Below are 69,006 nucleotides of genomic sequence, written 5' to 3'. Positions count from 1 at the left end.
TTACTGCTGCTGAGGCTTACCGGACTCAGCAGACTTAGGACTTTCCATGTGCCGAGAAACTGTGACATACTCTGCCGTTTGCTGGTCCTCAATATCAAATTTTAATTACTTGCTGACAGGGTTTTCCTCCTGTGCGGTATGTCACCCTTTCCCTCCTCCAGGGGACACCTGTGATTGGGTCGCGCCTGGCGCTGCGTCTACTTCTTCATGCATATAAAGCCCCGCCTTAAAGGTCGTGTACGATGAACCCACAGTTTGAGGAGGACGGACGCTTGATGGCTCGCTCCGTGCGAGGTTCTTTGGCGGCCGCCGTTGGCCGCGTTTACAGCTTTTCTTCTGCACCCTCGGATTATAGGATTTTGCTGTCAACATTGCCTTCAGGCGAGAGCATGCAGCAGCGCGTTTTTTTGCACGGTGACCTGGCAAGAAGACCATATCGGCTGGAAGATTTTCGCGAGCCATTGGAGGATGCTGGCATCATCAAGAACATCACGGGTATAGGAGCCTTCCAGATAAACCACATCTGGCCAGTCAAGTTGCACAGCAAGGCGGACAAGGATTCTCTGGTGAAAACGGGTAGACTTCAAGTGAAGGGCGGCTTCTGCGCTGTCATTGACCCCGTCCAACAAGACCCCACCCTGAAAGCCATCTGGGTTGACTTTGCTGTCGAAAGTGAGAGCTTCGTAACAACCAGGTATTCCCACTGCAGGGTAGAGCCACGGTAAGCGTTGTACTGGTGGTTCGCGCTTACAATCACCATGATTAGTATACCTGCACCATTGCGCGTCGGTACGCTCAATGTACGGGGTCTGGGGGCTAGTTGCAAGCGATATCAGGTCAAACGCATAATGCAAGAAAGAGACCTAGATCTGCTTGCGGTCCAGGAGACTAAGGTTAGCAGAGAGGATTCGACCGAGGGCTTGGTAGCAAAACTTTCTTTAAGGTACATTGTATGCGTGAGCCATGTGGTGGGAACATCAGCCGGTTGTATGTTGTTTGTTAAAGGTTCAATTGGTATTGTCTTGAAACGGTTACAAGTTGCTTGCAAGGATGTTTTGTTTTTTTCATATCTTTTTTACGGGGAAATGAAATTTAGGTTTATTTGTGTCTACGCACCTACAAAACCGTATGAAACATGTTTGTTCTGTCGCGAATTGAGTATGTGTTTTGATTGTGAGAGGTGTTTGATTCTGTTGGATAACTACAATTAGTTGTGTCCTTAATCAGGAAGACCGTTCAACCACTGCTAGTATAAATGATGAAAGCGTTGCGTATCTTAATAAATGCGTGAGCAAATTTTCTTTAATTGTTGTGGCACAGTTCGCAAGAGGTGGAAGTCACCAGCATTTCACACACTTTCAAGGCACCAGTCATGCACGAGTAGATCGAGTGTATGTGTATTCAGAGATTGCGCCTTTGTGTCAGAACCACGATGTTGATGCTGTTTGCTTCAGTGATCATTGTTTAGTGACGTTTCAGATCGGCCAACAGCAAATAAGGAAACTTGAATGGGAAAGATGGAAATTGAACGCCAAGCTAATCAAGGATGACGTGTTCATAGATAAAAAAAAAAGAAATGGAGCAGTTCTTTAATGACACACTACGCAGTGTCACAGAGAAATGGGAATTATTTAAACAAAGGGTAAAATTGAACGCAATAGAAAGAGGTGGGCATATGAAGTATCAAGCTCAAAAACAGGAACAAGGTCTGGGGCAAGAGCTGGAAGACTTGGTGCGAATCGAAGCAGCTAATCCGGGTTTGGTGACGCAAGAACTGCAAGTCATTAAAAGAAAACTAGAAAGCTTAGAGGAGGATAAATACAGAGGTGCAATTATACGTGCACGAGCTGAAAAATATCTCGCAGGGGAAGTACCAACAAAGCGAGCTTTGTCAGATGAAAAGGCGTACGCTCGAGGAAATGAAACATTGGAAATATGCCATAATGGTAAGATATTCAGAACAGAAAGTTATGATGACGGCATTTGAAAGTTACTATAGAGAGTTGTTTACTTGTCGTGAGCCAAAGGTGCCGGGCTACGAGGATGAATTTTTGGCAGAAATGCCGACGCTAGGCAAAGAGGAAACGAATTTATTAGAAATGAATATTAGTATGGGTGAAATTGAGAGGGCTATTGAGGAACTAAGCTTGGGCAAATCTCCTGGTCCGGATGGGATTACCGCGGCATTTTACAAGGTGTTCAATACGGATATGGCAACAGCATTGCATGAAGTATTTTCAGAGGCACTCGAGCGGGGGACTTTACCTCCATCGTTCAATCATGCGCATACAGTATTAATCCCAAAAGGCAAAGATAGAAATATATTACGTAAAGTAACGGGATACAGGCCAATTACGTTGACAAATGTTTACTACAAGGTTTTCATGAAAGTTCTTGCAGCAAGGCTGCAGGGAGTTATACGGAAGTTAGTTGGGGCGCATCAGACATGCGACATGAGGGGCAGGAAAATATTTACAAATATTCATACAGCTTGAAGCATTTTAGAATATTGTGATAGCGCTCTCCTCAAGGTAGCGATGCTGCAAATCGATCTAGCTAAGGCTTTTGGCATGGTACCACGTAGTGTTCTCTTTTTATTAATTAATTATGTAGGGCTTGGTTCCGTCATGTGTAAAGGCATCAAAATGGCATATCAAAGCTCATGTACCAATTTAATTGTTCTGGTGAACTTTCACAACGCATACAAGTACTCTCTTCCGTTCGACAGGGTTGTCCGTTAAGTCCTTTATTTTTTCCTTTATTTTTGGAGCTGCTCTGTACAAAAATAGTCAATAGTACAGAAGTCAGGGGGTTTAAGATACAATCCTGTGAAGTGCGTGTTCTAGCTTATGCCGATGACGCTGCCCTATTTGCTGCATATAGGGGGTTAGCTCATTATTAAGAATCTGAAAGGTTTTGCGAGAAAAGCAGCGGTGAAATCAATAAGCAAAAGAGTATTGGTCTCTGGCATGGTCATTGGAATGTCATGCCCGGTGTTTGTGAAAATATCCGGTAGCTCACGACACCTAGCACTTACCTGGGGGTACCTTTGGATGGGTATCGCGAGAACGAGTCACTCTGGCTCGAAAAACCGGATGAAATTCGTGCGATGGCCGAAGCATGGAGTGGCCGTGAATTGTCGACTTTTGCACGTGCCACTATCTGTAACGTTTTTCTCGCTGCGAAAATTATGCGTCTTCTGCAGGCAGTGTATTGCACACGTAAACACATTCAAAAATTTCACCGAATCTTTGCCACGTTTATCTAGCGTCCTACGTGGGAGCGAATATCAAGGATAATTTTTTTTTCGTCGAGTAAAGAAAGGTGGTCTGTCGGTGTGCCACTTGTTTCTTCAGCAAGTTGTATCACGTTTCGTAGTAATAAGGGACGAAAAAGACCCGTTTCTGTTATTTTTTTTTCAAACCATGTTAACAGTTTCTATGCTTGATTTTTTTGTTTCTTCAGCCATTGGCCCTCATTACACAATTTCAAGGTTCTTGCGTGAAGTTGTAACGTCCTATAGTTTCCTTAGGGCAAGATTTTTCCTTGAGTACCTCTTCAATGTAAAAAGAAAGCGTCTTATGAAGGATCTCATTGAGAGTGAGTTCCCTGTTCCATTGTATCGGTTAATGTTTCAAGAAGGGCCTGGGCAAGACGTACTTAAAAGGGGTAAAATATGTGGATACCGGCAAACGTTAAAACATTTTTCTTCAAGCTTCGCACGGCAACTTTGCCTATTAAAATGTCGTTAGAGGAAAGAGGGATTTATATGCCATGGAGAAGCAGATGCTTTCTGTGCAACAAAGCTGAAACGATCGAACATGTTTTCATTGATTGTAATAATGCCATATTCTTTTGGGATATATTACAGAGAACTTTAAAGGTAGACCTACCCCTCAATACACATGGCATTCATATTTTACCACCTGAACGCGATTTTGAACAGATGGATGTTATCTTTTTACTTGGACTGCACGCAGTCTGGCGTAGTCCGTTGGCATATAGACATTGTGATGTTAAAGGCCGATCTGTGTATGTATATTTTGTGGAAATGGTTGTGAAGGTGCGTGACGTGTAGAAAACGAATGACTATGATGAAACTGTGGTGTTATAGCTTGATACTTTGACACATATAAAACGAGTGTGATCTGTGATCACAATCTCTTTTGAGGCTTGCAGCCAAGCTGGAAATAACGAAAACAAGAAACCGACAGTGTCTGAATCGGCTAGCGGGGTGGTCTCGTAAACCGGAGATCGCTGGTTCGAATAGGCAGCCCGACAAGCAAACTTTTCTTTTCATTCCGCCTACTTAGATAATTAGTCTTAATTAATTAATCAACTTCTCAAATATTATAATTGGATGAGAAGTGTCAATGAGAAAATTGTAGCGCGACATGAAAAACTTCCACTACGGCTTTCTGTTGCTCAATACGTGCTACATAAAAGTGTTTTTCTGAGCGTGAAACCAGCCTGCAAATGCACGCAATACTGCAGCAGGACTGGTCGCTCGGGTCACATTGCGTGCATTCGCGGGCTTATTTCAGGCTCGGAAAACACTTTCATGCAGCACGTATTGAGCGAAAGAAAGCTGCATTGGGAATTTTTCATGACGCTCTACAATATTTTCTTAGACACTTCCCATCACATTATAACATTTGAGAAGTTGATTAATTAAAAAGAACACCGATTATCTAATTAGGTGGAATCAAAGACATAGTTTGAGTATCTCCAAGCGACGGCAAACAACATTACACTGGTTCTGTCGAGCTACGAGACATTTGCATATTTTTAAACTCTGGCTAAAGTTAGCTGGGACGCCCTATATATAGAGCACCCTCCGTGCAAGAAATTACGTTGAAAATACGAGTGGCTGCGTCAAGGGCAGCTCGAAGAAACTGGCGTTTTCGATGGCGGAATTGGCCAAAAACGGCGCCCTTCCCGCTCGCCGAAATTGAAGCACGAGCCAGAACATTTCAGGTACGTCTTCAGAGACGTTCTTATACATTGACTCTATGGGGTACGTGGTGGTGCCGCGATGCCGTCCGAATGATCGCGCATCCTGAAAGTCTCTCGTTGACTTTACACATGGCAACTCCTTCAGCCGACGACACGGCGTCAAAGACGATTCGTTGCGATTCCTCCCCCTCTTACTCGAGCCAGCACTACCGCAGCCTTCGTTCCATTTCAATAAACCTAGATTTAATTTTCCCTCATAGAAGCACAAATTCCCTGAGTTTTCCCTGAGTATTTCCAGACTACTCAAAATACCTGAGAATTGCCGGTGTTCCCGTTTGGTAGACACCCTGCTCTCTCTCTCTCTCTCTCTCTCTCTCTCTCTCTCTCTCTCTCTCTCTATATATATATATATATATATATATATATATATATATATATATATATATATATATATATATATATATACTGGTGTTTTTTGGCGACATTCAGCAATTTTTAACAATAATCTTTGGCAGATACCACAATTATAGTCCTTAAGCTGGATTGCCCAAACATGTGGACTTGGCCGATACATCGAAATGCATAATTCAAAAATTGATAGAAATCCAACAATGAAGTTTTCGACTAATTACAGCATAAAAGGTAATTTACAAATTTTAACCGGGTTGTTCGCAAGGGGGATCCGCGTATAAGAAATTCTCAGGATGGCACCAGTTTCGAGATATTAGTTCCCGAACTTATCTAAGAACTACATTGGTGGTCCAGTTACTTTTGTGCTTCAATGCGCAAAACAGAGTTTTATTATAAAAGTAAGTGGAACGACAGTGTATTTTTACAGCAAGGTTTAAAAAGAAGTTTTTTTATTGACATGATATATAGTAGGAGAGGCTGAAGCCTTTAGGACCTTTAGACCGGCTTCTCCCCGTAGCTTGGCAAAACAAAATATATTGTCTCAAAAGTTGTAACGAAATACAACACAACCAAATCACAAAAACAGTGAGTCACAAATACCAAAAAGTTCCGTACATGAGTCCAGGGATCTACAGAAGGGGAACAGGTGTAAAATTGCGTACGTGAACACATGTGCTTCGTATTGTCCGAGAAGGGAAAGAAGTTCAATTTGGCAGATGAAGTTCAGTTTCACAGATGAGTGCACAGACCGTAAGTATACGCATACATAACATACTACACCAATTTTTGACAAACTTATAACCACAGACTTACATCATACATGTATCTTTCAGCGGAAACTAAAATTTAATCTAGATGCAAAATAATGCTGTTTTCTAAGAAAGCTTTTAAAGTGGCAAGGGCTTTTCTTTGAAGCCTCATTGTTGACCATGGGCCAAGTATTTTTTGTTTGTTAAGGTGAATGGCGGTCGATCTAAATGCATTAGATGTGACCTCAAATTTCGTCTTGCAGTTTCCTGCCTTGGGTACTCGAGAAGAAGGCGGTCTTCGTCCGGGTGGCCACACGAGCACAGCGAACTATAGGGCACGGCTAATCCTGCACAAAAAGTGCCGCGTATATGCTGTACCATGTCGCTGGCGGTGCAGTAACTTCTCAAATTTTCTCTTATCTCTCAGCTTTGGCGCAACTGACAATTTTATACAGGGGTCTATAAAAAAATAACTCGGAACCTTTAGACTGTAGAACACACCAGGTACTTGTTGTGAGACGACCGAACGACTGTCTCAGGAGCAAGCGGGCTTCACTACGTTAAAGAGGACGGTTTAATGTTTCTTCGTTATTGTGCCGCCGATTCGTAGCTGCATCCGCGCAAGTGTTTCCGGGAATATTGCAGTGGTCTTGTATTCACCAAAACGCTATAACGTGATTCTCCGCACTTGCTTTTGTGAGCTCTTTCAGTGTTGCGTACAATAAATATGTACTCCACAAATTTTCATCTATGCTTTTTAAATGTGAGACGAGTGTGGCTTGACAATCACTAAAATTTACCCATTTTCCCGCATCATTGGCTGACGCTAGAAGCGGAACGCGATAGTATTGGAAACAGTTCAGTGACGCTGGAAGATGTCACCCGGGAAAACTCAGATGTTTGCTGTAATGCCAAATGCAGTATGGCGAATGCTAATAAACAATAATTATTACGGCACCTTCTGTCTGTATACACGTGGAGTTATTGAGGATATAAGGTGCAAATCTGGTGTAGTGCCGGTTGTTGCGCGGCTATCACGAACATGCCTCTCTTGCTATTATTCCCTCAACCGATAGTTCAATTTTGGGTGTTGTTAGCATCCAAGGAGGACAAGGCATTTGTGTAATCGGTGGTGCATATCTCGTAAATGATGCGCATCGGAGAATGAAGAAACAGGAACCTACCCAACTATAGCTAAGTGCTGGAGTGAGGCAATGAGTGTTTCGTATTAATAGCGACATATAGCTATTACACAATGCAATGAACGAAAAGAAAGCGGTGTAACCGAGGGGCCCGAATTTTATTAATCATATCACGAGAAGCCAACAAAGAAAGACGCCAAGGACACCATAGGGGAAATTACTTGTGCTTACGAATTGACTTAAAGAAATGATAAGTTAATGGCAATGAAAGTGGATGAAGAAGACAACTTTGCCGCAGGTGGGGACCGATCCCGCGTCTTTGAGTTACGCGTGCGATGCTCAAAGCAATTGAGCTACCGCGGCGCCGTTTCCCCATCCACTTTCTTGGGTATTTATTTCTTTACTGCTACAACTAACCTTCGGAGTGTTAGCCAGCGCCACCACTCACAAACCTTGGCGGCGATGTGGATATGGATGTTCCATATACGCCGCCAAGGTTTGTGAGTTGTAGTAGTAAAAACATAAGTACCCGAGAAAGTAGATGGGGAAACGGCGCCGCGGTATAGCTCAATTGGTTAGAGCTTCGCACGCATAATGCGAAGACGTGGGATCCTTCCCCACCTGCGGCAAAGTTGTGTTTTTCATCCTCTATCATTGCCATTTATTTATCATTTCTTTAATTCAATTATCAAGTACAAGTATTTTGCCCCATGCTGTCCTTGGCGCCATGTTTGTTGGTTTCTCATATTAAACAATGTAGTGAGACAGCCTATTGCCACCCCTCACTGCCTAATTTTCTTTTCTTTAGGGATATTTTTTTGAAAAGGGAAGTGGATTCGTACGCCAATCCAATGATGCAATGACAACCTTTATTATACATCTAAAATAATTACCTTATCAACCGTTTCTGCTATAACCAATGGTTTCAAACTGTTCTGAAGCATGTTTTGTCTCGGTATAACGGCGAATATTGCTTGCGGCGAAGAGAATGAAGATCGCGTGCAATCTTACCGCGAGGCGTTCGGCCACGCTGGAAGCAAGCGTATGACGTGGCTCGTTGGAATGCGTCTCGGCAGTCAATCAGAGAACGCAACACCTGCGCTGTGCACGACGGCGAAGCGGGCTACTGGACGAAAGCACGTCATCTCCATACATTCCCCGAACAGATTGTTCGCAGCGGGAATCCTTCTGGACAAAGTGGACTACAGCATGGCGAGGCGGATGGCAGAGCAGCAAGCCGACACAACGGGATGCCAAATTTGCCTAGTGGAGCAGGGATTTACGAGCCGCGGCGACGCGAGTTTCTGCAAGGCGGCCACCATGCTGCGGAACATCCAGGGCAACATTGGGCAGTTCGGCACCTTGCACGACTGCTCGGACGGGGAGCACGGACACCACAACTTTGCTGATGACATCTTCCTGCAGCCGCAGCTGTCATCCCTGTCCTCATCGCTGTTCGAGGACCCAGTGCAATGTGGACGCCTCGCACAGGAAACCTCTGCAGAGAAGGTGAGCAACGTAATGAAAATTTCATTGCGACTGCATTTCTATGGACGCTCCAGACGTATGTTTGTTGTCGGCGTCGCCGTCACCGTGATGTTCCGTTTAAATTTCAATGGCGATAACCGTCGCCGCGCGCCGTATGCTGTATGTGCGAGTGAAAACGCGCGAGGGGAGACGGCGATCGCCGCTCAATCTCGCGCGCGCAAGGGCGGAAAGCTGAGATGAAACGCGCGGTTTTCCGTTGCGCGAAATGCCGTGAGGGAATGGGAGAGAGGGAAGAGGGACGGCGTTCTTCGGCGGCAACTGCGTATTTCGCGACCGCGCGCAAGGGAAACCAACGACCGCATCTCAATCTCGGGCGCCAGGTAGGAAAGCGGGGAGGCAACGCGGGAGGAAGGAGCGGCGGCGTTTTACTTCAGCAGCAACTGCGTACTTTATGAGGCCGCTCGCGGTCGCGCGTGCCCTATCTTGAAATCGATCTGCAGACGGCACATAGCTTTGTGCTTGCTGTGTTCTCGCCGCTACTTGCGTTGAAGCGATAGACAGCACGAAGGTCACTTCGCTTGCTGCTGCTGCCGCGCTTCCTCATGCAAGCGTTTTTACAGCGACTGTCCGTGGTCATCGAGTGTGATGTGTTCATGTTTGCCTGTGCGCGCTGACACCATGCTTGTTACTTTAGTTAATAAGCTATTTTTTCAAATTTATACAGCCGATAAAACTACTATCCATACTTCGTATAGCTGTCCACTAATTTGCTATCGCAATCGATGCTTCGCCTTTCGGACGAAACAGCGACATTTTTTGAAGATCATCTACGCCAAATGGGCGCCACACGGTCAACTAATGAGAACACTTGAGTGACTGAGCCTATACAGAAAGCAAATGTTAGCTACTCTCCAACGTGAGGGGCACATGTAGGAATAACATTTAGTTAATTTTGCTTGTATATGTTGCCGCTTTCGCGCACCCGGGCGCAGCTTCGCATCCTTCTCGTGAACAGTATACTAAGTATACTGTTTACCACCTTACTTAAACAGAGTTGCTGTGGCGCTTGTAATAAATTATATAATATGCAGAAACTCCTGGAACGAGTCCGACATCCCTGCTCCAACAAGCGTCCTTCTTGCTGCTGTGTCCAGCCATCGAAACCGTGCCTACGAGATCAGCGCCTTCCGTGAAGCAGACCGTCGAAACAACGAAGTGTCTGCAATTAATTTTAATTTCACTGGCACTGCTGGCACATGCTACAAGACATGGAACACAGTGCCCCAGCCAGTCAGAGCAATGGTGCAAGTAACGATAATTTATGAATTTGCTAATTTTTCTGCCATTCGCTTGTGCTAGCACTGAACCGATGGTTTGCAATATGTTTGCTCTTTTAATTACAATTTTATGCACCAAATGAATAATTCTGTAATGAAACCGATGACGTACCATTAATAGGTACATTTAATAAAAAATGATTTAGGCGTCCTGTCTGTCTTATTATTTAAAATAGTTTTTGCATCTTACCTTGTACATTAGTGACAAACTCACGTTGTACAGTGTCGAACTGTACCTGTCGAAAGAACGCCGAAGCTTTATTTTTTGATTCATGAAACACCGTCATGAGTCCACAGCAGGATGTTTTTTTTTGTGTGTGGATCCCTACTTGCCTCTTTGCTACGTCAGCATAAGCCACTCTATGCCTGAAAATTTTCTAAAACACATCACTCTATCTAATGCTCCACTCACCTTGTCACCACTAATCTTCTGCCGTAAACGCGACGGCCATGAGATAATTGGAAAGAAGGTATTTTTGTGCAATGGCCTTTTTGGAGCGATCAGCCTTGCAACAGAACAACACTTGTACGCCTTAGTGTTGCCCAAAAGGTAACGATTGCTTCTGACTTGTTGAACGTATACATCGTACCTGCCGTGATTGCTAAAGTGGCTACGGTGTTGGGCTGCTGATCACGAGGTCGCGGGATCGAATCCTGGCCACGGCGGCCGCGTTTCGGTGGGGGCTAAATGCGATAACACCCTTGTACTTAGGTTTAGATGCACGTTAAAGAACCCCAGGTGGTCCAAATTATTGTGGAGTCCCCCTCGACGGCACGCCTCACAATCAGGTCGTGGTTTTGGCACATAAAACTCAATAATTTGAATGTTATAATTATTATACATCAGGCAAACAGGTCACTGTAATAATGTCAGTGTAGTGAGTAGTAATAGAAAGAAAATGAAAAGTACCGTTTCTGTCACGTGGTCGCAAGATGCACCAAGCAATTTCAACAGAGAAAAGCGTGAAATACGCAGGTTAACTCTGAAACTATACACTTTATTCTCTAAGGAATAAGTTTTTTGTAGTGATTTTTATCAGAAAGCTTACATTTAGCAACTTGCCAACAATCATAGGTGTGACCAAAGGTTGCTTCTTTTGCAGCAAACGCCTTAATTTGGGAATGTCGGTCAGTCACACCATCACTTGAATCACTATTTCATTCGCCTCAAAAATGGTGAGAGACCCCTCGCTGCCATTTGCCTCGTTAGACTGAAAAATTAGGAAAAAGCAGTGAATGACTACACCCATTCACCTCAGTGGACTGTCGAATGAACAAAATACTTATTTCTGTACAAAACGGTTTAAACTGCAATAAACAGTTCATCCAGAAAAAATGTAATTTCCCACACCACATGATTCAGTTTGTGGCAAAATGTACCTACCTGCACAGTTTCCACATACAGGACCTTGTTGTGGTCAATGTCGATCAGTGAATATGTACCATACTTGGCACAGTGACCAGGCGAATCAGCTCTTCCATCCCCAGCAACACGCAGTGACTTCTCAGCGAGTTCTTCAAAAAGCAGGTTTTGATGCTCAGTCCAGACCAGTTGAAGAAGAATACAATTATAGTGCAAATACTCTTATGTGAATTAATTTTAACGGCCTTCACTACGAACATAGTGATCGTGTCACATACCTTAATGATTTCTGGAATCAGAAGATATGTCTGTACAGCGTGGTGGTAACAATAGGTAGGGCACACAATATTCCTATACATTCCGGGGCTCTGAGAAATCAGGAAACATTGCACCCCTATGTATAGGGCTGCTGCCGGAAGTAACACATTTGCTGCTGGTTTCCTCTGAATCATCAGCTGGTTTGTTTATGTATAAAAATGCAGGTTTTTGCACATACTTTCAACTCGCAGTATGGTGCCTCTTATTCTTTTGTCAACAGCTCAGCACACTTGGCAAGAATAGGAATTGGCAAGAATAAGATGTATGCGTTAAGAGACAAAGCCGGCAATATCATTACTAATATGGATGAGATAGTTCAAGTGGCTGAGGAGTTCTATAGAGATTTATACAGTTTCAGTGGCACCCACGACGATAATGCAAGAGGGAATAGTCTAGAGGAATTCGAAATCCCACAGGTAACGCCGGAAGAAGTAAAGAAAGCCTTGGGAGCTATGCAAAGGGGGAAGGCAACTGGGGAGGATCAGGTAACAGCAGATTTGTTGAAGGATGGTAGGAACATTGTTCTAGAGAAACTGGCCACCCTGTATACGCAGTGCCTCATGACTTCGAGTGTACCGGAATCTTGGAAAAACGCTAACATAATCCTAATCCATAAGAAAGGGGACGCCAAAGACTTGAAAAATTATAGACCGATCAGCTAACTGTCCATTGCCTACAAAGTATTTACTAAGGTAATTGCAAATAGAATCAGGAACACCTTAGACTTCTCTCAACCAAAGGACCAGGCAGGATTCCGTTAAGGCTACTCAATAGACCATATTCACACTATCAATAAGGTGATAGAAAAATGTGCGGAATATAACCAGCCCGTATATACAGCTTGCATTGATTACGAGAAAGCGTTTGATTCCGTCGAAACCTCAGCAGTCATGGAGGCATTGCGGAATCAGGGTGTAGACGAGCCGTATGTAAAGATACTGAAAGATATCTATAGCGGCTCCACAGTCACTGTAGTCCTCCATAAAGAAAGCAACAAAATCCCAATCAATGCTATTGACTGCGTGTTTACAGGAGGAATTCAGAGACCTGGATTGGGAAGAATTGGGGATAAATGTTAATGGAGAATACCTTAGTAACTTGCAATTCGCTGATGATATTTGCCTTGCTTAGTAACTCAGGGGACTAACTGCAATGCATGCTCACTGACCTGGAGAGGCAAAGCCGAAAGGTGGGTCTAAAAATTAGTCTACAGAAGACTAAAGTAATGTTTAACAGTCTCGGAAGAGAACAGCAGTTTACGATAGGTAGTGAGGCATTGGAAGTGGTAAGGGAATACATCTACTTAGGAGAGGTAGTGACTGCGGATCCGGATCATGAGACTGAAATAATCAGAAGGATAAGAATGGGCTGGGGGTGCGTTTGGCAGGCATTCTCAGATCATGAACAGCAGGTTGCCATTATCCCTCAAGAGAAAAGTTCATAACCAGCTGTGTCTTACCAGTACTCACGTACGGGGCGGAAAGCCGGAGGCTTACGAAAAGGGTTCTACTTAAATTGAGGACGACACAACGAGCTATGGAAAGAAGAATGATAGGTGTAACGCTAAGGGATAAGAAAAGAGCAGATTGGGTAAGGGAAGAAAGGCGAGTTAATGATATCTTAGTGGAAATCAAGAAAAAGAAATGGGCATGGGCAGGACACGTATTGAGGAGGGAAGATAACCGATGGTCATTGAGAGTTACGGAATGGATTCCAAGGGAAGGGAAGCATAGCAGAGGGCGGCAGAAAGTTAGGTGGGCGGATGAGATTAAGAAGTTTGCAGGGACAACATGGCCACAATTAGTACATGACCGGGGTATTTGGAGAAGTATGGGAGAGGCCTTTGCCCTGCAGTGGGCTTAACCAGGCTGATGATGATGATGAAGAAGAAGAAGAAGATGATGATGATGATGATGAGCACACATGTGCACAGACTGAGCATGTTAATAGCAGCTGGTCCAGTGAGGATTCAAATACAATAAGTTTTCCCTCCTCATGTAGGGACGGAGGTGCCTGGTCAACATCATCTCTGAAATTTACATATGCCATGTCAGTACTGTTGTGCAGTACTTCAAACACTTTTTCACATAACTGAGACCACTAGTGTCCGATAATGCATAGGAAGAATCAATGTTCCTTCCCTGTATGTCATTTCTAGATTCTATGGCACAAGAGTCAGATGTGGGTTCAAGGCACACTGGTGACGACGCTCGTGGCATGTCAAAGCAGTTGGTCTGGACAGCATGAGACTGCATACTGACTTGCGTCTGCATTCCTACGAAGAGCGATATATGAATATATGATGCGCAGAAAATTTTCTGGAGTAATGAAGTGTTTACTAGTGGCGACATAACCAGTAAATAGTGAAATATATAAGTAGTAAAATGCACCTCGGCAAGTCAAAGAAGCTACAAGCTGATCCTGGACAAACAAAAATCCTTACCGCGACTTCGGCAGATGACCGTTGTCTGAACTACTGCGTCTTATTGACGTTTCTGGTGTGTCGCCTCAGTGTATCTAACCTTTTTGGCATAACCTAAACCGGCATGTTCAATTATTTATGATTCCGGCTGCTTCTCTTGATGCGCTGTTAGTATTCCATCATGGGGAGTAGTCTGGTCTCCACACACTTCACTGTGAGCTAAAAGTCATCACGAAGAAGAACAGTGCACAACAGTGTAGAATGCACAGAAAATTGTGCTAATTACTGCTGCTTAGCCCTGACTCAGCAGACTGGGGACTTTCCATGTGCCGAGAAACTGTGAGATACTCTGCCTCTAGCTCGTCCTCAATATGGAACTCTAAGGACTTGCTGAACGGGTTTTCTTCCCGTGCGGTATCTCACCCTTTCTCTCCTCTAGGGGACGCCTATGATTGGGTCGCGCCTTGTGCTGCGTATACTTCCTCATGCGTATAAAACCCCGCTTTAAATGTCGCGTGCAGTCAACCGACAGATTAAGCTGTCATCGGCTGACAATAGCCTTAGCCAGAAGCCTGCTAGCGAGGATGAGACTAAGGTGCCGAACGACGGACCAACTGTGTCATGTGCAGAATCACCACCAGTTCAAGATCGCCCACCGTCAGTGGAATATGGACCGATGTGCGAGGTCACTTAGAAGCGTCCAGGGCCATCTGACAACCCATCGCCCTCGGGAAAGGAGGTTCGCGTTGCCAAAGTGTCAAAGTTGACAAAACCGCTCCGGGGCACGCCTACTCCTGCAGATGTCCCTTGTGTTAACTTGTACCAAAAGGTTCACAGGTCATCACCTCATCAAGAAGGGAGTGGTGCACTTCTGGAGCAGCGTTTAAACGCTGCACCTACATAGGTAATCATGACGGGCACTCTTCCCTTCCATCTTGGTACTTTAAATGTCCGTGGCTTACGATGTAAGCGACGGCAAGTACAGCTTTTTCATTTGTTACGCAATAGAAAATTAGATATTGCTGCTATCCAAGAAACAAAGAACGAATCCGACGAGAACACAGAAGTAGCTCTATCACCATTTCTATCTGACGATAATGTTTGTGTCAGCCATGCAGTAGGCGTTTCCGCAGGTTATATGCTATTTGTTAGAAAACATTTACCATGTGATTTGCTACATTTGTTTACAGATAGGGAAGGGCGCCTAATCTGTTGCGATATTGATATCAGTGGTACGAGCTTCAGATTTGTGTGTGTTTAGGCCCCGAACAAGTTACGTGTACGCCAGTGTTTCTTCTTATCTCTATAACCCCGTTTTTGTATTGATCGTGCATTGGTCCTCTTTGGAGAGTTTAATTGTATATGCAACGCGCAAGATCGTACGTCAATGAAGCTGAGACATGATCCAAGTAGTGACGCGTTGCAATGCCTGATATGTGAATATCAGCTAGTGGACATTGGGGGGGGGGCAAAATGAAAAGGCGGGATGCCGCTATAAACACTTCCAAAGTACCTCGCATGCAAGGCTTGATCGAATTTACGTTTCACTGAGCGCGCTATCTCTTATTTATGGTTACACGGCGCACCCTATATTCTTTAGTGACCATTGCCTAGTCTCAGCATCGTTTAGCAGCCGTCGGAAGCAAAGTCTGCGTATGTGCTGGGAGCTGTGGAAGTTTAATAACCAATTACTTTTGCGTGAGTGTTTCTTAAATCGTGTTACTGAGCTTAAAGCTCATGTGTCGTGCCGCAAGGACTTGCCACTCTTTGCTGCGTGGGAATTATTCAAACAGGAAGCTGAAATGATAGCTATCGAGGAATCGTCAATATCGGCCTTTGAAAAAAAGAATAATTACAAAGCATTGTATAGACTTCTGAGTGAATTGCATGAGCTTGAATGTCTACATCCGGGTCAATATATTGATGATATTCATAAGGTCAAAGCACAGTTACAAACTTCGAACGCAGAAAAATACAGAGGTGCACTAGTGCGTGCACGAGAGCAGTGTTTCTTGGAAGAACAGCCTTGCAGTAGGGCCCTTGGTGATGAGCGCCGACACGCGCTGTTTAAACAAATACTAGATATAGAGCATGGCGGAATCATTGTTAATGAGCCTGCTCTAATTACTAAAGCCTTTTTCGAACATTATCAAAAACTATTTCGAGACCATAAGCCATTGGACACAGATGCCGCCAAAAAAAATTGTATCGTTGCTGCCCCAGTTAAATCAGGATGATTAAGATTATACAAATGAAAACATTGATATTAATGAGGTAACTGCATGTATTGATTCGTTGGCGAAGGGCAAGACTCCCGGCCCAGATGGCCCTTCTGCCGAATTTTATCAGTGTTTTTGTTCCCTCTTATCGCCATTATTACTTCAGGTGTACGGTGAAGCCTTGGAAGTAGGGCACCTAACCGCCACAATCTACGAAGGACACACCGTCCTTATAGACAAAAGCAGTGATGAGAAGAAATTGCAAAAAGTGGACGGATGTCGGCCTATCTCCTTATGCAATGTGGATTATAAAATTTTTGCAGAGGTATTAGCTAACCGTTTGCAAGTTGTAATAAGATTAGTGGTCTGTGATCATCAAACATATGGCATCAGGGGCCGGTCCATTCAGACGAACATTCATGTTGTGAGATTGGTGCTAGAGTGTGTAGCTGAGGGGATTGGACAGGTGGCAATGGTACAATGGTGAATCACTCATTCCTGTTTACTTTACTAGAGCCTATAAATATCGGATCGCTGCTCCTTAGAGGTGTCAGGATATGTCATGCTAATGGCTCAACGAGGCTGACAGTGAATGGCTGTCTCTCCTATCTGATTAGGCTTGTATCATCAGTACGTCAAGGATGCCCTTTGTCACCGCTTCTGTTCTGCTTGTATTTAGAGCGACTGTGTATGAGCATTCTTAAAGAACAACATTTCCAAGGGTTTAAATTACTGACTAATGAGATTCGAGTCCTTACGTATGCAGACAACGTGGCCTTTTTTTGCACCGATAAAGAGAGTGTAAAGGCTGCTCTTGCAATTACAGAAGAATTTTGTGCGGCTTCTGGTGCAAGCGTTAACTTTGAAAAAAGTTCAGGTTTTTGGTTTGAATTAGGGGCCACAATGCCATCACATTACGCAGGCATTCAATGGAAAAAAGATCTGTATTTTTAGGTGTGCCTCTCTCACAGTATAGAAATAGCAACGCTCACTGGTCGGGAGAATTTGGCAAAATTCAACGTAAAGTTAATTCATGGCGAGGGCGGAATTTGTCAATGTTCATTCGTGCTGAAGTGTGCAACGTGTTCTTAGCTTCCCGTCTTATGTATGTGCTGCAAGTACTGCACTGCTCACGAGTTCACCTTCAGGCACTGCATCGCGTATTTGCAACATTTATTTGGAGTTCGAGTTGTGAATCGATGCGGCGCGACAATCTGTTCCTTCCCCTTGAACGTGGTTGCCTAGGATTAGTCCACCTCTTCGTCAGGCAAATTGTTTCGCGCCTGTTTTTCTTTCGAGACAGTGACCATCCGTTTTTGCGTGAAATGCTGCAACTCCGTTCAGTTCATTATGTTCCTAATATATTAGTGTCATCAAATGCCAAAGATGTCCCACAGGCTCCTTGGGGCTTTTTCAAGGTGGTTGTTGACATATTTCTTTTCTTAAAAGTTAGATTCAGCCTGGAGTACGTGTTCACTGCGAGTCGAAAAGCAATTTCTGCGGCACTGGTGGGCTCTATTCTCCCAGATCCTTAGTATCGTACACCTTATTTAAGCCGACCTTACCAGGATGTACTTAAGCGCGTCCGAAAAATGTGTGTAGCTTATGGAGTAAAAACATTTTTCTTTAAGTTACATTCGAAAACACTCCCTGTTAAAACTTGGTTGAATTCGAGTGGTTGCTTTGTACCGTGGTCAACAAACTGTCGACTCTGTTCACGCGCCGAAACCATAGATCACTGTTTCATAGACTGTAGGGATGCTGTATTTTTTGGGGACATTCTCCAACGGATGCTTAAAAAGGACATTCACACCACTCCGTATTCAATTAGGTTTCTACCGTTTAAGGTTACGGGTGGTCCTACCTATGACGTGTTCATAGTACTTGGTTCATACAGCCTATGGAGATGTAGTCTGTGGGATCGCCATGCCGAAAGCCCGCCCGCGATCTACAAAATCCTTCTTTCGCGCAAGTGCTGCTTATGTAAGAAGTGTGTACGCTGGGCAGGAGCCTCCGCCAGACTGGACGCAATTGTTGGATGCATGTGTGTGTTTGCCTTAGTTCTAAGTGTGTAGTTGTGTCCACTTTGTAATATACTTTCAGTTTTGTTTTATATGTAATAAAGAGAAAAAAGAACCGACAATGGCTGAATAGGCTAGCGGCGTGGTCTCGTAACCCGATGGTCGGTGGTTCGAAGCCACAGCCCGACAAGCAAACTATTTTTTTCATTCCGCCTAATTAGAGAATTGGTCTTAATTATGCAAATTCTGATATGTTATAATTAGATGAGAAGTGTCAATGAGAAAATTGTAGAGTGACATGAAAACTTCCGCTACAGCTTTCTTTTGCTCAATACGTGCTACATAAAAGTGCCTTTAAAAACGTGTTTAAAAAGGTCTTTTAAAAAGCAGCCTGCAAATGCACGCAATATTGTCGCGGGACTGGCCGCTCGAGGCACTTTGCGTGCATTCGCGTGCTTTGTTCAGGCTCGGAAAAACACTTTTATGTAGCACGTATTGAGCAACAGAAAGCTGCATCGGGAATTTTTTTTATGTCGCTCTACAATTTTCTCATTGACAATTCTCATCCAGCTATAATATTTGAGAAGTTGATTAATTAAAAAAAGACACTGAATATCTAATTAGGCGGAATGAAAGAAATAGCTTGAGTATCTCCAAGCGACGACAATCAACATTACATTTGTTCTGTTGAGCTATGACGCATTTGCCTATTTTTAAACTCTGGCTAAAGTTAGCTGGGACACCCTATATATAGAGCACCCTCCGTGCAAGAAATTACGTTGAAAATACGAGTGGGTGCGCCAATGGAAGCTCGAAGAAACTTGAAAGAGCTTAGGTTAGGGCGTGTTGGTATTCCATAACTGGGGTTTTTTAGCGCACGAAAAGGGACGAGAGACAGAGGCAAAACGCGGACACAGAGCTAACTTCCAACAATTGTTTTATTCCATGAAGCGGTACACATATATAAACAGACAACAGCGTACGCATGCGTATATGTGCTGATTTCTAATCAAATGATACAGCAACGAGACATGTATAATGGAAAGTTAAGATGATATCGAAGATGAAAAAACGACCATGCAAAGCCAAAAAAAATTTTTTTTTCTAATTGCAAGTATAAAATGTCATCTCCATCAGGCCACCCTCTGTGTTACCTTTAAAAAATCAAATTCTTTTTTGTCTCTCGTCCCTTTTCGTGCGCTAAAAAACCTCAGTTATCGAAGAAACTGGCGCTTTCGGTAACGAAATTGGCCAAAAACGGCGCCCTTCCCGCTCGCCGGAAGTGAAGCACGAGAGAACATTGAAAACCAAGAGGCAGCTTTTTAGGCATGGCCTCCGAGATGAGGCGGCGCTCGCGGCTGCCTGCGGTTAGAGTAACTGTCGCGCAAGCACCCCGTGGATGCTATACAGTGAGTCTGTACCTTGGGCGGTAGAAACCTCGGAGGCGAGGTGCTGGGATTTAAGTCACATCCGCTAAACAAGAGATGCACGCCTCGGCTGATTAATTGCTATTTAAATGGTGCTGATAATTAAAAAAGAAAAAAAAACATACAATTAACCGCAGTGCTGCTTTGGAATGATCGGTTCAGTCACATCTACTGTTCAGGCTGGGGCATAAGTAATTTAACGAAAAATAAGTTTTGTTGCAGTTGACCTTTAAAGGGACCCTGCAATCATCGCTTCCTAAATGATAAAAGCAGTGGAAACACTCAGAGACTGACGATCCGTTAAACACATACAACGACGAAAAACGAACGCCATAAGTTCCCCGTTAAGAGTACCTTGCGCATTGGCATGAGCATGTTCAGTTTTTCTGTGGTTGTATTTGTGTTGCTTTCTAGAGTAATTATTATTGACATGCAGCGACATTTCGTTTCGCATTTATAATATTGTAAATGTGCTAATTAGTCACCAGCGCTTCGGCCGACCGCCATTAGGGCTCAAATCGCCACAGGCACATCCGAAAAAGCTCTGAAGGCTTGCCAGTACACTTATTAGGCATATCGGTGCTCGTACTATGACAGGAGATGGCGGGTGCACGCGTGCATAATTAAGGAATACATACTGTGTCCCGTGACAACTGACCCTTTCCAAGTTTGTTATGCTTCACCGCAATATTTTTGCGTATGCTTCACAGCGTAACAGTACTTTATTGAGGCGAAGCTGACTTTCTGAAACCGGCATTATGCAACGCACCGTGCTTTCCGAGCTTCGAAGCTAATCGCGAGGACCGCAAAGGCGGAGTGGGTGCCATTTCCGAAAGCGGCGAATTATTTCAATGAAAAACACGGCACTGAACGACAAGAAGCTTAATAGCGAACGACGAAACATCTAGGCCTAACGTTGCCGAAGTGGTGGCTACGGCTGATAGCGGATCTGCGTGCGAGAACGCCTGTTCGAGACAGCGAGGTAATAAAAACGGCAGCGGTGGTAGCTTTGAATAATGTCATTTCGGACCTGCGGTCACGGCAAAAAGCCCGGAAGATCGGACGGCGAAGGGTTCTTGTGTCCGAAATTTCAGATACCTTTTCAGAGACGTTCTTATACATTGACTGTATGGGGTACGTGGTGGTGCCGCGATGCCGTCCGAATGATCGCGCATCCTGAAAGTCTCTCGTTGACTTTACACATGGCAACTGCTTCAGCCGACGACACGGCGTCAAAGACGATTCGTTGCGATTCCTCCCTGTTACTCGAGCCAGCACTACCGCAGCCTTCGTTCCACTTCAATAAACCTAGAGTTAATTTTCCCCGATAGAAACACAAATGCCCTGAGTTTCCCCTGAGTATTTCCAGACTACTCAAAATACCTGAGAATTGCCGGTTTTCCCGGTTGGTAGACATCCTGCACTCTCTCTCGCCCTTTCTCTCTCTCTCTCTCTCTCTCTCTCTCTCTCTCTCTCTCTCTCTATATATATATATATATATATATATATATATATATATATATATATATATATATATATATATATATGGATGGATGGATGGATGGATGGACGGATGGACGGATGGATGGATGGATGGATGCTATGAGCGTCCCATTTGGAACGGGGCGGTGAGTTGTGCCACCAGGCTCTCGCTATTATACTGCCTAATGTCCTACCTATGTTAAACACTATGAACTCCCACAACCAAATTTCCCTATTGCTAACTGTGCTTTTGTACATCTCCGTTTTTTGTCGTTTCCCTACTTTTCTTCCACCAATCTTCCTATCACCTCTTACTAATCTCTATTGCAGGCACGTTTACTTTACCCTTGCTCTCGCTGAACCCAAGAGCTTCAAGGAGGCCAATGGTGCCTAACTCGACCGCTGGGCAGATGTCTTCCCATTCTAATAAAACGTGCTCCATCGTTTCCCTAGCTTTACCGCAGCAAGCACATGCTTCTTCCTTTTTATATCTAGCTTTATAGGTGCGTGTCCTAAAGCATACTTATCTCTCTTCGAAAAGTAATGAGCTTCCCTTTTAGTTATCATAAATTGTTTTTTCCCTGATTTCGTTTTTTTCCTCTTAAGTAGATACTCATGGCTGGTTCCTTTTCCCTTGCCGCCACCCACGAGATTATTTCAGCCTCTCTGACTTTCCGCTTGACATTGTTTGTTGCTGTGTTACTCACGCTACAGCCCGCGTACTTGCTCGTAAGCTTTCTAGTTCTTTTCCTCCACTGTACGTGAATCAATATTTTTCCTGTAAAAATACCTCAACATTCTCCCAGCCCATTTGCTTTCTTCCATATTCCTCAGTCATTCTGTCCGTCATTCTTCATAATCAAGTTTACTGAGAGCTTCCCTCACTTCAAAACAAGCCCAGCCCATAACACCCTGCACAGCTTCATTTGTAGTCTTCCCGTGAGCGGCCAATGCGAGGCGTCCCACTGACCTTTGGTCCCCATCGAGTCCTGATTGTACCCCCGATTTCAAGCAAACAATCGCATTTCCAAAAGTCCTGGAACCATTACACCTTTCCACATACCCCAGAGCACCTCGGATCTATTGTATCCCCATAGCGCTCTGTCCTTCATTGCACAGAGCGCACCTTGGGAGCACTCACAAACCTTGGCGGCGAATTTGGATGTGGCTGTTCCACGTCCGCCGCCAAGGTTAAACATAAATACCCAAGAAAGTAGATGGGGAAACGTCGCCGCGGTAGCTCAATTGGGTAGAGCATCGCACGCGTAATGCGAAGACGTGGGATCGTTCCCCACTTGCGGCAAAGCTGTTTTTTCATCCACTTTCACTGCCACTAATTTATCATTTCTTTAATTCAATTAGTAAGTACAAGTGATTTCCCCTATTTGTCCTTGGCGCCTTTGTTGGTTGGCTTCTCATATTAAACAATGTAGTGAGACAGCCTATTGCCAGCCCCAGCTGCCTAATATTTTGTTCTCTACGTATTTCATTTTTTTGAAAAGAGAAGTGGATTCGTACGCCAATGGAATGATGCAATGACAACCTTTGTTATACGACTAAAATAATTACATTATGAACCGTTTCTGCTATAACCAATGGTTACAAACTGTTCTGAAACATGTTATGTCTAGGTATAACGGCTAATATTGCTTGCGGCGAAGAGGATGAAGATCGCGTGCAATCTGACCGCGAGGCGCTCGGCCACGCTGGAAGCAAGCGTATGACGTGGCTCGTTGGAATGCGTCTCGGCAGTCAATCAGACAACGCATCACCTGCGCTGTGCACGACGGCGAAGCGGGCTACTGGACGAAAGCACGTCATCTCCATACATTCCCCGAAGAGATTGTTCGCAGCGGGAATCCTTCTGGACAAAGTGGACTACAGCATCGCGAGGCGGATGGCAGAAGAGCAAGCCGACACAACGGGACGCCAAATTTGGCTGCAGGAGGAGGGATTTACGGGCCGCGGCGACACGAGTTTCTGCAAGGCGGCCACCATGCTGCGGAACATCCAGGGCAACATTGGGCTGCTCGGCACCTTGCACGACAGCGCGGACGGGGAGCACGGACACCACACCTGTGCTGATGACATCTTCCTGCAGCCGCAGCTGTCATCCCTGTCCTCATCGCTGTTCGAGGACCCAGTGCAATCTGGATGCCTCGCACAGGAAACCTCTGCGGAGAAGGTGAGCAACGTAATGAAATTTTTATTGCGATAGTACTTATATGGAACTACAGGCACATTTTTGTTGTCGCCGTGGTCTTCTGTTCTGTTTAAATTCCAATGGCGATAACCTTCGCCGCGGGCCGTATGCTGTATGTGCGAGCGAAAGCGCGCGAGGGGAGACGGCGATCGCCGCTCAATCTGGCGCGCGCACGGGCGGAAAGCTGAGAGGAAACGCGCGGTCTTCCGTTGCGCGAAAGGCGGTGAGGGGATGGGAGAGAGGGAAGGGGGGCGGCGATCTTCGGCGGCAATTTCGTATTTCGCGACCGCGCGCAAGGGAAACCAACGACCGCAGCTCAATCTCGGGCGCCAGGGAGGAAAGCGAGGAGACAACGCGAGAGGAAGGGGGGGGGGCGGCGTTCTACTCCGGCAGCAACTGTGTACTTTGCGAGGCTACGCGCGGTCGCTTGCGCCCTACCTTGAAAGCGATCTGCAGACGGCTCACACCTTTGTGCTTGCTGTGTTCGCGCCGTTACTCGCGTTGAAGCGATGGACAGCGCGAAGGTCACTTCACTGGGTGCTGCTGCCGCGCTTCCTCACGCAAGCGCTTTTACAGCGACTGTCCGCGGTCATTGAGTGTGAGGTGTTCATGTTTGCCTGTTTGCGCTGACGCCATGCTTGTTAATTTGGTTAATAAGCGAATGTTTCCAAGTTTATACAGTCGATAAAACTAGTATCTGTACTTCGTATAGCTGTCCACTAATTTTCTATCGCAATCGATGCTTCGCCTTTAGAAAGAAACTCCGACATTTTTTTTAAGAGCACCTGCGCAAAATGGACGCGACACGGTCAACTAATGAGAACGCTTGAGTGACTGAGCCTATGCAGAAAGCAACTGTTAGCTACTCTACAACGTGAGGGACACATGTAGGAATAACATTTAGTCAATCTTGCTTTTACATACTGCCGCTTTAGGCCACCAGGGCGCAGCTACGCATACTTTTCTTCTTTTATTAGTATACTGTTCACCGCCTTACAAGCTTTAGCTCGGGCTCGACTGCTACGCGACCTATTCAAGTACACGTAAAACGTAAAAACGCTTTTCTGAGATAACTCTAGGACTGATTTAAATGAAATTTGTTGCATTTGAAAGAGAAAGTTAAATTCTAGTGACTGTCTGAAACGGAAATTTGATTTAGGGCCTGAAGTTTGTGAAAAGAATGATCCAAAATTCGAAAGTTTGAAAAAATAGACGTACGAAGTTCATTAAAGAATAGATCTGCATCAAAAAGAGATATCGTGGTTCTGTAAGCGGCATCCATTAGATCATTCAAAGCGAACAAATTTGATATATCAATTTATGTATTCCGTGTATTTGTGACGTTGTGTATAAGGGTATTGCAAAAGCTGTATTTTTCAGATTGCTTAATGTTTCAGGTTCATGTTTGACATTCCAATTTTGTCCGCTTTAGATGTACTATCAGATGCATTTCGCAGAATTGTGATATCGTCTTCACTTACTGAGTTACAGGGTTGTAAACCTGATAGCTTCGAGTTCTGAAAATTTTTTATTTTTGCCAGTTTTTAATAAAACATTTACGACCTAAATCGAAAATTCGAAACGAACAGTTACTAGATTTTAAGTTTTTTTTTAATGCACAAACCTCGTCAGATTTGATGCAGTGGTTGCCGAAATAAACGAGTTCTTCTTTTACATGTATTTAGATAGTAGCACCCGACCTAAAGCTTCCTCTTAAGCATATAGTTTCAGTGGCGCTAGTGATAATTCATATAACTATGCAGAAACTCCTGGAACGAGTCCGACATCCCTGCTCCAACAGGCTTCCTTCTTGCTGCTGTGTGCAGCCATCGACACAGTGCCTTGGACATCGGCGACTGCCGGGAAGCAGACCGCCGAAACAAGGAAGAGTCTACAATGAATTTTAATTTCACTGGCAGCGCTGGCACGTGCTACAAGACTTGGAACACAGTGTCCCAGCAAGTCAGAACAATGGTGGAACGAACGATAATTTAGAAATATCTTATTTTTTCTGCCCTTCGCTTAAGCTAGAATAAAACGGACGATTTGCAAAATGTTTGCTCTTTTAATTACTCTGTTATGCACCAAATTAATAATTCTATAATGAAAACTATGTCGTACCATTAATTGGTATATTGAATAAAACCATATTTAGGCGTCCTGTCTGTCTCATTATTTAATATAGTTTTAGCATGTGACCTTGTACATTAATGACAAACCCCCACTGTACAGTGTCGAAGTGTACCTGTCGAAAGAACGCAGAAGCTTTATTTTTTAATGCACGAAATATCGTCATCAGCCCACAGAAGGATGGTTTTTGTATCGATCTCCACTTGCATCTTTGCTACGTCAGCATAGGCCACCCTATGCCTGAAAATTTTCTAACACTCATCAGTATATTTAATTCTCTACCCACCTTGTCACCAATAACCTGGCGAAAACGCGCCGGCCACGAGATATTCGCAAGAGGGTATTTTTGTGCAGTGGCCTTTTTGAAGCGATCAGCCTTGCAACAGAACAACACTTGTACGCCTTAGAGTTGCCCAAAAGGTAATGATTGCTTCTGACTTGATCAACGTATGCATCGGACCTGCCATGGTTGCTACAGTGGCTACTGTGTTAGCCTACTGAGCACGAGGTCGCGGGATCGAATCCCGGCCATGGCGGCCGCATTTAGATGTGGGCGAAATGCGATAACGCCCTAGTACTTAGGTTTAGATGCACGTTAAAAACCCCAGGCGGTCCAGGTTATTTCGGAGTCCCCGTCTACGGCATTCCTCATAATCAGATCGTGGTTTTTGGATGTAAAACTCCATGATTTGAATTTCTTTAATTAATATACATCGGGCTGACAGGTCACTGTAATAATGCCAGTGTAATTAGTATTAATGGGAAGAAAATAAAAAGGACCGTTACTGTCACGTGGTCGCACGCTGCACCAAGCGCATTCAACATAGAAAAGCGTGAAACAAACAGGTGAACTCTGAAACTGATATATTCTCTAAGGGTAAAGTTTTTTGTAATGATTTGTATCAGAAAGCTTACATTTAGCTATGTGCCCACAATCATAGATGTGATCAAAGGTTCGTTCTCTTGCAGGAAACGCCTTAATTTGGGAATGTCGGTCAGTCATCATCACTTCAATCACCATTCCTTTCGCGCCAAAAATGCTGAAAGACCTTTTGAGGCCCTCGAGCTCCATGTCGCGGCTGCACTTTGTCTCGTTAGACTGAAAAAAATAGGAGAAAGCAGTGAATGACTGCACCCATTCACCTCTGCGGACTGTCGAATGAACAAAATACTTGTTTCTGTACAAAATGGTTTAAACTGCGATAAGCATTTCATCCAGAAATATGTAAGTTCCCACACCACATGATTCAGTTTGGGGCAAAATGTACCCACCTGCACAGTTTCCACATGCAGGACCTTGTTGTGATCAATGTCGATCAGTGAATATGTAGCATACTTGGCAGAGTGACCCTGCGAATCAGCTGTTCCATCCGCTGCAACACGCAGTGACTTCTCAGCGAGTTCTTCAAAAAGCAGCTTTTGATGCTCAATCCGGAACTGCGGAAGAAGAGTACAATTGCAATGCACATACTCATATGTGAATTAATTTTAACTGCCTTCACAACGAACATATTAAGAAGAACAATGCACAACTGCGTAGAAGGCACAGAAAATTGTGCTAATTACTGCTGCTGAGGCTTACTGGACTCAGCAGACTGGGGACTTTCCATGTGCCGAGAAACTGTGACATACTCTGCCCTTTGCTGGTCCTCAATATCAAATTTTAATTACTTGCTGACAGGGTTTTCCTCCTGTGCGGTATGTCACCCTTTCTCTCCTCCAGGGGACACCTGTGATTGGGTCGCGCCTGGCGCTGCGTCTACTTCTTCATGCATATAAAGCCCCGCCTTAAAGGTCGTGTACGATGAACCCACAGTTCGAGGAGGACGGACGCTTGATGGCTCGCTCCGTGCGAGGTTCTTTGGTGGCCGCCGTTGGCCGCGTTTACAGCTTTTCTTCTGCACCCTCGGATTATAGAATTTTGCTGCCAACATTGCCTTCAGGCGAGAGCATGCAGCAGTGCGTTTTTTTGCACGGTGACCTGGCAAGAAGACCATATCGGCTGGAAGATTTTCTCGAGCCATTGGAGGAAGCTGGCATCATCAAGAACATCACGGGTATAGGAGCCTTCCAGATAAACCACATCTGGCTAGTCAAGTTGCACAGCAAGGCTGACAAGGATGCTCTGGTGAAAACGGGTAGACTTCAAGTGAAGGGCGACTTCTGCGCTGTCATTGACCCCGTCCAACAAGACGCCACCCTGAAAGCCATTTGGGTTGACTTTGCTGTGGAAAGTGAGAGCTTTGTAACAGCCAGGTATTCCCACTGCAGGGTAGAGCCACGGTAAGCGTTGTACTGGTGGTTCGCGCTTACAATCACCATGATTAGTATACCTGCACCATTACGCGTCGGTACGCTCAATGTACGAGGTCTAGGGGCTAGTCGCAAGCATTATCAGGTCAAACGCATAATGCAAGAAAGAGACCTAGATCTGCTTGCGGTCCAGGAGACTAAGGTTAGCAGAGAGGATTCGACCGAGGGCTTGGTAGCAAAACTTTCTTTAAGGTACATTGTATGCGTGAGCCATGTGGTGGGAACATCAGCCGGTTGTATGTTGTTTGTTAAAGGTTCAATTGGTATTGTCGTTGAAACGGTTACAAGTTACTTGCAAGGATGTTTTGTTTTTTTCATATCTTTTTTACAGGGAAATGAAATATAGGTTTATTTGTGTCTACGCACCTACAAAACCGTATGAAACATGTTTGTTCTGTCGTGAATTGAGTATGTGTTTTGATTGTGAGAGGTGTTTGATTCTGTTGGATAACTACAATTAATTGTGTCCTTAATCAGGAAGACCATTCAACCACTACTAGTATAAATGATGAAAGCGTTGCGTATCTTAATAAATGCGTGAGCAAATTTTCTTTAATTGTTGTACGTGGCACAGTTCGCAAGAGGTGGAAGTCACCAGCATTTCACACACTTTCAAGGCACCAGTCATGCACGACTAGATCGAGTGTATGTGTATTCAGAGATTGCGCCTTTGTGTCAGAACTACGATGTTGATGCTGTTTGCTTCAGTGATCATTGTTTAGTGACGTTTCAGATCGGCCAACAGCAAATAAGGAAACTTGAATGGGAAAGATGGAAATTGAACGCCAAGCTAATCAAGGGTGACGTGTTCATAGATAAAAAAAAAGAAATGGAGCAGTTCTATAATGACACACTACACAGTGTCACAGAGAAATGGGAATTATTTTAACAAAGGGTAAAATTGAACGCAATAGAAAGAAGTGGGCATATGAAGTATCAAGCTCAAAAACAGGAACAAGGTCTAGGGCAAGAGCTGGAAGACTTGGTGCGAATCGAAGCGGCTAATCCGGGTTTGGTCACGCAAGAACTGCAAGTCATTAAATGAAAACTAGAAAGCTTAGAGGAGGATAAATACAGAGGTGCAATTATACGTGCACGAGCTGAAAAATATCTCGCAGGGGAAGTACCAACAAAGCGAGCTTTGTCAGATGAAAAGGCGTACGCTCGAGGAAATGAAATATTGGAAATATGATATAATGGTAAGATATTCAGAACAGAAAGTTATCATGACGGTATTTGAAAGTTACTATAGAGAGTTGTTTGCTTGTCGTGAGCCAAAGGTGCCGGGCTACGAGGATGAATCTTTGGCAGAAATGCCGACGCTAGGCAAAGAGGAAACGAATTTATTAGAAATGAATATTAGTATGGGAGAGATTGAGAGGGCTATTGAGGAACTAAGCTCGGGCCAATCTCCTGGTCAGGATGGGATTACCGCGGCATTTTACAAGGTGTTCAATACGGATATGGTAACAGCATTGCATGAAGTATTTTCAGAGGCACTCGAGCGGGGGACTTTACCTCCATCGTTCAATCGTGCGCACACAGTACTAATCCCAAAAGGCAAAGATAGAAATATATTACGTAAAGTAACGGGATACAGGCCAATTACGTTGACAAATGTTTACTACAAGGTTTTCATGAAAGTTCTTGCAGCAAGGCTGCAGGGAGTTATACGGAAGTTAGTTGGGGCGCATCAGACAAGCGACATGAGGGGTAGGAAAATATTTACAAATATTCATACAGCTTGAAGCATTTTAGAATATTGCGATAGCGCTCTCCTCAAGGTAGCGATCTGCAAATCGATCTAGCTAAGGCTTTTGGCATGGTACCACGCAGTGTTCTCTTTTTGTTAATTAATTATGTAGGACTTGGTTCCGTCATGTGTAAAGGCATCAAAATGGCATATCAAAGCTCATGTACCAATTTAATTGTTAATGGTGAACTTTCACAACGCATACAAGCACTCTCTTCCGTTCGACAGGGTTGTCCGTTAAGTCCTTTACTTTTTGCTTTATTTTTGGAGCCTCACTGTACAAAAATAGTTAATAGTACAGAAGTCAGGGGGTTTAAGATACAATCCTGTGAAGTACGTGTTCTAGCTTATGCCGATGACGCGGCCCTATTTGCTGCATATAGGGGGTTAGCTCATTGTTAAGAATCACTGAAAGGTTTTGCGAGAAAAGCGGCAGTGAAATCAATAAGCAAAAGGGCATTGGTCTCTGGCATGGCCATTGGAATGTCATGCCCGGTGTTTGTGAAAATATCCGGTAGCTCACGACACCTAGCACTTACCTGGGGGTACCTTTGGATGGTATCCTGAGAACGAGTCACTCTGGCTCGAAAAACCGGATGAAATTCGTGCGATGGCCGAAACATGGAGTGGCCGTGAATTGTCGACTTTTGCACGTGCCACTATCTGTAACGTTTTTCTCGCTGCGAAAATTATGCGTCTTCTGCAGGCAGTGTATTGCACACGTAAACACATTCAAAAATTTCACCGAATCTTTGCCACGTTTATCTAGCGTCCTACGTGGGAGCGAATATCAAGGATAAATTTTTTTCGTCGAGTAAGGAAAGGTGGTCTGTCGGTGTGCCACTTGTTTCTTCAGCAAGTTGTATCACGTTTCGTAATAATAAGGGACGAAAGAGACCCGTTTCTGTTATTTTTTTTCAAACCATGTTAACAGTTTCTATGCTTGATTTTTTTGTTTTTTCAGCCATTGGCCCTCATTACACAATTTCAAGGTTCTTGCGTGAAGTTGTAACGTTCTATAGTTTCCTTAGGGCAAGATTTTCCCTTGAGTACCTCTCCAATGTAAAAAGAAAGCGTCTTATGAAGGATCTCATTGACAGTGTGTTCCCTGTTACATTGTATCGGTTAATGTTTCAAGAAGGGCCTGGGCAAGACGTACTTAAAATGGTTAAAAATATGTGGACACCGGCAAACGTTAAAACATTTTTCTTCGAGCTTCACATGGCAGTCTTGCCTATAAAAATGTCGTTAGAGGAAAGAGGGATTTATATGCCATGGAGAAGCAGATGCTTTCTGTGCAACAAAGCTGAAACGACCGAACATGTTTTCATTGATTGTAATAATGCCATATTTTTTTGGGATATATTACAGAGAACTTTAAAGGTAGACCTACCCCTCAATACACATGGCATTAATTTTTTACCACCTGAACGCCATTTTGAACACATGGATGTTATCTTTTTACTTGGGCTGCACGCAGTCTGGCGTAGTCCGTTGGCATATAGACATTGTGATGTTAAAGGCCGATCTGTGTATGAATATTTTGTGGAAATGGTTGTGAAGGTGCGTGACGTGTAGAAGACGAATGACTGTGATGAAGCTGTGGTGTCAATGCTTGATACTTTGACACATATAAAACGAGTGTGATCTGTGATCACAATCTCTTTTGAGGCTTGCAGCCAAGCTGGAAATAACGAAAAAAAGAAACCGACAGTGTCTGAATCGGCTAGCGGGGTGGTCTCGTAACCCGGAGGTCGCTGGTTCGAATCGGCAGCCCGACAAGCAAACTTTTCTTTTCATTCCGCCTACTTGGATAATTAGTCTTAATTAATTAATCAACTTCTCAAATATTATAATTGGATGAGAAGTGTCAATGAGAAAATTGTAGCGCGACATGAAAAACTTCTGCTACGGCTTTCTGTTGCTCAATACGTGCTACATAAAAGTGTTTTTCTGAGCGTGAAACCAGCCTGCAAATGCACGCAATATTGCAGCAGGACTGGTCGCTCGGGTCACATTGCGTGCATTCGCGGGCTTATTTCAGGCTCGGAGAACACTTTCATGCAGCACGTATTGAGCGAAAGAAAGCTGCATTGGGAATTTTTCATGACGCTCTACAATTTTTTCTTAGACACTTCCCATCACATTATAACATTTGAGAAGTTGATTAATTAAAAAGAACACCGATTATCTAATTAGGTGGAATGAAAGAAATAGTTTGAGTATCTCCAAGCGACGGCAAACAACATTACATTGGTTCTGTCGAGCTACGAGACATTTGCATATCTTTAAACTCTGGCTAAAGTTAGCTGGGACGCCCTATATATAGAGCACCCTCCGTGCAAGAAATTACGTTGAAAATACGAGTGGCTGCGTCAAGGGCAGCTCGAAGAAACTGGCGTTTTCGATGGCGGAATTGGCCAAAAACGGCGCCCTTCCCGCTCGCCGAAATTGAAGCACGAGCCAGAACATTTCGGGTACGTCTTCAGAGACGTTCTTATACATTGACTGTATGGGGTACGTGGTGGTGCCGCGATGCCGTCCGAATGATCGCGCATCCTGAAAGTCTCTCGTTGACTTTACACATGGCAACTCCTTCAGCCGACGACACGGCGTCAAAGACGATTCGTTGCGATTCCTCCCCCTCTTACTCGAGCCAGCACTACCGCAGCCTTCGTTCCATTTCAATAAACCTAGATTTAATTTTCCCTCATAGAAGCACAAATTCCCTGAGTTTTCCCTGAGTATTTCCAGACTACTCAAAATACCTGAGAATTGCCGGTGTTCCCGTTTGGTAGACACCCTGCTCTCTATCTCTCTCTCTCTCTCTCTCTCTATATATATATATATATATATATATATATATATATATATATATATATATATATATATATATATATATATATATACTGGTGTTTTTTGGCGACATTCAGCAATTTTTAACAATAATCTTTGGCAGATACCACAATTATAGTCCTTAAGCTGGATTGCCCAAACATGTGGACTTGGCCGATACATCGAAATGCATAATTCAAAAATTAATAGAAATCCAACAATGAAGTTTTCGACTAATTACAGCATAAAAGGTAATTTACAAATTTTAACCGGGTTGTTCGCAAGGGGGATCCGCGTATAAGAAATTCTCAGGATGGCACCAGTTTCGAGATATTAGTTCCCGAACTTATCTAAGAACTACATTGGTGGTCCAGTTACTTTTGTGCTTCAATGCGCAAAACAGAGTTTTATTATAAAAATAAGTGGAACGACAGTGTATTTTTACAGCAAGGTTTAAAAAGAAGTTTTTTTATTGACATGATATATAGTAGGAGAGGCTGAAGCCTTTAGGACCTTTGGACCGGCTTCTCCCCGTAGCTTGGCAAAACAAAATATACTGTCTCAAAAGTTGTAACGAAATACAACACAACCAAATCACAAAAACAGTGAGTCACAAATACCAAAAAGTTCCGTACACGAGTCCAGGGATCTACGGAAGGGGAACAGGTGTAAAATTGCGTACGTGAACACATGTGCTTCGTATTTTCCGAGAACGGAAAGAAGTTCAATTTGGCAGATGAAGTTCAGTTTCACAGATGAGTGCGCAGACCGTAAGTATACGCATACATAACATACTACACCAATGTTTGACAAACTTATAACCACATACTTACATCATACATGTATCTTTCAGCGGAAACTAAAATTTAATCTAGATGCAAGATAATGGTGTTTTCTAAGAAAGCTTTTAAAGTGGCAAGGGCTTTTCTTTGAAGCCTCATTGTTGACCGTGGGCCAAGTATTTTTTGTTTGTTAAGGTGAATGGCGGTCGATCTAAATGCATTAGATGTAACCTCAAATTTCGTCTTGCAGTTTCCTGCCTTGGGTACTCGAGAAGAAGGCAGTCTTCGTCCGGGTGGCCACACGAGCACAGCGAACTATAGGGCACGGCTAATCCTGTACAAAAAGTGCCGTGTATATGCTGTACCATGTCGCTGGCGGTGCAGTAACTTCTCAAATTTTCTATTATCTCTCAGCTTTGGCGCAACTGACAATTTTATACAGGGGTCTATAAAAAAATAACTCGGAACCTTTAGAGTGTAGAACACACCAGGTACTTTTTGTGAGACGACCGAACGACTGTCTCAGGAGCAAGCGGGCTTCACTACGTTAAAGAGGAAGGTTTAATGTTTCTTCGTTATTGTGCCGCCGATTTCTAGCTGCATCCGCGCAAGTGTTTCCGGGAATATTGCAGTGGTCTTGTATTCACCAAAACGCTATAACGTGATTCTTCGCACTTGCTTTTGTGAGCTCTTTCAGTGTTGCGTACAATAAATATGTACTCCACAAATTTTCATCTATGCTTTTTAAATGTGAGACGAGTGTGGCTTGACAATCACTAAAATTTACCCATTTTCCCGCATCATTGGCTGACGCTAGAAGCGCAACGCGATAGTATTGGAAACAGTTCAGTGACGCTGGAAGATGTCACCCGGGAAAACTCAGATGTTTGCTGTAATGCCAAATGCAGTATGGCGAATGCTAATAAACAATAATTATTACGGCACGTTCTGTCTATACACGTGGAGTTATTGAGGATATAAGGTGCAAATCTGGTGTAGTGCCGGTTGTTGCGCGGCTATCACGAACATGCCTCTCTTGCTATTATTCCCTTAACCGATAGTTCAATTTTGGGTGTTGTCAGCATCCAAGGAGGAGAAGTCATTGGTATAATCGGTGGCCCATATCTCGTAAATGATGCGCATCGGAGAATGAAGAAACAGGAACGTACCCAACTATAGCTAAGTGCTGGAGTGAGGCAATGAGTGTTTCGTATTAATAGCGACATATAGCTATTACACAATGCAATGAACGAAAAGAAAGCGGTGTAACCGAGGGGCCCGAATTTTTTTAATCATATCACGAGAAGCCAACAAAGAAAGACGCCAAGGACACCATAGGGGAAATTACTTGTGCTTACGAATTGACTTAAAGAAATGATAAGTTAATGGCAATGAAAGTGGATGAAGAAGACAACTTTGCCGCAGGTGGGGACCGATCCCGCGTCTTTGAATTACGCGTGCGATGCTCAAAGCAATTGAGCTACCGCGGCGCCATTTCCCCATCCACTTTCTTGGTTATTTATTTCTTTACTACTACAACTAACCTTCGGAGTGTTAGCCAGCGCCACCACTCACAAACCTTGGCGGCGATGTGGATATGGATGTTCCATATACGCCGCCAAGGTTTGTGAGTTGTAGTAGTAAAAACATAAGTACCCGAGAAAGTAGATGGGGAAACGGCGCCGCGGTATAGCTCAATTGGTTAGAGCATCGCACGCGTAATGCGAAGACGTGGGAACCTTCCCCACCTGCGGCAAAGTTGTGTTTTTCATCCTCTATCATTGCCATTTATTTATCATTTCTTTAATTCAATTATCAAGTACAAGTATTTTGCCCCATGCTGTCCTTGGCGCCATGTTTGTTGGTTTCTCATATTAAACAATGTAGTGAGACAGCCTATTGCCACCCCTCACTGCCTAATATTCTTTTCTTTAGGGATATTTTTTTGAAAAGGGAAGTGGATTCGTACGCCAATCCAATGATGCAATGACAACCTTTATTATACAGCTAAAATAATTACCTTATCAACCGTTTCTGCTATAACCAATGGTTTCAAACTGTTCTGAAGCATGTTTTGTCTCGGTATAACGGCGAATATTGCTTGCGGCGAAGAGGATGAAGATCGCGTGCAATCTGACCGCGAGGCGTTCGGCCACGCTGGAAGCAAGCGTATGACGTGGCTCGTTGGAATGCGTCGGGGCAGTCAATCAGAGAACGCATCACCTGCGCTGTGCACGACGGCGAAGCGGGCTACTGGACGAAAGCACGTCTTCTCCATACATTCCCCGAAGAGATTGTTCGCAGCGGGAATCCTTCTGGACAAAGTGGACTTCAGCATGGCGAGGCGGATGGCAGAGCAGCAAGCCGACACAACGGGATGCCAAATTTGCCTGGTGGAGCAGGGATTTACGGGCCGCGGCGACACGAGTTTCTGCAAGGCGGCCACCATGCTGCTGAACATCCAGGGCAACATTGGGCTGCTCGGCACCTTGCACGACCGCGCGGACGGGGAGCACGGACACCACAACTTTGCTGATGACATCTTCCTGCAGCCGCAGCTGTCATCCCTGTCCTCATCGCTGTTCGAGGACCCAGTGCAATGTGGACGCCTCGCACAGGAAACCTCTGCAGAGAAGGTGAGCAACGTAATGAAAATTTCATTGCGACTGCATTTCTATGGACGCTCCAGACGTATGTTTGTTGTCGGCGTCGCCGTCACCGTGATGTTCCGTTTAAATTTCAATGGCGATAACCGTCGCCGCGCGCCGTATGCTGTATGTGCGAGTGAAAACGCGCGAGGGGAGACGGCGATCGCCGCTCAATCTGGCGCGCGCAAGGGCGGAAAGCTGAGATGAAACGCGCGGTCTTCCGTTGCGCGAAATGCCGCGAGGGAATGGGAGAGAGGGAAGAGGGGCGGCGTTACCAACGGCGTATTTCGCGACCGCGCGCAAGGGAACCCAACGACCGCAACTCAATCTCGGGCGCCAGGGAGGAAAGCGGGGAGGCAACGCGGGAGGAAGGAGCGGCGACGTTTTACTTCGGCAGCAACTGCGTACTTTACGAGGCCGCTCGCGGTCGCGCGTGCCCTATCTTGAAATCGATCTGCAGACGGCTCATATATTTGTGCTTGCTGTGTTCTCGCCGCTACTTGCGTTGAAGCGATAGACAGCGCGAAGGTGACTTCGCTCGCTGCTGCTGCCGCGCTTCCTCACGCAAGCGTTTTTACAGCGATTGTCCGCGGTCATCGAGTGTGATGCGTTCATGTTTGCCTGTGCGTGCTGACACCATGCTTGTTAATTTAGTTAATAAGCAATTTTTTTCAAGTTTATACAGCCGATAAAACTATACTATCCATACTTTGTATAGCTGTCCACTAATTTGCTATCGCAATCGATCCTTCGCCTTTCGGACGAAACAGCGACATTTTTTTGAAGATCCCCTACGCCAAATGGGCGCCACACGGTCAACTAATGAGAACACTTGAGTGACTGAGCCTATACAGAAAGCAAATGTTAGCTACTCTACAACGTGAGGGGCACATGTAGGAATAACATTTAGTTAATTTTGCTTGTATATACTGCCGCTTTCGCGCACCCGGGCGCAGCTTCGCATCCTTCTCGTGAACAGTATACTAAGTATACTGTTTACCACCTTACTTAAGCAGAGTTGCTGTGGCGCTTGTAATAATTAATATAATATGCAGAAACTCCTGGAACGAGTCCGACATCCCTGCTCCAACAGGCGTCCTTCTTGCTGCTGTGTCCAGCCATCGAAACCGTGCCTACGAGATCAGCGCCTTCCGTGAAGCAGACCGCCGAAACAACGAAGTGTCTGCAATTAATTTTAATTTCACTGGCAGTGCTGGCACATGCTACAAGACATGGAACACAGTGCCCCAGCCAGTCAGAGCATTGGTGCAACGAACGATAATTCATGAATTTGCAAATTTTTCTGCCATTCGCTTGTGCTAGCATAGAACTGATGGTTTGCAAAATGTTTGCTCTTTTAATAACAATTTTATGCACCAAAGGAATAATTCTGTAATGAAAACGATGACGTACCATTAATAGGTATATTTAATAAAAAATGATTTAGGCGTCCTGTCTGCCTTATTATTTAAAATAGTTCTTGCATCTGACCTTGTACATTAGTGACAAACTCACATTGTACAGTGTCGAACTGTACCTGTGGAAAAAACACAGAAGCTTCATTTTTTAATGCATGAAACACCGTCATCAGTCCACAGCAGGATGGTTTTTTGTATCGATCTCCACTTGCCTCTTTGCTGCGTCAGCATAGGCCACCGTTTGCCTGAAAATTTTCTAACACTCATCACTGTATCTAATGCTCTACTCACCTTGTCACCAATAATCTTCTGGCGTAAACGCACCGGCCATGAGATAATTGGCAAGAAGGTATTTTTGTGCATTCGCCTTTTTGGAGCGATCAGCCTTGCAACAGAACAACACTTGTAGGCCTTAGGGTTGGCCAAAAGGTAACGATTGCTTCTGACTTGTTGAACGTATACATCGCACCTGCCGTGGTTGCTAAAGTGGCTACGGTGTTAGGCTGCTGATCACGAGGTTGCGGGATCGAATCCTGGCCACGGCGGCCGCATTTCAATGGGGGCGATATGCGATAACACCCTTGTACTTAGGTTTAGATGCACGTTAAAGAACCCCAGGTGCTCCAAATTATTGCGGAGTCCCCCTCGACGGCACGCCTCACAATCAGGTCGTGGTTTTGGCACATAAAACTCAATAATTTGGATGTTATAATTATTATACATCAGGCAAACAGGTCACTGTAATAATGTCAGTGTAGTGAGTAGTAATAGAAAGACAATGAAAAGTACCGTTTCTGTCACGTGGTCGCAAGATGCACCAAGCAATTTCAACAGAGAAAAGCGTGAAATACACAGGTTAACTCTATTATTTTATTTTATTCTCTAAGCAATAAGTTTTTGTTGTGATTTTTATCAGAAAGCTTACATTTAGCAACGTGCCAACAATCATAGGTGTGACCAAAGGTTGCTTCTTTTGCCGCAAACGCCTTAATTTGGGAATGTCGGTCAGTCATCATCACTTCAATCACCATTTCATTCGCCTCAAGAAGGGTGAAAGACCTCTTGCTGTCATTTGTCTCGTTAGGCTAAACAATTAGGAAAAATCAGTGAATGACTGCACCCATTCACCTGAATGGACTGTCGAATGAACAAAATACTCAAAACGGTTTAAACTGCAATAAACATTTCATCCAGAAATATGTAATTTCCCACACCACATGATTCAGTTTGGGGCAAAATTTACCTACCTGCACAGTTTCCACATACAGGACCTTGTTGTGATCAATGTCGATCAGTGAATATGTACCATACTTGGCAGAGTGACCCTCCGAATCAGCTGTTCCATCCCCTGCAACACACAGTGACTTCTCAGCGAGTTCTTCAAAAAGGAGGTTTTGATGCTGAATCCGGAACTGCGGAAGAAGAGTACAATTATAGTGCACACACTCTTATGTGAATTAATTTTAACGGCCTTCACTACGAACATAGTGATCGTGTCACATACCTTATTGATTTCTGGAATCAGAAGATATGTCTGTACAGCATGGTGGTAACAATAGGTAGGGCAGACAATATTCCTATACATTCCGGGGCTCTGAGAAATCAGGAAACATTGCACCCCTATGTATAGGGCTGCTGCCGGAAGTAACACATTTGCTGCTGGTTTCCTCTGAATCATCAGCTGGTTTGTTTATGTATAAAAATGCAGGTTTTTGCACATACTTTCAACTCGCAGTATGGTGCCTCTTATTCTTTTGACAACAGCTCAGCACACTTGGCAAGAATAGGAATTGGCAAGAATAAGACGTATGCGTTAAGAGACAAAGCCGGCAATATCATTACTAATATGGATGAGATAGTTCAAGTGGCTGAGGAGTTCTATAGAGATTTATACAGTTTCAGTGGCACCCACGACGATAATGCAAGAGAGAATAGTCTAGAGGAATTCGAAATCCCACAGGTAACGCCGGAAGAAGTAAAGAAAGCCTTGGGAGCTATGCAAAGGGGGAAGGCAGCTGGTGAGGATCAGGTAACAGCAGATTTGTTGAAGGATGGTGTGCAGATTGTTCTAGAGAAACTGGCCACCCTGTATACGCAGTGCCTCATGACTTCGAGTGTACCGGAATCTTGGAAAAACGCTAACATAATCCTAATCCATAAGAAAGGGGACACCAAAGACTTGAAAAATTATAGACCGATCAGCTTACTGTCCATTGCCTACAAAGTATTTACTAAGGTAATTGCAAATAGAATCAGGAACACCTTAGACTTCTCTCAACCAAAGGACCAGGCAGGATTCCGTAAAGGCTACTCAACAATAGACCATATTCACACTATCAATAAGGTGATAGAAAAATGTGCGGAATATAACCAGCCCTTATATACAGCTTTCATTGATTACGAGAAAGCGTTTGATTCAGTCGAAACCTCAGCAGTCATGGAGGCATTGCGGAATCAGGGTGTAGACGAGCCGTATGTAAAGATACTGAAATATATCTATAGCGGCTCCACAGCCACTGTAGTTCTCCATAAAGAAAGCAACAAAATCCCAATAAAGAAAGACGTCAGGCAGGGAGATACGATCTCTCCAATGCTATTGACTGCGTGTTTACAGCAGGTATTCAGACACCTTGATTGGGAAGAATTGGGGATAAATGTTAATGGAGAATACCTTAGTAACTTGCGATTCGCTGATGATATTGCCTTGCTTTGTAACTCAGGGGACTAACTGCATTGCATGCTCACTGACCTGGAGAGGCAAAGCCGAAAGGTGGGTCTAAAAATTAGTCTACAGAAGACTAAAGTAATGTTTAACAGTCTCGGAAGAGAACAGCAGTTTACGATAGGTAGTGAGGCATTGGAAGTGGTAAGGGAATACATCTACTTAGGACAGGTAGTGACTGCGGATCCGGATCATGAGACTGAAATAATCAGAAGGATAAGAATGGGCTGGGGGTGCGTTTGGCAGGCATTCTCAGATCATGAACAGCAGGTTGCCATTATCCCTCAAGAAAAAAGTTTATAACCAGCTGTGTCTTACCAGTACTCACGTACGGGGCGGAAAGCCGGAGGCTTACGAAAAGGGTTCTACTTAAATTGAGGACGACACAACGAGCTATGGAAAGAAGAATGATAGGTGTAACGCTAAGGGATAAGAAAAGAGCAGATTGGGTATGGGAAGAAACGCGAGTTAATGATATCTTAGTTGAAATCAAGAAAAAGAAATGGGCATGGGCAGGACACGTAGTGAGGAGGGAAGATAACCGATGGTCATTGAGAGTTACGGAATGGATTCCAAGGGAAGGGAAGCATAGCAGAGGGCGACAGAAAGTTAGGTGGGAGGATGGGATTAAGAAGTTTGCAGGGACAACATGGCCACAATTAGTACATGACCGGTGTATTTGGAGAAGTATGGGAGAGGCCTTTGCCCTGCAGTGGGCTTAACCAGGCTGATGATGATGATGATGAAGAAGAAGAAGAAGATGATGATGAGCACACTTGTGTATAGACTGAGCATGTTAATAGCAGCTGGTCCAGTGAGGATTCAAATACAATAAGTTTTCCCTCCTCATGTAGGGACGGAGGTGCGTGGTCAACATCATCTCTGAAATTTACATATGCCATGTCAGTACTGTTGTGCAGTAATTCAAACACTTTTTCACATAACTGAGAACACTAGTGTCCGATAATGCATAGGAAGAATCAATGTTCCTGCCCTGTGTATGTCATTTCTAGATTCTATGTCACAAGAGTCAGATGTGGGTTCAAGGCACACTGGTGACGACGCTCGTGGCATGTCAAAGCAGTAGGTCAGGACAGCACGAGACTGCATACTGACTTGCGTCTGCATTCCTACGAATAGCGATATATGAATATATGATGCGCAGAAAGTTTTCTGGACTAATGAAGCGTTTACTAGTGGCGACATAACCACAGAATAGTGAAAGATATATGCAGTAAAATGCACCTCGGCAAGTCAAAGAAGCTACAAGCTCATCCTGGACAAACAGAAATCCTTACCGCGACTTCGGCAGATGACCGTTGTCTGAACTACTGCGTCTTATTGACGTTTCAGGTGCGGCGCCTCAGTGTATCTAACCTTTTTGGCATAACCTAAACCGGCATGTTCAATTATTTCTGATTCGGGCTGCTTCTCTTGATGTGCTGTTAGTATTCCATCATGGGGAGTAGTCTGGTCTCCACACACTTCACTGTGAGCTAAAAGTCATCACGAAGAAGAACAGTGCACAACAGTGTAGAATGCACAGAAAATTGTGCTAATTACTGCTGCTTAGCCCTGACTCAGCAGACTGGGGACTTTCCATGTGCCGAGAAACTGTGAGATACTCTGCCTCTAGCTGGTCCTCAATATGGAACTCTAAGGACTTGCTGAACGGGTTTTCTTCCCGTGCGGTATCTCACCCTTTCTCTCCTCTAGGGGACGCCTATGATTGGGTCGCGCCTTGTGCTGCGTATACTTCCTCATGCGTATAAAACCCCGCTTTAAACGTCGCGTGCAATCAACCGACAGGTTAAGCTGTCATCGGCTGAGAACAGCCTTAGCCAGAAGCCTGCTAGCGAGGATGAGACTAAGGTGCCGAACGGCGGACCAACTGTGTCATGTGCAGAATCACCACCAGTTCAAGATCGCCCACCGTCAGTGGAATATGGACCGATGTGCGAGGTCGCTAAGAAGCGTCCAGGGCCATCTGACAACCCATCGCCCTCGGGGAAGGATGTTCGCGTTGCCAAAGTGTCAAAGTTGACAAAACCACTCCAGGGTACGCCTGCTCCTGCAGATGTCCCTTGTGTTAACTTGTACCAAAAGGTTCATAGTTCATCACGTCATCAAGAAGGGAGTGGTGCACCTCTGGAGCAGCGTTTAAACGCTGTACCTATACATAGGTAATCATGACGGGCGCTTTCCCTTCCATCTTGGTACTATAAATGTGCGTGGCTTACGATGTAAGCGACAGCAAGTACAGCTTTTTCATTTGTTACGCAATAGAGAATTAGATATTGCTGCTATCCAAGAAACAAAGAACGAATCCGATGACAACACAGAAGTAGCTCTATCACCATTTCTATCTGACGATAATGTTTGTGTCAGCCATGCAGTAGGCGTTTCCGCAGGCTGTATGTTATTTGTTAGAGAACATTTACCATGTGATTTGATACATTTGTTTAAAGATAGGGAAGGGCGCCTAATCTGTTGCGATATTGATATCAGTGGTAGGAGCTTTAGATTTGTGTGTGTTTATGCCCCGAACAAATTACGTGAACGCGAGTGTTTCTTCTTATCTCTGGAACCCCATTTTTGTACTGATCGTGCATTGGTCCTCTTTGGAGAGTTTAATTGTATATGCAACGCGCAAGATCGTACGTTAATGAAGCTGAGACATGATCCAAGTAGTGATGCATTGCAACGCCTGATATGTGATTATCAGCTAGTGGACATTGGGGGGCAAAATGAAAAGGCGGGATGTCGCTATAAACACTTCCAAAGTACCTCGCATGCAAGGCTTGATCGAATTTACGTTTCACTGAGCGCGCTATCTCTTATTTATGGTTACACGGCGCACCCTATATTCTTTAGTGACCATTGCCTAGTCTCAGCATCGTTTAGCAGCCGTCGGAAGCAAAGTCTGCGTATGTGCTGGGAGCTGTGGAAGTTTAATAACCAATTACTTTTGCGTGAGTGTTTCTTAAATCGTGTTACTGAGCTTAAAGCTCATGTGTCGTGCCGCAAGGACTTGCCACTCTTTGCTGAGTGGGAATTATTCAAACAGGAAGCTAAAATGATAGCTATCGAGGAATCATCAATATCGGCCTTTGAAAAAAAGAATAATTACAAAGCATTGTATAGACTTCTGAGTAAATTGCATGAGCTTGAATGTCTACATCCGGGTCAATATATTGATGATATTCATAAGGTCAAAGCACAGTTACAAACTTTGAATGCAGAAAAATACAGAGGTGCACTAGTGCGTGCACGAGAACAGTGTTTCTTGGAAGAACAGCCTTGCAGTAATGCCCTTGGTGGTGAGCGCCGACACGCGCTGTTTAAACAAATACTAGAGATCGAGCATGGCGGCATCATTGTTAATGAGCCTACTCTAATTACTAAAGCCTTTTTCGAACATTATCAAAAACTATTTCGAGACCATAAGCCATTGGACACAGATGCTGCCAAAAAAATTGTATCGTTGCTGCCCCCCTTAAATCAGGATGATTATGATTATACAAATGAAAACATTGATATTAATGAGGTAACTGCATGCATTGATTCGTTAGCGAAGGGCAAGACTCCCGGCCCAGATGGCCCTTCTGCCGAATTGTGTCAGTGTTTTCGTTCCCTCTTATCGCCATTATTACTTCAGGTGTACGGTGAAGCCTTGGAAGTAGGGTACCTAACCGCCACAATCTACGAAGGACACACCGTCCTTATAGACAAAAGCGATGATGAGAAGAAATTCGAAAAAGTGGACGGATATCGGCCTATCTCCTTATGCCATGTGGATTATAAAATTTTTGCAAAGGTATTAGCTAACCGTTTGCAAGTTGTAATAAGATTAGTGGTCGGTGATCATGAAACATATGGCATCAGGGGCCGGTCCATTCAGACGAACATTCATATTGTGAGATTGGTGCTAGTATGTGTAGCTGAGGGGATTGGACAGGTGGCAATGGTACAATGGTGAATCACTCATTCCTGTTTACTTTACTAGAGCATATAAATATCAGATCCCTGCTCCTTAGAGGTGTCAGGATATGTTATGCTAATGGCTCAACGAGGCTGATAGTGAATGGCTCTCTCTCCTATCCTATTAGGCTTTTATCATCAGTACGTCAAGGATGCCCTTTGTCACCGCTTCTGTTCTGATTGTATTTAGAGCGACTGTGTATGAGCATTTTTAAAGAACAAAATTTCCAAGGCTTTAAATTACTGACTAATGAGGTTCGGGTTCTTACGTATGCAGACAACGTGGCCTTTTTTTGCACCGATAAAAAGAGTGTAAAGGCTGCTCTTGCAATTACAGAAGAATTTTGTGCGGCTTCTGGTGCAAGCGTTAACTTTGAAAAAAGTTCAGGTTTTCGGTTTGGATTATGGGCCACAATTCCATCACATTACGCAGGCATTCATTCAATGGAAAAAAGATCTGTATTTTTAGGTTTTGGATTATGGGCCACAATGCCATCACATTACGCAGGCATTCAATGGAAAAAAGATCTGTATTTTTAGGTGTGCCTCTCTCACAGTATAGAAATAGCAACGCTCACTGGTCGGGAGAATTTGGCAAAATTCAACGTAAAGTTAATTCATGGCGAGGGCGGAATTTGTCAATGTTCATTCGTGCTGAAGTGTGCAACGTGTTCTTAGCTTCCCGTCTTATGTATGTGCTGCAAGTACTGCACTGCTCACGACTTCACCTTCAGGCACTTCATCGCGTATTTGCAACATTTATTTGGAGTTCGAGTTGTGAATCGATGCGGCGCGACAATCTGTTCCTCCCCCTTGAACGTGGTGGCCTAGGATTAGTCCACCTCTTCGTCAGGCAAATTGTTTCTCGTCTGTTTTTCTTTCTCGAGACAGTGACCATCCGTTTTTGCGCGAAATGCTGCAACTCCGTTTAGTTCATTATGTTCCTAATATACTAGTGTCATCAAATGCCAAAGATGTCCCACAGGCTCCTTGGGGCTTTTTCAAGGAGGTTGTTGACACATTTCTTTTCTTGAAAGTTAGATTCAGCCTGGGGGGGGGGGGGGGAGGAGGGGGAGTACGTGTTCACTGCGAGTCGAAAAGCAATTTCTGCGGCACTGGTGGAATCTATTTTCCCAGATCCTTTGTATCGTGTACCTTATTTAAGCCGACCTTATCAGGATGTAATTAAGCGCGTCCGAAAAATGTGTGTACCTTATGGAGTAAAAACATTTTTCTTTAAATTACATTCGGAAACACTCCCTGTTAAAACTTGGTTGAATTCGAGTGGTTGCTTTGTACCGTGGTCAACAAACTGTCGACTCTGTCCACGCGCCGAAACCATAGATCACTGTTTCATACACTGTAGGAATGCTGTATTTTTTGGGGACATTCTCCAACGGACGCTTAAGAAGCACATTGACACCGCTCCGTATTCAATTAGGTTTCTACCGTTTAAGGTTACGGGTGGTCCTCCCTATTACGTGTTCATAGCACTTGGTTTATACAGCTTATGGAGGTGCAGTCAGTGTGATCTCCGTGCCGAAAGCTCGCCCGCGATCTACAAAATCCTTCTTTCGCGAAAGTGGTGCTTATGTAAGAAGTGTGTGCGCTGCGCAGGAACCTCCGCCAGCCTCGACGCAATTGTTGGATGCATGTGTGTGTTTGCTATTACTTTTAAGTTTGTAGTTGTGTCCACTTTGTAATATACCTTCAGTTTTGTTTTATATGTAATGAAGAGAAAAAAGAACCGACAATGGCTGAATAGGCTAGCGGCGTGGTCTCGTAACCCGATGGTCGGTGGTTCGAAGCCACAGCCCGACAAGCAAACAATTTTTTTTCATTCCAACTAATTAGAGAATTGGTCTTAATTATACAACTTCTGATATGTTATAATTAGATGAGAAGTGTCAATGAGAAAATTGTAAAGTGACATGAAAACTTCCGCTACAGCTTTCTTATGCTCAATACGTGCTACATAAAAGTGCTTTTGAAAACGTGTTTAAAAAGGTCTTTTAAAAAGCAGCCTGCAAATGAACGCAATATTGTCGCGGGACTGGCCGCTCGAGGCACTTTGCGTGCATTCGCGTGCTTTGTTCAGGCTCGGAAATACGCTTTTATGTAGCACGTATTGATCAACAGAAAGTTGCATCGGGAATTTTTTCATGTCGCTCTACAATTTTCTCATTGACAATTCTCATCCAGTTATAATATTTGAGAAGTTGATTAATTAAAAAAAGACACTGAATATTTAATTAGGTGGAATGAAAGAAATAACTTGAGTATCTCCAAGCGACGACAATCAACATTACATTTGTTCTGTTGAGCTACGACGCATTTGCCTATTTTTAAACTCTGGCTAAAGTTAGCTGGGACGCCCTATATATAGAGCACCCTCCGTGCAAGAAATTACGTTGAAAATACGAGTGGCTGCGTCAAGGGCAGCTCGAGGAAACTTGAAAGAGCTTAGGTTAGGGCGTGTTGGTATTCCATAACTGAGGTTTTTTAGCGCACGAAAAGGGACGAGAGACAGAAGCAAGACGCGGACACAGCGCTAACTTCCAACAATTGCTTTATTCCATGAAGCGGTACATATATAAACAAACAGCGTACCCATGCGTATATGTACTGATTTCTAATCAAATGAGACAGCAACGAGACATGCATAATGGAAAGTTAAGATGCTATCGAAGATGAAAAAACGACCATGCAAAGCCAAAATAATTTTTGTTTTTCTAATTGCAAGTATAAAATGTCATCTCCATCAGGCCTCCCCCTGTGTCACGTTTAAACAATCAAATTCTTTTTTGTCTCTCGTCTCTTTTCGTGCGCTAAAAAATCTCAGTTATCGAAGAAACTGGGGCTTTCGATAAAGAAATTGGCCAAAAACGGCGCCCTTCCCGCTCGCCGGAAGTGAAGCACGAGAGAACATTGAAAACTACGAGGCAGCTTTTTAGGCATGGCCTCCGAGATGAGGCGGCGCTCGCGGCTGCCTGCGGTTAGAGTAACTGTCGCGCAAGCTCCCCGTGGATGCTATACAGTGAGTCTGTACCTTGGGCGGTAGAAACCTCGGAGGCAAGGTGCTGGGATTTAAGTCACATCCGCGAAACAAGAGATGCACGCCTCGGCTGATTAAGTGCTATTTAAATGGTGCTGATAATTAAAGAAGAAAAAAACATACAATTAACAGCAGTGCTGCTTTGGAATGATCGGTTCAGTCACATCTACTGTTCAGGCTGGGGCATAAGTAATTTAATGAAAAATAGGTTTTGTTGTAGTTAAAGGGAACCTGCAATCATCGCTTCCTAAATGATAATAGCAGTGGAAACACTCAGAGACTAACGATCCGTTAAACACATACAACGACGAAAAACGAACGCCATAAGTGCCCCTAAAGAGTACGTTGCGCATTCGCATGAGCGTGTTCAGTTTTTCTGTGGTTGTATTTGTGTTTCTTTCTAGAGTAATTATTATTGACATGTAGCGACATTTCGTTTCGCATTTCATCATCATCATCATCATCAGCAGCAGCAGCAGCAGCAGCAGCAGCCTGCTTACGCCCACTCCCACTGCAGGGCAAAGGCCTCTCCCATACTTCTCCAACTACCCCAGTCATGTACTAATTGTGGCCATGTTGTCCCTGCAAACTTCTTAACCTCATCCACCCACCTAACTTTCTGGCGCCCCCTGCTACGCTTCCCTTCCCTTGGAATCCATTCCGTGACAGTTAATGACCATCGGTTATCTTCCCTCCTCATGACATGTCCGGCCCATGACCCCCCCCCCCATTTCTTTTTCTTGATTTCAACTAAGATGTCATTCACCCGCGTTTGTTCCCTCACCTAATCTGCTCTTTTCTTATCCCTTAAAGTTACACCCATCATTCTTCTTTCCATAGCTCGTTGCGTCGTCCTCAATTTAACTAGAACCCTTTTCGTAAGCCTCCGGCTTTCCGCCCGGTACGTGAGTACTGGTAAGACACAGCTGGTTATAAACTTTTCTCTTGAGGGATAATGGCAATCTGCTGTTCATGATTTGAGAATGCCTGCCAAACGCCCTCCAGCCCATTCTTATTATTCTGGTTATTTCAGTCTCATGATCCGGATCCGTGGTCACTACCTGCCCGAAGTAGAGGTATTCCCTTACCACTTCCAGTGCCTCGCTACCTATCGTAAACTGCTGTTCTCTTCCGAGACTGTTAAACATTACTTTAGTTTTCTGCAGATTAATTTTCAGACCTACCCTTCTGCTTTGCCTCTCCAGGTCAGTGAGCATGCATTGGAATTGGTCTCCTGAGTTACTAAGCAAGGCAATATCATCAGCGAATCTCAAGTCGCTAAGGTATTCTCCACCTCCTTTTATCCCCAATTCTTCCCACTCCAGGTCTCTGAATACCTCCTGTAAACATGCTGTGAATAGCATTGGAGAGATCGTATCTCCCTGTCTGACGCCTTTCTTTATTGGGATTTTGTTGCTTTCTTTATGGAGGATTACGGTGGCTGTGGAGCCGCTATAGATATCTTCCAGTATTTTTACATATGGCTCATCTACACCCTGGTTCCGTAATGCCTCCATGACTGCTAAGGTTTCGACTGAATCAAACGCTTTTTCGTAATCAATGAAGGCTATATATAAGGATTGGTTATATTCTGCACATTTCTCTATCACCTGATTGATAGTGTGAATATGGTCTATTGTTGAGTAGCCTTTACGGAATCCTGCCTGGTCCTTTGGTTGACAGAAGTCTAAGGTGTTCCTGATTCTATTTGCAATTACCTTAGTAAATACTTTGTAGGCAACGGACAGTAAGCTGATTGGTCTATAATTTTTTAAGTCTTTGGCGTCCCCTTTCTTATGGATTAGGATTATGTTAGCGTTCTTCCAAGATTCCGGCACGCTCGAGGTCACGAGGCATATATATATATATATATATATATATATATATATATATATATATATATATATATATATGTGTGTGTGTGTGTGTGTGTGTGTGTGTGTGTGTGTGTGTGTGTGTGTGGTACTTTATCGACGACATTCAGCAATATTTAAAAATAATCTTTGGCGGAGATAGCACAATTATAGTCCTTGAGCTGGATTGCCCGAACAGGCGGACTTTATTTGGACGATAAAGCGAAATGCATATTTAAAGAATTAACAGAAATGCAATAATGAAGTTTTCGACTAATTACAGCGTAAATGGTGATTTACAAATTTTAACCGGGTTGTTCGCAAGGAGGATCCGCGCGCAGGAAATTCTCAGGATGACACCAGTTTCGAGATATTAGTTCCCCAACTTATCTAAGAGCTACATTGGCGGTCCAGTTACTTTTGTGCTTCAATGCACAAAACGGAGTTTTTTTCATAAATGTAAGTGGAACGACAGTGTATTTTCACAGTAAGATTTTCAAAATGTTTTTATTGACATGATATAATTGGAGAGGCTGGCGCCTATAGAACCTTTGGCACCGGCTGCGCCTTGGCAAAAAAGAAAAAGAAAAGTTGTCTCAATATTTGTACCAAAGTGCAGCACAACATAATAACAAAACCAGTGAGTCAGCAATACCAAAACGTTCCGCACATCAGTCCAGGGATCCACAGACAGTGAACATGTAAACAGTTGCTTACGTGAACACATATCCGAGAACACAAATAAGTTCAATTTGACAGATGAAGTTCAGTTTCACAGATGAGTGCACAGACCGTAAGTATACCCATAAATAACATAGTACATCAACTTTTGACAAACTTATAACCCCAGACGTACATCATACGTGTATCTTTCAGCGGACACTAAAATTTAATATAGATGCAAGGTACTGGTGTTATCTAAGAAAAACATTTAAAGTGGCAAGGACTTTTCTCTGAAACCCTACTGTTGACCATGGGCCAAGTATTTTTTGTTTGTTAAGGTGCAGGGGCGGCCGATCTAGTAGCATTAGATGTGACCTCAAATTTTGTCTTGCAGTTTCCTGCCTTGGGTACTCGAGAAGAAAGCGGTCTTCGTCCGGGTGGCCACACGAGCACTGCGAACTATAGGGCACGGCTAATCCTGTACAAAAAGTGCCGCGTATATGCTGTACCATGTCGCAAGCGGTGCAGTAACGTCTCAAATTTTCTCTTATCTCTTAGCTTTGGCGCAACTCACAATTTTATACAAGTGTCTATAAATAAAATAATTCGGAACCTTTAGACTGTAGGACAAACCAGGTACGTTTTGTGAGACGACTGGATAACTGTCTCAGGAGCTAGGGGACTTCACTACGTGAAAGAGGAAGGTTTAATGTTTCTTCGTTATTGTGCCGCCGATTCGTAGCTGCATCCGCTCAAGTGTTTCCGGGAATATTGCAGTGGCCTGGTATTCACCAAAAACGCTATAACGTGATTCTTCGCACTTGCTTTTGTGATCTCTTTCTGCGTTTCTTACAATAAATATGAACTCAACAAATTTTCATCTGCTTTTTAGTGAGACGAGTGCAGCTTGAGAATCACTAAAAATTACCAATTTTTCCGCATTATTGACTTACGTTAGAAGCACAACGCGATAGTATTGGAAACAGTTCAGGGACGGTGGAAGATGTCACCTGGGATAACTTAAATGTTTGCTGCAATGCCAAATGCAGTATGGCGAATGCTGATAAACAGCAATTATTACGGCACGTTCTGTCTGTATACACGTGGAGTTATTGAGGATATAAGGTGCAAATCTGGTGTAGTGCTGGTTGTTGCGCGGCTATGACGAACATGCCTCTCTTGCTATTATTCCCTCAACCGTTAGTTCAATTTTGGGTGTTGTCAGCATCCAAGGAGGACAAGTCATTGGTGTAATCGGTGGTGCATATCTCGTAAATGATGCGCATCGGAGAATGAAGAAACAGAAACCTACCCAACTATAGCTAAGTGCTGGAGTGAGGCAATGAGTGCTTCGTATTAATAGCGACATATAGCTATTACACAATGTAATGAACGAAAAGAAAGCGGTGTAACCGAGGGGCCCGAATTATATTAATCATGTCATGAGAAGCCAACAAAGAAAGACGCCAAGGACACCATAGGGGTAATTACTTGTGCTTACGAATTGATTTAAAGAAATGATAAGTTATTGGCAATGAAAGTGGATGAAGAAGACAACTTTTCCGCAGGTGGGGAACGTCTTTGCATTACTCGTGCGATGCTCAAAGCAATTGAGCTACCGCGGCGCCGTTTCCCCGTCCACTTTCTTGGGTATTTATCTTTTTACTACAACTAACCTAGATGGATGGATGGATGGATGGATGGATGGATGGATGGATGGATGGATGGATGGATGGATGGATGCTATGAGCGTCCCATTTGGAACGGGGCGGTGAGTTGTGCCACCAGGCTCTCGCTATTATACTGCCTAATGTCCTACCTATGCTAAACACTATGAACTCCCACAACCAAATTTTCTGATCCCCTATTGCGAACTGTGCTTTTGTACGTCTCCGTTTTTTGTCGTTTCCCTACTTTTCTTCCACCAATCTTCCAATCACCTCTTACTAATCTCTATTGCAGGCATGTTTACTTTACCCTTGCTCTCGCTGAACCCAAGGGCTTGAAGGAGACCACTGGTACCTAACTCGACCGCTGGGCAGATGTCTTCCCATTCTAATAAAACGTGCTCCATCGTTTCCCTAGCTTTACGGCATCAAGCACATGCTTCTTCCTTCTTATATCTAGCTCTATAGGTGCGTGTCCTAAAGCATACTGATCTCTCTTCGAAAAGTAATGAGCTTCCCTTTGAGTTATCATAAGTTGTTTCTTCCCTGATTTCGTTTTTTTCCTCTTAAGTAGTTACTCATGGCTGGTTCCTTTTCCATTGCCGCCACCCACGAGATTATTTCAGCCTCTCTGACTTTCCGCTTGACATTGTTTGTTGCTGTGTTACTCACGCTACAGCCCGCGTACTTGCTCCTAAGCTTTCTATTTCTTTTCCTCCACTGTACGTGAATCAATATTTTTCCTGTAAAAATACCTCAACACTCTCCCAGCCCATTTACTTTCTTCCATATTCTTCAGTCATTCTGTCAGTCATTCTTCATAATCAAGTTTACTGAGAGCTTCCCTCACTTCAAAACAAGTCCAGCCCATATCACCCTGCACAGCTTCATTTGTAGTCTTCCCGTGAGCGGCCAATGCGAGGCGTCCCACTGACCTTTGGTCCCCATCGAGTCCTGATTGTAACCCCGATTTCAAGCAAACAATCGCATTTCCAAAAGTCCTGGAACCATTACACCTTTTCACATACCCCAGAGCACCTCGGACCTATTGTATCCCCATAGCGCTCTGTCCTTCATTGCACAGAGCGCACCTTGGGAGTGTTAGTCAGCGCCACCACTCACATACCTTGGCGGCGGATTTGGATGTGGCTGTTCCACGTCCGCCGCCAAGGTTTGTGAGTTGTACTAGTAAAAACACAAATACCCAAGGAAGTAGACGGGGAAACGTCGCCGTGGTAGCTCAATTGGTTAGAGCATCGCACGCGTAATGCGAAGACGTGGGATCGTTCCCCACCTACGGCAAAGTTGTTTTTTCATCCACTTTCACTGCAACTAATTTATCGTTGCTTTAATTCAATTAGTAAGTACAAGTAATTTCACCTATTTGTCCTTGGAGCCTTTGTTGGTTGGCTTCTCATATTACACAATGTAGTGAGACAGCCTATTGCCACCTCCATCTGTCATTTTCTTCTCTACGTATTTATTTTTGTGAAAAGGGAAGTGGATTCGTACGCCAATCGAATGATGCAATGACAACCTTTATTATACGACTAAAATAATTACATTATCAACTGTTTCTGCAATAACCAATGGTTACAACCTATTCTGAAACATGTTATGTCTAGGTATAACGGCTAATATTGCTTGCGGCGAAGAGGATGAAGATCGCGTGCAATCTGACCGCGAGGCGTTCGGCCACGCTGGAAGCAAGCATATGACGTGGCTCGTTGGAATGCGTCAGGGCAGTCAGATAACGCATCACCTGCGCTGTGCTCGACGGCGAAGCGGGCTACTGGACGAAAGCACGTCTTCTCCATACATTCCCCGAAGAGATTGTTCGCAGCGGGAATCCTCCTGGACAAAGTGGACTTCAGCATGGCGAGGCGGATGGCAGAAGAGCAAGCCGGCACAACGGGCCGCCAAATTTGGCTGGTGGAGCAGGGATTTACGGGCCGCGGCGACATGAGTTTCTGCAAGGCGGCCACCATGCTGCGGAACATCCAGGGCAACATTGGGGTGCTCGGCAACTTGCACGACAGCGCGGACGGGAAGCACGGACACCGCGCCTATGCTGATGACATCTTCCTGCAGCCGCAGCTGTCATCCCTGTCCTCATCGCTGTTCGAGGACCCAGTGCAATGTGGACGCCTCGCACAGGAAACCTCTGCGGAGAAGGTGAGCAACGTAATGAAATTTTTATTGCGATAGCACTTATATGGAACTACAGGCACATTTTTGTTGTCGCCGTGGTCTTCTGTTCTGTTTAAATTCCAATGGCGATAACCTTCGCCGCGCGCCGTATGCTGTATGTGCGAGCGAAAGCGCGCGAGGGGGGACGACCATCGCCGCTCAATCTGGCGCGCGCAAGGGCGGAAAGCTGAGAGGAAACGCGCGGTCTTCCGTTGCGCGAAAGGCCGTGAGGGGATGGGAGAGAGGGAAGGGGGGCGGCGATCTTCGGCGGCAATTTCGTATTTCGCGACCGCGCGCAAGGGGAACCAACGACCGCAGCTCAATCTCGGGCGCCAGGGAGGAAAGCGGGGAGGCAACGCGGGAGGAAGGAGCGGCGGCGTTTTACTTCGGCAGCAACTGCGTACTTTACGAGGCCGCTCGCGGTCGCGCGTGCCCTATCTTGAAATCGATCTGCAGACGGCTCACACCTTTGTGCTTGCTGTGTTCTCACCGCTACTTGCGTTGAAGCGATGGACAGTGCGAAGGTCACTTCGCTCGCTGCTGCTGTCGCCCTTCCTCGCGCAAGCGTTTTTACAGCGAGTGTCCGCTGTCATCGCGTGTGGTGTGTTCATGTTTGCCTATATGCGCTGACACCACGCTTGGTAATTTAGTTAATAAGTGAATGTTCCCGAGTTTATACAGCCGATAAAACTGATATCCGCACTTCGTATAGCTGTCCAATAATTTTCTATCGCAATCAATGTTTCGACTTTCGAGAGAAACAGCGACACATTTTTAATAGCATCTGCGCCAAATGGGTGCCACACGGTCACCTAATGAAAAACACTTGAGTGACTGAGCCTATATAGAAAGCAACTATTAGCTACTCCAAAACGTGAGGGACACATGGAGGAATACCATTTAGTCAATCTTGCTTCTAGATACTGCCGCTTTTGCTCACCCGGGCGCAGCTACGCATCCTTCTCTTCTTTTATTATTATTGGGGGCGAGCTCCACCACTGGAAAAGCTGGCGCCAACGTCGGCGTGTTGTAGCATGAGGGATCACGTGGACAAAGCGGCCGCGTCCGCTGCTTCGGAAGCTTCTTAAAGTCCCACCAGCGCTGCGGTTCACATTAAGTGGTGAGGCTTTACCGCCTTGGGTGTCTGCTTGGCAACATTTGAAAGTACTATAATAGGCAGTGGCTTCTTTGGAGGCGTGCAGCATGGTAGACTACTGCTCGGTGCCGCAGTGCCGGACGTACGCAACGGAGCCCGGTGTCAGCCTTATCATACGTAGTCCCAGGACAAGAAGCTGCGTGAAGCTTGGATCGCGAAACTTAGAACCGGCAAACAGCCATCGGCTGCAACTCGGCCGGGTATGCAGCAAGCACACACGCGAGGATGATTTCTGCTACGGCGCCGGGACTGCGTGATGTTCGGTGAATAGCAGAAAACGCGCACTGAGACGCTCGCCCGCGCCCGCTGCCCGGCTAATGTGAGGGCGGTTTGGTCTATGAACTTGTTGGTGCTAGATACTGGCAAGGTCACTGGAACGGAAAGGGGGCAGTAAGAGACACATTAAGGAAAGACATGACATATGGTCATGTTTGTGTTATGAATTAATGCACTGGATTACGAAAAAAGAAGCAGAGGTAAATCGCACGCTGAGAAGACCGATAAACATAAAGTGTGACGCAACTTAATAAATAATATTGAAATGTCTAAGAATTTAGAAGACAAATAAACATTGAATCGTCGATGGCGACGGCACATCACAGTCGCCGTAGGCGTCGAAGTCTCTATTAGGAAATTATTTTTGAACAGTTTTGATAGCGTCCACGCAACAAAGGTTGCTAGTGTACTGTAAAATGCTCATATGCTGCGGCCTAAAGCTCACGGCACGGTGCGAAAACGCACTCACAGCGAAAGCAAAACATTGTGCGCGGACATGCATGCAGACGCGCAGTCAGTCGCTGCGAGCATGTGCCATCGCTGCATTGAGGGTTCATTCTGTTATGATCCATTCGGTTATACAGACAGCCCACTATAAGAACATATTTCACATAGTTTGTTTTCAGCGTTTGCCTACCTTTCACGCAAGAAGCCGGTTTAGGAGACTCCATCGTGGCGACCGCGCGTAGTGGCCTTCGCTCTACGTATTCGGCAAAAAGGTAGCGTCTGTAAACGGTCCCGTTTTTTCAGTTTGTCCAAGATTGTTATTTTGACAGTGAAAAACATCCCTCGTGTTGAGAGTACACTTACATAAATGTCCAGGAGGGTGCCGCGTGGCGTTTTTATTCAGCACCCTAAGCCAAACCTACGAGGAGCGCGCCGCGTGATCCCTCATATTACGCAAGGGAGTCGCTTCCGACAGATGGCGACTCCGTAAGTCCTCGCCCCCAATACTGTTCACCGCTTTACAAGCTTTAGCTCGGGCTCAACTACGACGTGGCATATTCAAATACATGTAAAATGCAAAAACGCTTTTCTTAAATACTCTTGGACCGATTTTAATTAAATTTGTTGTACTTGAGAGAGAAAGTTAAATCTCGATTTAGGGCCTGAAGTTTGTGAAAAGATTTTGAAAAATTCGAAAATCAAGAAAGATAGACGCACGAAGTTTATTAATCAATAGCCCTGGATCAGGAGCAGGTATTGCGGTTCTGTAAGCAGCATCCATTAGATCATTCAAAGCGGACAAATTCGGTATGTCAATTTATATCTTACGTGAGTTTGTTACGTTGTGTATAAGGGTTGTGTTACGTTGTGTATAATTAACATAACTATGCAGAAACTCCTGGAACGAGTCCGACATCCCTGCTCCAACAAGCGTCCTTCTTGCTGTTGTGTCCAGCCATCGACACCGTGCCTTGGACATCGGCGACTGCCGTGAAGCAAACCACCGAAGCAAGGAAGAGTCTGCAATTAATTTTAATTTCACTGGCAGTGCTGGCACATGCTACAAGACTTGGAACCCAGTGTCCCAGCCAGTCAGAGCAATGGCGGAACAAAGGATAACTGAGAAATATGTTTATTTTTCTGCCATTCGATTGTGCTAGCACTGAACCGATGGTTCGAAAAATGTTTGCTCTTTTAATTAGCAATTTATGCACCAAATGATTAATTCTGTAATGAAAGCGATGTCGTACCATTAATGGGTATATTTAATAAAACCAGATTTAGGCGTCCTGTCTGTCTTATTATTTAAAATAGTTTTTGCACGTCACCTTGTACATTAGTGACAAACTCACGCTGTACAGTGTCGAACTGTACCTGTCGAAAGAACGCAGAAGCTTTATTTTTTAATTCATAAAACACCGTCATGAGTCCACAGCAGAATGTTTTTTTTTTGTACGGATCCCTACTTGCCTCTTTGCTACGTCAGCATAAGCCACTCTATGCCTGAAAATTTTCTAAAACTCATCACTCTATCTGATGCTCTACTCACCTTGTCACCACTAATCTTCTGCCGTAAACGCGACGGCCATGAGATAATTGGAAAGAAGGTATTTTTGTGCATTGGCCTTTTTGAAGCGATCAGCCTTGCAACAGAACAACACTTGTACGCCTTTGAGTTGCCCAAAAGGTAACGATTGCTTCTGACTTGTTGAACGTATACATCGGACCTGCCGTGGTTGCTAAAGTGGCTACGGTGTTAGGCTGCTGATCACGAGGCCGCGGGATCAAATCCCGGCCACGGCGGCCGCATTTCGATGGGGGCGAAATGCGATAACACCCTCGTACTTAGGTTTAGACGCACGTTAAGGAACCCCAGGTGGTTCAAATTACTGTGGAGCCCCCTCGACGGCACGCCTCACAATCAGGTCGTGGTTTTGACACATAAAACTCAATAATTTGAATTTGTGAATTAATATACATCAGGCGAACAGGTCACTGTAACAATGTCAGTGTAGTGAGTATTAATAGGAAGAAAATGAAAAGGATCGCACCTGTCACCTGGTCGCACGCTGCACCAAGCGATTTCAACAGAAAAGCGTGAAATAAGCAGGTGAACTCTGAAACTGATATAGATTCTATTCTCTAAGGAATAACATTTTTTTGTAGTGATTTTTATCAGAAAGCTTACATTTAGCAACGTGCCAACAATCATAGGTGTGACCAAAGGTTGCTTGTTTTGCAGCAAACGCCTTAATTTGGGAATGTCGGTCAGTCACCCCATCACTTGAATCACTATTTCATTCGCCTCAAAAATGGTGAGAGACCCCTCGCTGCCATTTTTCTCGTTAGACTAAAAAATTAGGAAAAAGCAGTGAATGACTACACCCATTCACCTCACTGGACTGTCGAATGAACAAAATACTTATTTCTGTACAAAAAGGTTTAAACTGCAATAAAAATTTTATCCAGAAAAATGTAATTTCCCACGTCACATGATTCAGTTTGTGGCAAAATGTACCTACCTGCACAGTTTCCACATACAGGACCTTGTGGTCAATGTCGATCAGTAAATATGTACCATACTTGGCCCAGTGACCAGGCGAATCGTCATTTCCATCCCCAGCAACACGCAGCGACTTCTCAGCGAGTTCTTAAAAAAGCAGGTTTTGATGCTCAGTCCAGACCAGTTGAAGAATACATCATCATCATCACCACAACCACCACCACCACCACCACCACCACCACCACCACCACCACCACCACCACCACCACCACCATCATCATCATCATAATCACCATCATCATCATCATCATCATCATCATCATCATCATCATCATCATCATCATCATCATTCTGGTTACGCTCACTGCAGGGCAAAGGCCTCTCCCATATTTCTCCAACAACCCCGGTCATGTACTAATTGTGGCCATGTCGTCCCTGCAAATTTCTTAATCTCATCCGCCGACCTAACTTTCTGCCGCTCCCTGTAACGCTTCCCTTCCCTTGGAATCCAGTCCGTAACCCTTAATGACCATCGGTTATCTTCCCTCCTCATTACATGTCCTGCCCATGCCCATTTCTTTTTCTTGATTTCAACTAAGATGTCATTAACTCGCGTTTGTTCCCTCACCCAATCTGCTCTTTTCTTATCCCTTAACGTTACACCCATCATTCTTTCCATAGCTCGTTGCGCCCTCCTCAATTTGAGTAGAACCCTTTTCGTAAGCCTCCACGTTTCTGCCCCGTAGGTGAGTACTGGTAAGACACAGCTATTATACACTTTTCTCTTGAGGGATAATGGCAACCTGCTGTTCATGATCTGAGAATGCCCGCCAAACGCACCGCAGCCCATTATTATTCTTCTGATTATTTCCGTCTCATGATCCGGATCCGCCGTCACTACCTGCCCTAAGTAGATGTATTCCCTTACGACTTCCAGTGCCTCGCTGCCTATTGTAAATTGCTGTTCTCTTCCGAGACTGTTAAACATTACTTTAGTTTTCTGCAGATTAATCTTTAGACCCACTCTTCTGCTTTGCCGCTCCAGGTCAGTGAGCATGCATTGCAATTGGTCCCCTGAGTTACTAAGCAAGGCAATATCATCAGCGAATCGCAAGTTACTAAGGTATTCTCCATTAACTTTTATCCCCAATTCTTCCCAATCCAGGTCTCTGAATACCTCCTGTAAACACGCTGTGAATAGCATTGGAGAGATCGTATCTCCCTGCCTGACGCCTTTCTTTATTGGGATTTTGTTGCTTTCTTTATGGAGGACTACGGTGGCTGTGGAGCCGCTATAGATATCTTTCATTATTTTTACATACGGCTCGTCTACACCCTGATTCCGTAATGCCTCCATGAATACTGACGTTTTGACAGAATCAAACGCTTTCTCGTAATCAATGAAAGCTATATATAAGGGTTGGTTATATTCCGCACATTTCTCTATCACCTGATTGATAGTGTGAATATGATCGATTGTTGAGTAGCCTTTACGGAATCCTGCCTGGTCCTTTGCTTGACAGAAGTCTAAGGTGTTCCTGATTCTATTTGCGATTACCTTAGTAAATAGTTTGTAGGCAACGGACAGTAAGCTGATCGGTCTATAATTTTTCAAGTCTTTGGCGTCCCCTTTCTTATGGATTAGGATTATGTTAGCGTTCTTCCAAGATTCCGGTACGCTCGAGGTCATGAGGCATTGCGTATACAGGGTGGCCAGTTTCTCTAGAACAATCTGCCCACCATCCTTCAACAAATCTGCTGTTACCTGATCCTCCCCAGCTGCCTCCCCCCTTTGCATATCTCCGAAGGCTTTCTTTACTTCTTGCGGCCTTACCTTTGGGATTTCGAATTCCTCTAGACTATTTTCTCTTCCATTATCGTCGTGGGTGCCACTGGTACTGTATAAATCTCTATGGAACTCCTCAGCCACTTGAACTATCTCATCCATATTAGTAATGATATTGCCGGCTTTGTCTCTTAACGCATACATCTGATTCTTGCCAATTCCTAGTTTCTTCTTCACTGTTTTTAGGCTTCCTCCTTTCGTGAGAGCATGTTCAATTCTATCCATATTATACTTCCTTATGTCAGCTGTCTTACGCTTGTTGATTAACTTCGAAAGTTCTGCCAGCTCTATTCTAGCTGTAGGGTTAGAGGCTTTCGTACATTGGCGTTTCTTGATCAGATCTTTCGTCTCCTTCGATAGTTTACTGGTATCCTGCCTAACGGAGTTACCACCGACTTCCATTGCACACTCCTTAATGATGCCCACAAGATTGTCGTTCATTGCTTCAACACTAAGGTCCTCTTCCTGAGTTAAACCCGAATACCTGTTCTGTAGCTTGATCTGGAATTCCTCTATTTTCCATCTTACCGTTAACTCATTGATCGGCTTCTTATGTACCAGTTTCTTCCGTTCCCTCCTCAGGTCTAGGCTAATTCGAGTTCTTACCATCCTGTGGTCACTGCAGCGCACCTTGCCGAGCACGTCCACATCTTGTATGATGCCAGGGTTAGCGAAGAGTATGAAGTCTATTTCATTTCTAGTCTCGCCGTTCGGGCTCCTCCACGTCCACTTTCTGCTATCCCGCTTGCGGAAGAAGGTATTCATTATCCTCATATTATTCTGTTCCGCAAACTCTACTAATACCTCTCCCCTGCTATTCCTAGTGCCTATGCCATATTCCCCCACTGCCTTGTCTCCAGCCTGCTTCTTACCTACCTTGGCATTAAAGTCGCCCATTAGTATAGTGTATTTAGTTTTCACTCTACCCATCGCCGATTCCACGTCTTCATAGAAGCTTTCGACTTCCTGGTCATCATGACTGGATGTAGGGGCGTAGACCTGTACAATCTTCATTTTGTACCTCTTATTAAGTTTCACAACAAGACCTGCTACCCTCTCGTTAATGCTATAGACTTCCTGTAGGTTACCAGCTATATTCTTATTAATCAGGCCATCTTCACTGTTTTATATTTACAACATCAAGATTGGCTCGCAGTTGGTCGTATAAAGAGTTCTAGCGAAAGTGTTTTGATGAATAGGGACCCAATTTCTCCGACGGAGCAGGAGGGACTGGGGCCTCTCCTAAGCTTCCTTTTTCTACGCGCTGAAGCATTCGGCTTCGCTAGGACGTGGCTGCGCTGTGAAAAGAGAAGCGACAGTCAGATGCAATTCTAGCCTTTACTTAGAACCAAAGACAGTCATGTTGGTCAACAGGTCACCACGGTGGTGTTCTTCAGTGGCAGGGGATGGGGAAGGAGGAGGCCGCCGACGCTGCTTGCGCTCTGAGTGAAGTAGACTTTTCGGTTTTTCGGGCTGCCCTGGAGCTCCTAGGGACACACAGGACGCCCTGCGTCCGCCGTGGCGTCCGCCGTGGCAGGGATTCGATCCCGCGACCTTGTGCTTAACAGCCCAACACCATAGCCACTAAGCAACCACGGCGGGTTACCTTCCTTCTTGTTCTGAAACAATGAAACCGACCAAGCAGATATGCCACAAGGTTGTTTGAGAGTACATGTAGTTCATGACATCTTCCGGATCTAGATGAGAAGAGCGGCTTCGTAGACCCGAATGTACCGGGGCCTATGTGAACATTGCCACTGGTAGCTATTAATAACAACGTGCTATATGCCCCAACTTTTTTCAGGGCAACAAACATCTGCGCTACATCATATAGTCTCATTCTAGAAAGCTCCAAATAAAGTGTTAGGAGGGATAACTTTGCGTATATGTTTATCCGTGTTCTCATTCACCACTGTCTTGGTGTTCCGTTTGTGATGTGGCTACTCTGCTACTAAACACTGGCAGTATCACCACTGTGGTGGGCGTGCATGGCCATTAGAGCGTTTCGTTCACGCCCACATCCCGTGCATTGCGAGCACGTTAGAGATCACCTGGAGGTCCAAATTTCCGAAGTCCCCCACTACGGCGTGACTCATAACCATATCGTGGTTTTTTCAAGTAAGACCCCAGAAGCCTGATGTATACATTGGCTTTGCCCTGTTTGTCCATCACGACGCACCCATTCTTCCTTCACAGATGCACGCACGCAGACATAGATAAATATTTGGAAGGCTTCGAAGATCATACGAGCACAGTGTGGCTCTTCATGTTTTCTTTTTGTTGTTTTTTTCAACTGGTCATGAAGCTTTCCGTAATGCTATTGGGAAATGTGCCACATAACCGAAAAGTGCAGCGACGCGGTGATGCTTCTATTGAATGGCAGCTGCCGTCGATCGTAGGAATTGCGTGCATGTTGAAGGGTGCACCTGGTCAAGGTGCCTGTAAGAGTGACATAGGCAATGTGCGCATATGGCGTGAAAACTTTGACAGTGATAGCACGATTCTTCAAAAATTTGTCTACAAAAAAAATGCATTGCCATCATTTGTTCGCTTTTGAATAACCGCTTAGCTGATACTCCAACAAGTCATCTACTTACTTAGCGTGATCGTCCTTGTTATCAGTTAGTGTATTTCAAGTAGATATAGCAGTTTACACACCGTGAGCGAAATGAGCTTCACCTTATTTGGTCAGCTGTGAATATTAAAAAAACTCATTAGCTTAATATATGAAACATTTAATGACGTGAGGTGCAGTTTTGAAGCCTTTTTACTTAATAATGGGGGCCTCATGTAGTACGTAAAAAGATGCAGTCGATGTTATTTTGTGTTTTATTGATTCTTGGTGCGCTGGCACTTCGACAGCACACAAGTTTACTCATATATGTCGCTACAACGGCGCTTACATAGTGGCCTTCAAAACACTCCGCCGATTTAGGTGTAGCATTTCGTCCCTGGCATAAGAAATTGTATGACGGGGTGGTAAAACACACTTTGACATCATGCATTTGCTATTCTTAATGAAAAAGAAAAAAACCTTCTCGGGAGCCCAGGTGAACGTCGTTCTCGGAAGCATGCCGGTTTGAAGTATAGGCGGGTGATATCGGGATAATTGCGATCACTCTAATGCTTCACGTACTTTAAGTTTCCATAGAGTACGGTCGTTAACGCAGAGTTAGATTCCTTCTGCCAATGGCGGTCGATGTGCGAAGTTATTCCGTGGTTTCGAACGACTCCATCCAAAACAGGCAGAGCTATTCCACCCTAATTCACAAGTCTAAAATCCTGATTGGTGTCTGATGCCCGGTGTCTGTGATGCTTGGAAGCGAGGAGGTATGGAATTGGAGGAGGTATACATAAAAAGGCGAGGCATCGCAATGCAACCAATTCCAACACTGCATGTTTTCGCTGCTTGCTTATCACTGTACCAGCTCAAACAACGGCCGATGCACGACATAATCGTCCGTACCCGGGTTTGGTTCGAGACAAATTGTAGAGCGAAGATATATTCAAAAACATTTTACTGCAATATTTTGCGGATCCGAGCTACCATGGGAAATGGATGTATTGCGAAGCATTTTGCAGATGGTTGGCTGTAAGATAGTATGATGGCACCGGAGATGACCTGACGACTGACTGACTGTACTGTACTTTGGCGAATAAATGTTGCAACCTGCCCGTTACGACCTGTATCAATCCCTAAGGTGGTACAAGGTCACAACGCGGAGACACAGCGCTAGCTGGTAATAAGGAAATGAGCGGGGCACATTTTTGCGAGTACTATATAACTTGCCTTACAATGCCCACACATCAGACTTAATTCCGAAAGCAAATATAATACCCGTGTTTCACCTTTATAATTACAAGTTAAGTCAAGCTTTCAAACGGGAGGTAAAAAAGAATTTAAAGTTTCTTCATGAGTTATCTAATCTCACCAGGAACACACATTCTTACATCACAAGGTGTACGGAACAGTCGAAGGTAGTCACTCCGCGAGCCAATTATTCTACACAAAAAATATCAACACTTTTAAATTTGTTTCTGAAATCAAGTCTTGATATTTATATAACTGATGTACGAGCTTTACGTGAACATTTTATTACTCTGTCTTTCTTAAATAATTGAAGAGCGTTTTTCAGGTAATTTGTGTTTTTGCGTTTATTTTTTGTGCATATTTCACATATAGTCAATTGATATGTATGTATATATCTCCGCTTTAATCGCTGTTTGCCTTGTAAAGGAGGCTGTGGGCACTAGTCAACTCGCTTGCCTCTAAAGCGACTTTTACCCGCAAGGTCCTCCATCACTTATGGAAGTAAAGAAGTTATTATTATTATTATATGGGCCGATCCCGAAGATGGTTCAGCGTAACACATTTTCTCAAAGTGCTAGCGAGCACGTTGGTTGGCATAGGGATTCATCCTGCCAATGCATTGGACGTGCCTGAGATTACGAATGCGATAAACGTTTAAGCTACGACGACAGCGGCAGGCGATGCGACGGCGACGGCGACAGTATGACGGCGAAGGTGACTGCCTGACGACCTGATTTGTAGTACACTGGCGAATGCCGAAACGCGCAGAAACATTCAGAGGTAACTAAGGCAATGCTCCCATTAGGAGGCAACGCACGACAAAAGTCCTACTATAAGTGCTACTTATAGCATGTTTTATAGCTGTCTTATAGCATGTCTACGGATGGATGGATGGATGTTATGAGCGTCCCCTTTGGAACGGGGCGGTGGGTTGTGCCACCAAGCTCTTGCTATTATACTACCTAATGTCCTATCTCGCTTAAAGAAAAAAAAAACGAAAAAAAACCCCCGACTCTCTCTACCTAACGCCTCCTAGGTAACATAAGCCTGGCGAACTCGACCTGTGACTTCATCTTGAAAGCCAGACGCTCAAAGTGAAAGCTATGCTTCGGAATTCAAAATTATTGTTGCTCAATCGTCGCCCGAGACTCTCTTTGGAATGCATGGAGCTACCGTGGGAATTGGATGTATTGTGTACGCGGAGGGGATTTAGAGAGGAATTTCTGCCCCTTATATTAACAAAACGAAGAAACAAATTTCAGAACCCACCTGCGTAACATAACGGTTCAAAGCTCGCAAGCCTCCTAATATCTATGAAGTGGCTATCCTGTGGCTGCATGTGCTGTCAGCCATCTAGACTGGCGTTCACGACCAGTCGCGTAGCTGGGAGGCGACACACAGGGCATGCGCCCCTCCCGAAATTTCTGTGAGTATACACAGCCTTCCCAGCGCCTCTCACCCCTTCCTTCCCCTCCCCTTCCTCAGTAAAGTGGGTGCCCCCGAAAAAAATTTCTGACTACGCCACTGGGTGCGAATAGAGATATTTATTTATTTATTTATTTATTTATTTATTTATTTATTTATTTATTATACCCTCAGGGCCAAAGGCATTACGGAGGGGAGTGGGTATACAGGTTACAAAGACAATACATACAATACAGTGAATTTTGTTAGAACATAATTTCAACATTCTCCAAAATAAACAAAGGTTGTTAGTGCATCACGAAATCGTTGATTATCTTCAATGGCTGCAATATCGGGAGGGAGGCGGTTCCATTCGACAGATGTCTGGGGGAAAGTAGGACTGAAAACAAGTTTTAGCTTTGCACTTTTTGACGCCAACCTTGTGCCGATGATCAATGCGATGAGAGATGTATTCCGGTGGTGAAATAAAATCGTCATGTAGCGTGACGTGATGATATACCTTGTGGAATAGAGTGAGGCGACTGATTTTACGGCGAGATCTTAAAGATGGGAGAGAAAGGTTAGTTTTCATGGCTGTGATACTTGCGGTACGGTTGTAATTTGAAAAGATGAAGCTAACGGAGTTATTTTGTGTAAGTTCGAGAGAAGATACAAGGTTTTCATGCCCAGCGTCCCATATAGATGACGCGTATCCAAGTTTAGGTCGTATTAGTGATTTATAAAGTAGGAGTTTTAAGGACGAAGGAGCAACAAAGATGTTGAGACGTAAATACCCTAACATGAGATTAGCGCTATTGGTAACGTATTCAGTATGGGCATTCCATGTTAAGTTCCGTGATATATGTACGCCTACATATCTATATGATGCGACGGAATCAAGAGGAATGCCATTAAGACAATAAGAAGGGGGTGTGTTAGAGCAGCGAGAAACACGCATGAACTTACATTTATTAATATTTAATTCCATTTTCCAAGTTTTGCACCAGTTCTAGACCAAATTAAGATCGGTCTGGAGAGTATTAATGTCGTTGAGGTTACGTATTTCACGGAAAATTACACAGTCGTTAGCAAAAGGGTGGCTGGCAGAAGATAGGGTGAACGGAAGGTCATTAATATAAATTAAAAATAGAAGTGGTCCGAGGACGGATCCTTGCGGTACACCAGATAGCACATTAGTAAGCGGCGAGGTTGTACCATTAGTGAAAACAAACTGCCAGCGGTTGAGGAGGAAAGATATCTAGGACGTGCTGCCGCTATGGTCCCTTGCACACTTTCCTGGAGCTCAGTCCGCTATTGTTTCCTCGGTTTCTTGGTTCAGGATGCCCACAAGCGCCTCATTGAACAAATAAGCCCCACGTGGCAGGTCTCACTCCTCTCTCCTTTTGTTAGAAGGTATAGCGCATAGCTAATTGACAAACTGATCAGCAGAAGAAATAAGAACGCGCACACTGACCCGTCGTTGTGGCGTAGCAGCTTTGGCGTTGCGCTGCTAAGTCTGAGGGCGCGGGATCGAATCCCGACCGCGGCGGCGGCGGCGGCGGCATTTCGACGAAATTGAAAAACGCTCGTGTACCGTGCATTGGGTGCACGTGAAAGTACCCCAGGTGGTCGAAATTAATCCGGAGTCCACCTCTTCGGCATGCGTCATAGTCGTATCCTGGTTTTGCCACGTAAAAGACAAGCATTTAATTTTAAAGAAGGTATGATACGTGGCATGTAATTCACCGGGACCCGTCCATCAGTATGACGAAAAGAGAACGACAAAACAGGAAGTCAGTTGGTGTGGAAGTAATGATGCGGCTGCGTCTGGGATAGGCGCTGGAGAACCGTTTCAAAGTGTCCCGCGATATGCGACAGTCAGCGAGAACGAAACGCAACTTGGCGTCAACGTTCTAGATGGCGCTACGTGTCCTCCTTCGCTATTCTAGCTCGTTGTCTGACAAAATCGGAGGATGCGAATGACTTTCGCGCTTTCGGCGCAGGTCCTATGTGAATGAATGGCGCCATGTGCAACGCGTATTCCTTTGATGCTTAATAATTGTAGTATTTCTTTACAGCTTCCAATAGCGGTAGCATCTCCATTCGGACATGCTACCCTCAGGAACAACAAGAAAAAAAAAAAGAGAAAATTTCTATATTAAGGGAGTTTGTATAGCACGCTTGCTGATTTTCGCAATAGTCCGCACAGCACAAAACAAAAAAAGGCACATACGCGCACAACACATATATACCCTGTTCGCTGCGATATAACAGAAACATAAATAATATCGTACGACATATACCGGGTTTTTCTGCGAAGCCTCTCAGTAATTAAAAAAAATCATCTGTGGCAATTAGCACAATGATAATCTTTTGCGCTATTGATTGCCCAGACAGGTGAGCATTATCTGGGCGATAAATCGAGATGCATATGCGAATAATATAACGCTAATTCACTAATTATATTTAAACTAATTACTTTACAGCCCATATTACAATCTATAAATTATAAACCCCATTCAAGCGATCTTGCGCGCGACAGCGACAAGCGATGCGATAAAGATGGCTCTCGTGTTCGCTTGTCGCCAACACGTCGTACCCCATGCGAGTGAAGACTTTGAGCGACGTCTCCCCGGTGTTGCCGGTATGAGGGCAGCAAATACGCGTCGAAACTAGCGTGACGCGTGCTTTATTAGTTTAAGCTGATGTGTTATACTGTAAAAAGTGCATGAAATATTTCTGAAGGTCTTTCAGTAGGTTCTTATCCTTGCACGTATAAAAACCCAATCGTTTGCTCGTTCCGTGCGACAAAATCAGTCTTTCTGAAGGAAATGGCCTTCCTATCTCATTGATTGCAATTTATTGCCCCTGCGCCCTTCCGAAGGAGATAGCCTTCCTATCTCATTGATTGCAGTTTATTGCCCTTGCGCGTGCTGAATTTCTGTTGCTTTTGTGCTTTGAGATAGCGGCAGAGGAGTATATATATATGCTGACAGAAATAATAAAGGCACTTGGTTGTTAGTCAGCGCTGTGGTCTGTGTCCCTCTCTTCGTCCTGTTGTTTAGCGCTGTTTATGCTCAAAATCGATCTGTTCGATTCGCCTGCACCGCTGTGAACCAGTTCACAGCGGTTCACGAGCAGTTCAGAAATTGCGCAGCTCGATTCCTGAGGTGCAGGCCCATCGAGACACTCGAAACTAATGCAAAGGTGCAGACACGGTGCAGGCGTTATATTATGTCAGACTAATGTGTACGGCGTGTGTAAGTTTGAGAGGTCCTGAACTGCAGGTATGATCGGCTTCTGGGGCGCAAATGCACACCACACTTGCGTAGGCACATCAGACCTGCGTAAGCGGTGTTTTAACGGTGCTCGCGCCCGTGTGCTGCGGCGTCTGCTGCGCCGCTGCTTCGCACCTGTACGCCAGCACCAAGTCGGCACCGACAGCGGAGCGGGTGCAGCAAAGTTGTGAACCAGCCCTGAACCTTTCCCTCTGCTCCTTTTGAAACGAACAGCGGGGAACAGAGGGCGCTGTTGCTGCACCGCTGAAACGAATGGCAGGGTGCACACCTCGTGAGCTGGTTCAAGTGGTGCAGGCGAATCGAACGTACCCTTAGTATTTGAGTGATGTACATCCAGTTCCGGCTTCGCGCTGATAGCCAGTCGCTCATAGCACTTCCGGGTGACGAGCGACGAATTCTACATTTCCAGAACCGAGCGATCGAGCGACGACCGAGCGATCTGTCACGCGTCGCGCACAAACTCGCTCTCATGGGCCTGGGAGTTTGCAAGGTACATCCAATTGGGACGAATTCTGAGGATGGCACCAGTTTTGAGATATTAATTGCCGAAGTTTGCGAAGACATACATTGGCGGTCCAGTTACTTTTGTTCTTTAATGCATAAAACGGCGTTGTCCTAAAGTAAGTACGTGAAACGACAGTGCGTTCTTGCAGCAAGTTTCATGGTGCATAACTCGAAAATTATGGCATCCACAGAATTATTTTCAAGTGGATATG

General features: G+C 44.5%; 4 protein-coding genes and 2 non-coding genes across 6 annotated transcripts; all 6 read left to right on the top strand.

The window, feature by feature from the left end:
- The first annotated feature begins 8,335 nt into the window (after positions 1–8,335).
- Positions 8,336–10,226, top strand: LOC142565842 (uncharacterized). Its single transcript, XM_075676385.1, has 2 exons — positions 8,336–8,767; positions 9,838–10,226. Exons 1-2 carry the CDS (start codon positions 8,468–8,470, stop codon positions 9,937–9,939), a joined length of 402 nt encoding a protein of 133 aa, XP_075532500.1. The 5' UTR covers positions 8,336–8,467; the 3' UTR covers positions 9,940–10,226.
- A 12,339-nt stretch (positions 10,227–22,565) lies between these two features.
- On the top strand, positions 22,566–22,638 carry TRNAT-CGU (transfer RNA threonine (anticodon CGU)). The gene has a single exon. It is a non-coding gene; the product is annotated as a tRNA-Thr (tRNA).
- Positions 22,639–23,125: 487 nt separating this feature from the next.
- Positions 23,126–25,688, top strand: LOC142566012 (uncharacterized). Its single transcript, XM_075676698.1, has 2 exons — positions 23,126–23,520; positions 25,302–25,688. Exons 1-2 carry the CDS (start codon positions 23,233–23,235, stop codon positions 25,443–25,445), a joined length of 432 nt encoding a protein of 143 aa, XP_075532813.1. The 5' UTR covers positions 23,126–23,232; the 3' UTR covers positions 25,446–25,688.
- Positions 25,689–35,473: 9,785 nt separating this feature from the next.
- LOC142565972 (uncharacterized) lies at positions 35,474–37,405 on the top strand. Its single transcript, XM_075676615.1, has 2 exons — positions 35,474–35,987; positions 37,055–37,405. Exons 1-2 carry the CDS (start codon positions 35,523–35,525, stop codon positions 37,154–37,156), a joined length of 567 nt encoding a protein of 188 aa, XP_075532730.1. The 5' UTR covers positions 35,474–35,522; the 3' UTR covers positions 37,157–37,405.
- A 15,182-nt stretch (positions 37,406–52,587) lies between these two features.
- TRNAT-CGU (transfer RNA threonine (anticodon CGU)) lies at positions 52,588–52,660 on the top strand. Its single transcript has one exon. It is a non-coding gene; the product is annotated as a tRNA-Thr (tRNA).
- Positions 52,661–53,224: 564 nt separating this feature from the next.
- LOC142565907 (uncharacterized) lies at positions 53,225–56,711 on the top strand. The gene is made up of 2 exons (XM_075676500.1): positions 53,225–53,533; positions 56,320–56,711. Exons 1-2 carry the CDS (start codon positions 53,234–53,236, stop codon positions 56,419–56,421), a joined length of 402 nt encoding a protein of 133 aa, XP_075532615.1. The 5' UTR covers positions 53,225–53,233; the 3' UTR covers positions 56,422–56,711.
- The last annotated feature ends 12,295 nt before the right edge of the window (positions 56,712–69,006 follow it).

Source organism: Dermacentor variabilis, unplaced genomic scaffold (assembly GCF_050947875.1).
Source record: "Dermacentor variabilis isolate Ectoservices unplaced genomic scaffold, ASM5094787v1 scaffold_12, whole genome shotgun sequence".
Classification (NCBI taxonomy): Eukaryota; Metazoa; Arthropoda; class Arachnida; order Ixodida; family Ixodidae; genus Dermacentor; species Dermacentor variabilis.
This window is presented reverse-complemented; position numbering and strand designations above follow the sequence as displayed.

Excerpts from the sequence above, each read along its gene's own strand:
- LOC142565972 (XM_075676615.1), top strand. The coding sequence starts at position 35,523 with ATGACGTGGCTCGTTGGAATGCGTCGGGGCAGTCAATCAGAGAACGCA. Across the intron at positions 35,988-37,054 it reads AGGAAACCTCTGCAGAGAAG|AAACTCCTGGAACGAGTCCG; the intron begins GTGAGCAACGTA and ends TATAATATGCAG.
- LOC142565907 (XM_075676500.1), top strand. The coding sequence starts at position 53,234 with ATGGCGAGGCGGATGGCAGAAGAGCAAGCCGGCACAACGGGCCGCCAA. Across the intron at positions 53,534-56,319 it reads AGGAAACCTCTGCGGAGAAG|AAACTCCTGGAACGAGTCCG; the intron begins GTGAGCAACGTA and ends ATAACTATGCAG.
- LOC142565842 (XM_075676385.1), top strand. The coding sequence starts at position 8,468 with ATGGCGAGGCGGATGGCAGAGCAGCAAGCCGACACAACGGGATGCCAA. Across the intron at positions 8,768-9,837 it reads AGGAAACCTCTGCAGAGAAG|AAACTCCTGGAACGAGTCCG; the intron begins GTGAGCAACGTA and ends TATAATATGCAG.
- LOC142566012 (XM_075676698.1), top strand. The coding sequence starts at position 23,233 with ATGGCAGAAGAGCAAGCCGACACAACGGGACGCCAAATTTGGCTGCAG. Across the intron at positions 23,521-25,301 it reads AGGAAACCTCTGCGGAGAAG|AAACTCCTGGAACGAGTCCG; the intron begins GTGAGCAACGTA and ends ATAACTATGCAG.